Consider the following 68,139-nt stretch of genomic DNA (forward strand, 5'->3'; position numbering starts at 1 on the left):
GTCCTTCCTACCTGTCTCCTCCCACCCTCCCCTCCCTGGCCTGTTTCTGCCCCCGGACACGGGCCAGTGTGTCCTCATCGGAGGTGCTGCTCTGTGCTCCAGAGTCTTCTCTTTCCCAGGCAAGCATGTGAGCTCCTTCAACCATGCTCTGGATGATGGTTCCCAAACCACCATCCCACCCAGCACCCTTCTCTGGACACCTGCACATTCCTCGGAGGAGACCCCCCAGATGTGTCCCCACCCGTGCAGACCCTGTGCCTCCCGCACCCTGGGTGCCTGCTCTGGGCCCAGAAACACGCTGCCTGAAGTCTCCCCCACCACCCTGCCCGCTCCCAGTTGGGACACCAGCTCACTTGCGGACGCTCTGTCTGACTCCCGCATTCTGTTCCTTCCCAGCTCTCAAGTCGGCCGCACATCTGACTTCACCCAAGGTGCCATGATGCTGGTCCGTCCACCCGTCCCTCCCTCCAGAAACATCCATCAGCGTTCCACAGAGCTGCCGCTGCCCCACTCCCTGTCCCCTAACCTTGGGGGTGTCTTTCTGATAATGGCACCCAGAATCTCCCGCACACTCCCTCTGCCCCAGCCCCAGCCTGGAGACCTCTGTATTTATTGACCTCCATCTTCCATGTAACGTGGTAGGAAGGGAAGAGCTCTGCACCCCTACTCTGCAGATGTTCTTACAGCAGCACAGGGAGGGTGGGTCACCTGCCCTGGGCCAAACAGCTTGGAAGTGCCAAGGCTGGGCTGGAGCCCACTCTGGCTCCCACCAGGCAGCCCTGCCCTCCAGGAGCTGCTACTACTGGGGGACACACAAGCAAACCAGCTTTCACCGCCCGGTGTAAAGGGCGCCCAGAATGGGTGTGGACCATGGCCAAGGTCAGCATGAGGGCACGTGAAGGCCCACATCAGCATGGTCATCTGCAGGTCTCCCCAGCTGACATTGAGCTTGGGGGGCCATGGGAGGATGGGCACCATGGGGTGGAGCTCGGCCAAGGACAGGCCCTGGCAGCCTTTAGGTCGGGGGAGGAGGGAAGGCGGGCTAGAGAAGGGACAGGCCCCTCTGGAGGCCACACGAAGGGCCCTGAGCCCGTGGACTTCGGGGAGCAAGCTTCAGGGTTCAGCTCACGTGGGGCACAGTGGGATGTTTGTGGGGAAGGTCACCCCGGCAGGCATACATGGGCCCAGGGAGCCCAGAGGCGGGTGGTCAGTGAGGCGGGCCTTGGCGGGTCCAGGTAAGTTGGGGGAACATGGAACAAGTGGACAGGGCTGGGATACGGAGGGGCAGGGAGGGATGAGGACGCGGGTCCTGCCCCAGAACCCCCTTCCAAGCTGATTCCCGCTTCTTAATGCACTCTTCAGTAAACCTCCACCTAGCTAGAGATCCGAGTGCCTCCAGCCCGCTACCAGCTTCGTGCCCGTGTGGGGGTTCTCTCTCTTCCGGCCCGTGGGGCAGTGATGGTCACACGCCTCACACACGATTGAGCTATGCACGAGCATCTGGCAGGACCCCTGGCCTGGCTCAGGGGTGCAAAGCGTGGTTGCCCGTCTGGCTGTGGGGCCATTTGCGTGTCTGCAAGTGAGTTATCTCTGGGTGACTCCTGCATGAGCGCTCCCAGAAGGCCGCTTCCCTTCACGCAGGGAGGGGACGGGACCGCTGCTCAGCCGCCCCACGCCCTTTCACCCACGGTGCACGCTCTCTGCCTTCCTCACCTCGAACCCCCATAGCCGTCCCTCTGCAGGTATGGCAGGACCCTGACGACCCCCTACCTCAGGAGTCCGGCTGTGTAGGCAGGACAGCGGTGGCAGGTGTGCCGACATAGGGAGCTAGCCCTGTTGTCTGGGTCTCCACAGAGGCAGCCAGGCGAAGCAGAGGGGTGGGTCTGGACAGGCTCTAGGGCCCCGTGCAGGTGAGTGAGCCTGGAGGAATGGGGCTGAATTGGCCCCAAGAAGCTAGAGAGTGGTGTCCTCCTCGAGCAGGCGGCGGCCCCTCCCCGGCAGGAAGTGGAGAGTTCCCAGCACGCCCACGGGGTGCAGGCAGAGGCATGAGAAGGACTTCTGCCCCCACCCGCCTGGCGCCCTCGCCTGGGCCCCTTGAGTCACCCATGGCCCCCTGGGAGCAGGTGGCTCTGCAAAGTACCACCCCGCTGTGGCTGGTGCTCCTCACCCCGTCAGGGGAACCCCGGACATGGCCTCCCTGTTCTGGCCTGGCCGCCAGCCTGCCTGCCTGCCACGCATGCTCCGGGGCCCCCCACTCCCTGCCCCCCGGGGTGGCCCTGAGCTGCTGTGTGGCAGGGAGGCGGTGACGGGACCCCAAGCGCAGGCCTGAGAGAGCTGGGCCGGGCTGAGCCCAAGCCTACCTTGGTGGGAGCCCGGGCCCCGAGGGTCGAGGTCAGTGTGGAGGGGAGGCAGCTGGGAGGCCCACAGCCCGTGGCTGGGCAGGCAGGCGGTGGTGGCAGCGTCCTGGTCGCCTAGGCGATGACACTGGAACCAAGGAAGCAGGGAGGCCAGCCTGGAGCCCGGGGCGGCCGGGGCGGAGCGTGGCTGGGAGCCCTGAGGCGGGCAGGCGATGCCATGCCCTCCACACAGTGACCTGGTGACAAGCCCCCGGCCGCCGGGCGGGGGGGAGCGGCCCGGGAGCCGGCTGCGTCGGCCCGCGTGCGCACGCCTCTCTTCTGCTCCTCGCTGTAGAAGCGTCCACACACACGCAGAAGCAGAGAGAACAGTGCACCAAGCCCGTGACTCTCCCCCGGCCTCAGCCTCGGGCGGCCCTCCGGCTAAAGCCGTTCCTACAGGTTGTACCATGGCGCCTGTGATATGTCAGGTGGTCAGGTGGTGATTCGAACAACCAGGGACCCCTTTTCTTCAATATTAGGTCCGACCAGGAAATTGTCGATATTCAACTGGTTTTCTCCTGCCCACGTGCACACGCACATACACGGTGAATTCAGATAATTCAACGTGATAAGTGGCCTTGACAGCACGTTCTGGATTTCCCAAGCACATGCTTTTAACTGCTGGTCAGAAGGACTTTGCGGAGGCCCGGATTTGGGAGACTAATCTCCGTCTCCCCCCACCCCCCGTGGGCAGCAGCATAGAAAGCTGAGGCCCCCTGAATGGACGGGACGAGGGGACCGTGCAGATGGGATGAAGGGCCATGTCTGGAGGCAGAAGCACCCTCCATTGCCCGGGAGGGCCTCGTACAACCACGGGGTCCCGACTACAGGGAGGCGAGCAGGCACTGCCCTGCTGGCTTAGCAGAGGGAGGAAGGGGCCACGAGTCACGAGCCTCTAGACGCCGGAACGGCCAAGAGATGCTTCTCCCGAGAAGGAACACAGCCGTGCTCCAGGTCAGGAGACGGGTTTCAGACTTCGGACTCCCAGACGTACAGGAAAGTGCGTCACGCTGCTTTAAGTCACCACATCGGGGCTAATATTACGGCAGCAGCCGAAACTAATACAGGCCACATAACGCAAGTTTGGGGACCGTCATTTGCGGTGGCTTCCCCAATTCCTGGAGTCCGTGGAGCAGGGCCCTGCTGCCTCGTGAAGCGTGAGGAGAAACCGTGGGGGAGCAGGGCACTCGGCCTCGATGGCGCCCCCCGCCACCCCCCCCATCTGATGGCAGCTGAAGAGGCCACCCTCGCGGGAGCCGATCCCCCGCCCATCAGAGACGCTGTGTGCATGCACGCACACGCTTTGGAGGGCCATGCCAGGGACACGTGGTCCTCTCAGCTGACTCCCGGGGAGGGCAAGGGGAGGTCGGCATCTGCACGAGTCACCAGGGCAAGGGGCTTCCTCCCTGGCTGCTCCTGGGGGAAGGGTCAGGCCGCCGCCGTGGGCTCCCCAGCTCCTGCTGAACACAGACCCAGTGCCGCCCACCAGCCCACATCTGCGGGTAGCCGTGTGTGCACGCGTGCAACGAGGCTGCCTGAGCCACGTGCAGGCGTGAGGCGTTAGGACCACATGGGGACAGCGGGCGGTGGTGGGAGGGAGGGGTTCCCTGGTCCTGGGAAAGGAGGCGAAGAATCCAGTGGGATGCCAGGCACTGCCTTGCCCTCACCCGGGGCGCTGCCAGGATGCCCTGGGCTGGCCATGGACCGCAGCAGGTTGGCCCCATGACCTGCCCCGAGCAGACACCGAGCGTCACACTGGCCTGGAGACTGTGATGCCAACCACACCCGGGGTCGGTGTTTCCTCACTCCTGCCCATGAAGGGCTCCTTGTCCTGCTCCTTGAGACACAACACACGCTTCTCTGAGATCAGGGATCGCCTGGCTTCAGCCAAGGGCGAGGGGAGATGGGGGAATGGCAGCTGAGGGGCCCGTCTCCACTCATCCCCCTCCAGGCCCTTCATCGCCCAGCTGCCCTTCCTGCTCCTCCAAGTTTATCAGCAGCCCCCCTCCCCGGTACAGGGATGGGCTCCCAACAGCGTGTTGGGAAGTCACCCAGCCAGCCGACCGTGGATGCTTGCCTCCAGCCTACCACACTGCTTACTCTGCCTTCTACACAGAGTAGTCACTGGCTATCAGGCCAACCCCACGAGAAACCCACCTCCCTCTTACGGATCAGAAGGCGGAGGCTCAGAGGTTAGGTGACTTCTCCAACATGGGTGAGGGGGGGGCGCTGTGGGGACTAAAAACCATTAAAGAGGCCAGATGCCTCTCCCTGCACACATTTCCTGAGTCTCATGCGTTTCCTCTTTTCTTTTTGTTTTCCGGTAAGTTCCACACCCAGTGTGGGGCTTGATCTCATGAGTCCACAATCAAGACTGAGACGCTCCACTGACGGCGCCGGCCAGGTGGCCCAGGCTGTGCCTGTCTCTGTTCTCACAGCCCAATTCAGCCCTTGGGCTGGCGTCTCCTGAGCACCAGGTTGACTAAATCTTTGCCACGTTTGGCACGCCTGCTGGCAGGTTTCCAAACGCCGAGCAAGGGACCGGGCTTGGAGGAGCAGAGAGGACAGGCCCTCTTGCTTCCCAGCTGTCCCCCTGACCCCCACCCCACCGTCAAGACCCGTCCCCACCCCCATGAACAAAGGCTGCTCCCAGGCCCTAGGTGGTGGGGGTCGGGGGTGCTTAAGGTCTGGTGAGCCCTGGACGTGGCCCCCACTTGCTTGCTCAGACCGTCTGCACCGGGGAAGGGCAGGTGCCCCGTAGCAAAGGATCGTGCACGAGTGGACAAATTAAGTCTTAAGTGAAATACAGCCTAGCTCAGTTCTGCATCCTTTCTGTGAATTTTGAAATCCAGAGAGCTCGGAAAACTTGAAGGTTTTCCTTACGTCTAGGGCAGACTCCTCCAGGCAGACCCAAAGCTCCCCGTGACCCCTGCTGCCCATTTAGGGTAAACATCCCTTTATGTTGTCGTAGGAACGGGGAGAGCTCAGCTGTGTGGTGTTTCCAACAGACCCACTGGTGGTGTCATAAAATGTAAGATTCAGGTACTGTGTTACTTTTCTAAAATACATTTTTTTGAAGTCTGAATTCTGAAACGCCAGGGGCCCAGGGATATGGGATAAGGGATGGTGAGCCTATGCTTAGTTTTACAAAGCCTATGGCACTCCCAGATCAGGCCAGGAGACACCCAGGATGAGGGGCCGTGGGCAGCGCTCCGGGACCACAGTGGTTCCCCCTCAGCTCCCCAACAGTGTCTCTGGGGAGGACTGTTCTTCCACTGATCTTACAAAAGCCAAGCTTAGAAAGGGTCACACATGGGGCTCCTGGGTGGCTCAGTCGTTAAGCATCTGCCTTCGGCTCAGGTCATGGTCCCAGGGTCCTGGGATCGAGCCCCGCGTCAGGCTCCCTGCTCCGCGGGAAGCCCGCTTCCCCCTCTCCCACTCCCCCTGCTTGTGTTCCCTCTCTCGCTGTCTCTCTCTGTCAAATAAATAAATAAAATCTTTTTTAAAAAAAGGGTCACAGGAGTAAGGTCTGGGGTGGATTTGAGCCCGTTTCTGGCTGATTCCTAAGCCAGCCACCCTCACCACTACTTTTGTCACCTTTTACCATCATGACGTTTTGTCGATGAAATGCCATTGGATAGTACAAAATCTGGCAAGTCAAAAAGGGCACAGCAGGGGTCCACACCCCTGCCTCCTGCACCTGGCTGGGCCATCATCGTCATCATCGCTTCCACTGAAAAGGGGACAGAAACCCATCGGAGGGGTTTTCTGCAATAACGTAAAGAAGGCGGCAGTCCGGGAACTCCGCGGGTTCTGCTGCTCAGAATGACTCTGGGGACAGCCAGTCCCAAAACTCTAAAAGAGCAGCCTGCCAGGATTCCCAGCCATTTACCGGGGTGACCCCCTCACACTGCACCTTTCTTATAAAACGTGTTCCCACAAATTACTTACCTGCACGTTTTCCTGTCAAGAGGAGACTCTATTATTCTCATACTTTCAAACATCAAACCGACCAGAGGGAGATTAGACAGTGTTCTTGGACTTACATCGACCTCAATCTTACAATCATCCTTTCGGCTATTTTTATCAGAATCCATTATTTTCACACTAATCTAATTAGCGTCCTGTTTACCAATGCCTCATTTTTACATTTGCAGCTTTGTCTGAAAGCTCAGGGACACGGCTCCCGGCTCCATTCCTCCTCCCTCATTACTGCCAAATAATTAGTCAAGGAGCATCCCTGATCAAAAATTAAGAAGCCAGGAGCAAGTTGAGGCATGCCTTCCTCTGAAAGAAAAAAAAAAGGACAGGAGATGACTAATTGGGGCTTTTGTGGGTGGTGAGGGCCAGGAGGGGAGCAGAGAGCACTAAGGGAAAGGGAGCTTGCAGTTCAGAGTGTCACAGATCACAGCTGTTAAAGCGCGGAGCTCCCTCCCATTTACATCCCAATGACTAGCGGTCCCCATGCTGTGATTTCCAAGCGCAAACTGCAGGTGCTCTCGAGCACAAAGAGCACAAACTGCCCGGCCGGCCGCCTGGCGGGCAAGTCTGTTTATTTAACCTGCTGCCCCCTTTTCTAAACAGGGAATGCACCTTTCTCTCTTGTGGCCCCAAAGCAAGCTAGTGAGGGCTGCCATTTCCTCTGCAGGAGGGACGCCAGTCTCCGTGGCCAGTCCATACTCTTCTTCTTCTTCTTCTTTTTAAAAAGATTCTATTTATTTATTTGACAGAGAGACAGCGAGAGAGGGAACACAAGCAGGGGGAGTGGGAGAGGGAGAAGCAGGCTGCCTGGTGAGCAGGGAGCCCGATGCGGGGCTCGATCCCAGGACCCTGGGATCATGACCTGAGCCGAAGGCAGACGCTTAATGACTGAGCCACCCAGGCGCCCCCAGCCCACACTCTTCAAGCTGCTCTACCCCACATCACTTCACAGGAGGGCAGGACCCACATTGGGACCTACACTGCCCTCCCTGTCCCCCCACAGCCCGCCTGGAGCGTGCACTGCCCAGGTGAGCCCTGAGCCTGCAAAAGAGAAACCCCTGGGTCTTGCTCATGTTGTGCAGAACAATGGAGAAAACATGGCCCAGAGAACTCACCTCTAAAATCCCAGGAAATGGGGCAGGCGGGCTGAGGGGGCATCCTCCCTGCCCACTTTAAAGGACCCAGTGCAACCCTCTTTCTCCCAAGGAGAAGCGACCTGCCCGATTAGCCAAAGGCTTCCCCAGCTGCCTGGAGCCTTAGAGCAGCAGGTGAGCAATTACAGCCCCTTGCCCCCTCCCCACAGGCACCCAGGGCCACAGGGAGTGATTCTGCCAGCTGGCACTGGGTGGGGACGGCAGGGACAGGAACTTGCCACCTGCAGACGCTCTGAGCAGGATCACAAAGGAGAGATGCCCCCGGCTACACAGGGTACCCAGCCCAGCCCTGCCCGCTTGGGCCCCTGCACCCTGGTTGGTGGCCCTGGCAGGATGGGCGATGCCCAGGTGCTCTGTGCCTGCCTGGTGGAGGAGGCAGGAGGAGGCTGAAGTCCCTGGGCACTTTGTGTCTGCCCTCAGGGGTTAGGGTGTGTTCCCACGGCAACTCACAGGAGGGAAAGGCTAGGGCCTCCCTAGAGAGACAGGGCACAATGCAGGGAGGTAGGCGGACCCACAACTCCCATACCGATGAAGAGCTGGGAAGTGCTCGGGGGCGTGCGTGGCCGAGCAGGGATCTGGGCTGGGAGCACAGGACCCCAAGGGCTTCTCACTCAGCCCCAGGCGGGCCAGGCCCCGATGATGTGGGACTTCTGGCCCCCAGAGGGAAGGAGAGTAAGCTTCTGTTGTTTAAACCACCCACCCTGCGGTAAATTAGTTGTGGCCCCAGGAGACTTAACACAGCTATCAAAGTACTTAAAAAGCGAGTTTGTGATCTAGTTCTGCCTGTGCTTCTTTAGTGGTGAAATGACAAGGCTCCCCAGGTCTAAGAACTCATAATTTCAACTTGGTGACAAGCACAAACGAAATTTTGAGATTTCTGCAGCAAAGGTCATGCACAAAGAAAATACTGGCGATTCCTCTTGGAGAAAAAGTCACAGGCACCACTAAAATCGTGGCTTGTTGCCAGCACACATACTCGGAGGTAATGCTGATATTCACTCTTCAGTTAAGCACGAAGGAAGCTACCCAAGTGTAACAGCACCGCGGAATTCTACATTCTGGTTTAGATGGGTCCTGGGACCAGGGTCAGGGCACGTCTCCCGTTCACGCTGCATGGGTCCGGGTCCCGAGGGAGCCCCCACAGGGGCACTCTGAAGCTTGGAACCTTGGGCAAATATGCAAGCTGTTGAAACCTCCCCGCACCTCTGTAAGTCGCACTCTCAGCATCTACTTTGCGGGCTGTTGTGAGCATTGCAGGGAAAAAGTATACGGAGTATTTAGCTAAATAGCAGCTTGATGAAATGTTACCGATTATCAGAGGTGCTCAACCAACACTTGTTTGGCTGAAATTTTTTTTTTTTTTTTTTTTTCTCTTTGGGTGTGTGATTTAGGGCAGCACGTCCCGGGAAAGAGAGCACTTTTGACGAGCAAATGTCTGCTCTGCCAAGGAACACGGGCCAGACAGTGGGCAGACAGTGGGGGCAGGGGGGACAGACGGGAAGTTTACAACCAGTGTGCTCATCTCTCGGAGCCGACTTCACTATGTTCTTTAACCTGAACCCCAAAGAGCAGAGGGAGCTTCTATAAACCAGAATCCATTTTCCTCTACAGAACACACGAAGAAAAGATTTTCCAGGCGTCCTACATAACTTACTTAAGAAGACAAACTTTTCAAAGGCAATGTTGTTGTGTGTTTTGGTTACGCTCAGGTAGATGCTGCTAATTACAGATGTGTGTTCTGTGCTTGTTAAAGAAATCTGGGCAGGACTGGATGCACTTGGCAAGGGCATATGATCACACAGTGTACCGGGTGGGGGTAGGGGGGACTGGTCCTGCAATAAAGCTTTTCTCACCTAGAGAGAAGACCCCTAGGGTTGCAAGGGAGCTCGGCGTTACTTAACCACTCCTTTGTTTCTTTTTCCCTTTTTTGCTGTATGAAGTTAAATCATCAGAAAATAACATATTTTGGGGTGCCTGGGTGGCTCAGTCGTTAGGCGTCTGCCTTCGGCTCAGGTCATGACCCCGGGGTCCTGGGATCGAGCCCCGCATCGGGCTCCCTGCTCTGCGGGAGGCCTGCTTCTCCCTCTCCCACTCCCCCTGCTTGTGTTCCCTCTCTGTCAAATAAATAAATAAATAAATAAAATCTTTTAAAAAAATAAAAGCAAATACCTTTATAAAAAAAATAATCTGGGGGCGCCTGGGTGGCTCAGTCGTTGAGCGTCTGCCTTGGGCTCAGGTCATGGTCCCAGGGTCCTGGGATCGAGCCCCGCATCGGGCTCCCTGCTCCGCGGGAAGCCTGCTTCTCCCTCTCCCACTCCCCCTGCCTGTGTTCCCTCTCCCGCTGTGTCTCTCTCTGTCAAATAAATAAAATCTTAAAAAAAAAAGAAAATAACATATTTTAAAATATAGACCCAGCACTCCCACAGAAATGCCCAAATTGGGAAATAAAGGTGTGCCCTCTCTTTTCATGGGGGCTGGATAGAATAAATACACTTGGAAAATGCTTCTGGTTTTTTTTTTGCAAACCCAAAGTTCACCGTGCCATGCACCATGTGCAACGGCTTTTTTCTCCCTTATTTTATTTTAGCAACGACTGTCATATAAGTATCTAGAGGACAAATTCCCCTTGAAACTGTCTCCCGTGTGGATAAGCATGCTGCTTCTATCCACCCACCAATGAAATGAGTTCCCTTTTGGGTGTCAGAACCTTGGGTGAATGTTTGCCTCTCTCCCTAAGTCCAAAGCCTCTCCACCTCCATTTTAGCTGTGTCGTTTACATGTGTTCAATGATATAATAAATCCATTCTGGATGTGGGTGGGGCATACTCTATAAATAAATCCTGAACTGAGCGAGGCATCCTCGCTCCAGGGCCCCTAACAGGGGCCAGCAGCCTCCGCCCAAGCGCTGGGCAGATTCCTGCCTCAATGCCAGCCACTCCATTCCCTCCCTCCACCCCTCCCTCCACGGGGAGATCTGCTGGCCACCCGGAGCTGCCCCCTCCCCCAGGCTCCTGGCTCTCCCAACTCAGGATCAACAGCCATCACTTTTGACCCAATTAGTGGATGCCAGGCATTGCTTTGTCATGGAGAAGAGGGGATTTGGACCCAAGGGTTCTGATGTCCACATCTACCTGCTTAACTTCTGTACCAGAATGGCTTTCCCATGAGCACCCTTCAGAATTTGGAGACACTACCCTGTTCCCCATAGCCTTCACTAGAAGGGATGGCGAGTAGGGTCTAAGCACTCTGTGGCCAACGCACAGGTACCAGCTGCCAGGCCAGCTCACCTGCGGCAGCCCCCACGACGGATGACTGAGCAGGCACAGCTCTGCAGCCTCTTATTTTTAAAATCACATGCACAATCCATAAATTCGTACGTTGCAAAATTTCAAACATCCTGTCCTTTTGTTCTCAATGTAATGCCTTTTTAGCTTTTATGAGTAGATCAAAAGACAGGTGGCTGGATGTAACAGTCAACTTCAGCCTGGCAGTGCAATATATTTCGGTTTACTCATTTTCTTCCAAAGCTAATTATTAAGGCGAAATAAATAAACAGCAACAATGACTATAGCCAAAACCAATTGTGTTAATGGTTCCCAAATGTCCAGTTATTTAATAAACAGACATAGTCCATTTGGATGGATTGAGCCCCCGGAAGTTAACCATGCACTGTCTCCCTGGCCCCTTGCTGGTTGACAATGGTCTACCTGTCACCCACCTATTTATGTAGACAAGTGAATGCTTTCTGCATATCCACTTAGGGACCAGACAAAAATACAAGCTGAGTAAGAAGGTAATAATAGCTTCCTCCCTTCAAAGGCTGAAAGGACAGTGACCGCAAGGCAAGGAGGAGGAGAAGCTGTTTCCCCAGGGTGGGCCGGGGGCCTGATTTGCCCCCTCTCTCCACCTGGAACAGACTCCGAAGACAGGCCGGGCACCCCTGGCCAGCTCTGAACCACCTGGAGATGCCCCTCTGGAAACACCGCTCTTAATAACTGCCTCCGTGGATCTGGCTTGGTGGTCACGCCCAGTTCTGCGGGTCCAGGGGAGCACTGGGTCTCAGCCTTGGGGAGTAGGGGAGCAACGCGGCAGGATCTGTACGGCCCTCTCGGTACGGATGGAGTGGGCACCGGCGGGGAGGAGCTTGTCAGCGACCCGCACGTTCACCAACTTCCACCCGCACCTGCACCCCCACCGAGCCTCCCCTCAGAAGCTGGGGCGGAGAGGGGTCAGCTGGAGGAGGGCCCTCCGGGAATCTCAGCGAGGCTGCTCCTGGCCCCGGAGGCACCCTGGCAGGACCCCGCATCTCTCGGCGGGCTGAACTCCGCCAGCCCCCCGTCACCGGCGCTCCGTCCCAGGAGCCGGCTGGCCTCGGGGGGGAGGCCCTACGTCACTCTCTCCCCAGCGCCTGCACGCCTGCTCCTTCCTCGAAAGCCCTCGCTTCGCAGCCCGTGTGCCCCCCGCCCCGCGCGCCGGCCCCGCAGGCCGCGCACGCCTCGGCCCCAGCGCGCAGGCTCGCCACGCTGCCTACCTGGTGCGGCCGGGGCCGGGGGCATCGACGCCGAGCCGGCCGGCGGTGGTCCCGCAGCGGGTGCACGGCGAGCGCGGCTGCTCAGGCGGGTTATATGCGCGCGGGGAGGGGAGGCGCCGCGCGCAGGGACGGCCGCGGGCGTCAGCGCCCTGGGCCGCCGGCCGGGCGGGAAGGCAGCGCGGGCCGCTCAGCGCGGCGGCGGGCCCGGGCGGAGGCCGCGGTGGCCGCCGGCGCCCCGCCCCCCCAGCTGGCTGAGAGCAAGTCGGGGTCCCGGGCGCGCTCTGCCCCGCCCCCTTCCCGCCGCCTTTTGGCGCGCGTTGCCTCCGCGGGGCCTGCTGGGCCGCCTACCCCCGGCTGGACGCGCGCCGGGCCCCGGGGCTCCCCCGCCGACGGGATGGGGCCGCTACCCTCGGCCAGCGTGAGGGCGCGGGCTAGGGCGCGCGGGAGCGAGGGCGGGCACAGAAGCCGACTCTGCGTCCCGACGCCTTGCTTTCCCCTAGACGCCGCATTTTCCCGACACCCGGGGCTGTCCCCCGCCCGCACCGGCGCTGGGTCCCTCCGTGCGCGGGGTGCTCAGGCTCCAAGGAGCAGGGGAAGGGCCATCCTGGTCCGCGGAGTGCCCGCCCCAGTTGCCGGGAACAGGGGTAGGGGTCGCGGCCACAGAGCCGGGGGGGGGGGGTTGGGGGGGGCCGTTTGAGCCCGGGTGGCTCCAGTGGGACTCGGACGAGGGCGCGACGTCTACACTGTCGCCGAGCCGAGGTCGAGGCCCCGCCCGGCATTGCAGATCGGCGGGGACCCTCTGGGAGAGACTCTCTGACCCCAGCCCACGATCTTCCTGGGCGGAGGTTGTGTCCCTTGGACGCTAAGGAGTAACTGGTGACGCACACACTCCCAGGTCACGGCCCGCACCCTGCTCCCTCCCCTGGCCACCGCCTGCTGGCACCGGCGCCGGTTTCTGTTTTGCGTTCGCGCAGGTACGCGTGGGTGTCCACGGCGACACGTGGATTGTGCACTTGCAATTGCTCTCTACGCGCAGAGACCCGCCTCAGGCCGATTCTTCCCTCGGACCCGTGACATTTACTGCTCCAGGGGCCGGGACCCATGCAGGGCGGGGCTTCGGCCACAGAACCGACGCGCATGTCACTTTCGGAGAGACTCTCTGCTGCAGGCACCTGCTGTGCACCGCGTTCTGGTGCTCATGGGACCCGTTATCTGCCTCCGACCCGCCGTCCCCGGGCTCGCGTGACCCTCGCGTCAGTGTCGCCTGTGGAATTGCATGCGAGCCGGGCTGGTGCAGACCGCTTACTCCGGCCGCAAGTGTCCGCATCTCACCCGGTGCGCCTGGCTCACTTCTGCACACCTTTCCTGCTCACCTCCTGGTTCCGAGGCGCGGGGGTTGGGGACACAAAGACGAATCACAGACACGGATTGATTTGGCCCGGGACAGAAAAGCCTGGCACCGCCTACACGGACGCGTACACGCACCCCTACCGGTTTGTTCCGGGAAGTTGGGGGGCGTCCGCGGGGAGCAGGCCCGGGACTGTGCGCACTGAAGTGTGCGGAGGGGCCAGGCTGGGTCTGGGTTTCCAGAGGGAGGGTCGAAGGCGAGTGTCTGGGTCCGCGCGCCCCGGTAGGCTGCGGAGGCTCTGGCAGGGCCTGGCCAGGGCTGGGGGGAGCTTTCTTCGGGGAAAGAGGACCAGGGGCTCCCGGAGGGCGAAAGGACAAGGCACTCGCAGGGGAGCGAGCAAGGTGCGCGACGCTGACCGAGGTTCCCGGCCCAGCTCGGGCCCCTGCGCGGGTCCAAATGCAGACGGCGCCCGTGAGAAGAACCAGAGGTGCGCGCGACCCACGGCCCTGCGGAGTCAGCGTCCAAGTCATTCTCCCCAGATCTGGGCGGTACCGAGGTGAGGCGAGGGCCTCGCTATAGGCAGGGTTGCCCAATGCAGCTTAAAAAAACAAAAAACAAACAAAATAAAACAAAGAAAAACGAATGCGCACTTACACACCATGTATAAAATATAACAGATGTATATGCACTATTACATATTCACGTACAAACGCATATTTATGTGTAAATGCACTTACATATAAGCGTATTTACATACAAGTATAAATACACATATACATGTAAATGCAGTCACACGGGACGCCAATGTACCTTTGAAATTCAGATAAGGGGGTACTTTTTTAGTATAGATATGTCCCATGTCCCATGCAGTTTGGGGAACATTTGTGCACAAAAGTGATTCGTTGTTTGTCTGAAATTCAATTTGAGCGCGCGCGCTGCGTTTTTCTGGCAACCCCAGCGGGAGGGGACCGCCTGCGCGGGAAGGAGCGCGGTGGCGCGGGCCGCGCGAACTGCAAGCCCCACAATGCCGCGCGGGCACACGGGGCCCTGATAGGCTGCGCCCTGCTTCCGTCCTCCGTCACTTCCGGCCGCGGAGGTAGCGGTTGCGGCGGCCCTGGCTGCCCTGAGCTTCGCTGGGCCCTGGGTCGGCGGCCGCCATGAACTTCTCTGAGGTGTTCAAGCTTTCCAGCCTGCTCTGCAAGTTCTCCCCGGACGGCAAATACCTGGTGAGCGGCCTCGGGGCTCCTGGGGAAGCAGCTCGGGGGTCCGCGGGTACGGGCCTCAACCCGGGGACCCGGGTGGATGCCTGGAACAGGTGGATACCCAGGGCAGGGAACCCGGGCCGTGGGCTTGGGCAGTGGTCCCGGGAGGATGCCCGGAGCGGGGGCCCTGGGGCGGGGGACCCGGGCTGTGGTCTTGGGCAGTGGTCCCGGGAGGATGCCCGGAGCAGGGGCCCTGAAGCAGGGGACCCGGGCTGTGGTCTTGGGAGCAGGGGCCCTGGGGCAGGGGAACGGGGCAGATATACCGAGCCGGGGCTCCAGGCAGGTGACCTGGGTGGATATCTGGAGCAGGGACTCAGGGCAGAGGACTTGGGCAGATGCTCCAAGCAGGAGCCCCAGGAACCAGACTTGGGCAGGTACCAGCCTCCCTGCACCTCAGTTTCCATCTGTCAGAAGCAGATAATGGCAATGCTGTCTTCACACATTTGAGGATACAAGGGTATCAGCTCATTGTTGTTTTGACACATAAAGGCAAATATATGATTCTGTTGGCTGTAATCTGGTGCATTAGTGTGGCTACTTTGTCTTTTCCTGCCCTCTTCACCTGCCTCTACCATATGCCAAAGAAGTGATTGAAATAATAGCAATCTGTGCCCAGATAAATGGAGTTGTCTGCACTGCTATTTATTTGAGCTGTTAGGACTTGAGCTGTTCATTACTGGGGCGATAGAATGGTGCTAAAATCAGAGTTACTCTGTACGGGAAATGTAAGTTTTGAAATAGACCAATATCATCAATGTATGTCCTCGGAATCTGGGGTGGGGGAAGCAGTAGGGGGGAGATAATTGACATTGGAAATCCATTAAGAAAAAAATCATGCCTTATAAAAGTGTACTTAGTTCTATGTATGAACTGACTGATGCTTCATGATTCTTTCTCAGATTGAGCCTTACTAACATCCCTGTTATTTGTCTAGCTCTTTGAGAATATAACTCCTTTATAGATGTATTATTGTAAATCACATAAATTAGCATTCAGCTACAAAATACATAATGTCTTCTGCTTAAAGTTCACCCCAGAAACCTTGGTATATTTTTCAAAGTGCTCCCCATAAATTAAGTTTTTAAAAAATCATTTATGAAAATCCCAGTAAATTATAGAAAGAAAGACTGTATTACTTTGCTTTCTTTTTGTTGCTCTTTTGGCTTCTAGACTCTGGTGAAAATATGCAAGACACTTGATTATAATGTTACTGGAATCATGTTCTTCAAAGGTCTATCCTAAATCCTGAAGAAAGTAGGTCTGTGTTGCCATTTTTAATATCTTGCAACAGATTTGACATGGTTTCACAAGTATTGATACAGATATTCCATTTCATAAGGAGTTCATTGTAACTGATCACAAAGCTACAGTGTGACCCGTGTTCTAATCCGCAATTGCCCTCCCCTCTCCTTTTGACAAGGAAAACTCATGAGGCCTTTTTAAGATGAAAGTTCATAGAACACAAACCAGTGATTAGCTTGATCTTGATAAGGACAAGAAGGAAGCAATTAACATTAAAAATCAGCTGTTCATTTTAAAATTGTAATATAATCTATAGTCAGCAGATAAGTAAACTCAAATTATTTGCTTAGATATGGGTATTATTAACAACCATGGCCATAAACTGTCTTCAGGAAAACAGTATTGACACTTACACATGTTCCTAGGCAGTATTCAGAATAAGGCAGTGCAGCTGTAAGAAAAATACCCCTGCTTTTCCCTCCTGTGCTGGGAAAGCGTAGTCCTCATCCCACACGTCTCCTTTGAGCCTCCAGGATACCAGCTGGGTGTCTTACAACTAAAGTCAGTTCTGGCACGATCTGCCTGGAGACCAACAGGTGGACAGTACCCACCCCGCATCAGATGCCAGCCACAGTAGCAGGCCTTCAGCTTATCCACAGACTCACCGGGCTACAAGTTCCCACATCCCCCTCTCAGGTTGGGTTAATCTGCCAGAGTGGCTCACAGAACTCAGGGAAACACTGGCTTACATTTGCCAGTGTGCCAAAACATATGATAAAGGACACAGGTGACCAGCCAGATGATGGAGAAATACATAGGACAAGGTGTGAGAGGGTCTGGGGTGCAGGAGCCTCTGTCCCCATGGCGTGGGGTGCGTCACCTTCTTTATGTGGGTGTGTTCACCAGCCTAGAAGCTCTCTGACCCCCACACTGTTGGCATTTTTACAGAGGATTCCTCATGACCAATTGTTAACTCCATTTCCAGCCCTCTCCCCTCTCTGGAGGATGGGGTGGGGCTGAAAATTCCAAGATTCTAATCATAGCTGGTATTTCTGGTGACCAGGAAACCCATGTAGAGTTGCCTCGTTAGAACAAAAGATGCTCCTATCGCCCAGGAGGTTTCAAGGGCTTCAGGTGTCCCGTGTCAGGGCCCGGGGGCAGAGACTAGTATGTATGTTCTGTTACCTCAAAGTAAGTGAGCGTTTGCAAGGCATCCTTATGTCTCAATCGTCCTTCTCAGCGAGGACCCCGAGACCTCCCTCCTCACTTCCTATGACTTGTCTGCAGGTGCCCCAAACAGCAGAGCCCTTGGTTAGTTCACAGAAGAGCTCGTCTCATGCTGCTTCCTACTTGAGTTCTTAATGTGTAAGTAGGAAAGGCGTAGAAAATGACTCGTCTACTTTACCCTGGAACATAACAATTTTAACACATATTTTGTATATTTCAACTGTATCCTTGTGTGAACTTCTTTTCTGTTTCAAGTGGGTGATAGAGTCGGTGAACATGAGCCGTCCAGATAGAAGATGCGTCTGAAAGGAGAGAAGGAAATGGAATTCCTGGACGGAGGGGAGTGCAGATATCCTGAAGTCTCCCTTCCTTTAGATTGTAGACCATCAAGGGTCTCTTTTCCCTTTCTAGGCTTCTTGTGTCCAGTATCGCTTAGTGATCCGGGATGTGAACACCCTTCAGATCCTTCAGCTGTACACATGCCTGGACCAGATCCAGCACATCGAGTGGTCAGCGGACTCCCTGTTCATCCTGTGTGCCATGTACAAGCGGGGGCTGGTGCAGGTGCGCTGCCCGCAGGGCTCGGAGCCGGGAGGCCTTCCCAGAGGGTAGCCTGGACAGAGCGCTCGTGTTCTGTTACCCTTATAGTTTGGTGGGGAGAAAAGGGGGCAGTGTAGCTCAAAGCCAGTTTTCTCTTAAAATTATAATTGTTTTAACGGTTTAGGTACTTTCAAAACAAGAAAACACTTAGATATTCTTAATTTGTAAGCAAATAGAATTCTGTAACAGGAGGTATTCGCAGACAGCTGTGTAGCAGCTTGGACATCACGGGTTTTGGGAAGCAGTAGATGTGGTGTTCTGTACAGATCTAAAGTCTCCCTACAGGAGCCCTTAGGGCTGGCAAAGGGAATAAACGGTTTAAAACTCAGCACAGTGAAGTCACATAGCAGTGTGGCTTTGTGCCGCAAGCAGGCCCCGGCCCCTCCTCAGGAAAGATTTGGAAAGATGCCCTGTGTCGTGAGCGGTGTTTCGGCTTGGTCCGTGGGCTGACCTGTCGTGGTTCTGCACTCGCGTGTGTTGCAAATGCAGGTGTGGTCCCTGGAGCAGCCGGACTGGCACTGCAGAATCGACGAGGGCTCGGCCGGGCTGGTGGCCTCGTGCTGGAGCCCCGACGGCCGCCACATTCTCAACACCACCGAGTTCCACGTAAGTGCGCAGGCACGTGGCACTGATCCCTTTCTCCTGAAATCCCCCGGTAGCGGTAAAGTGGGTGAATTTTAGAGAAAGAGGTGTGTCTTAAGTCATTGGAGTGTTAGAATCGCATCGTGTCGTTACATAATCTTTTTGCCCAATTTTAAAGAAAAATAAAGCAGATTTTTAAAAAATTCTTCAATTACATTTTTAAGGATTTAAACAGTGCCTTTACTTTGACAGTAGAAGGTGGGCTTCCTTGTGAACGAGCTTCCGTTTTTCCGTTCAGCTGCCTGACCTGTGACCATCAGTCACTGCTTCGCCCTTCTGTTCTTCCCACGCTGGCGCTCCCCCTGGGCCCTGGCACTGCGCCGGGGCTCCACGTACAGACACAGGTGTTTGAAATCTGGTAATAAATCCTGGGACCAGTATAAGTATGCCTCATGAATGTATAAAATTAGGGAATTTGGCAAATACAAGGTGTTAGGGTAGAAGGTCTTTGGTGTCGGCACTGTTTGTTTCCAGTGTAGAAACATGCATGAATTAATGATGTGTCTTTGAGGGGGTGTTATAACCCAGTGTTTGGGCCTGAAGCCCCTGAGGGCCATCTGAGGCCTGGGCTCCCAGTTGCCCAGTGCATGCATGTGGCAAGGGAGCCATGAGGACGCGGAGTGACCCTGTGGGTGTTCTCCAGTGTTTTCCGGTCTTTTTCACTTTGGCGTCATCTGGGATAAGGTTTGCATCCAGCCGTGCGGGGACGGCCGCTTCGGTCGGCCATGTGGCTTCACATGGCTGCTTCAGTTTGAAAACCTGCTTTAAATGTGGTTTCTGCTGATACAGGCTGTTGGAGAGTGAGCAGGACACAAAGGGCATTGGTTTCCCTGTGGTGCAGACGCTGACCTTTTAAAGATGCTCACAACTCGAAGTTCTCGGACATGGTGATCTGAACTATCTATGTGGCCTTGCCCGACAGTCTTCACGATTAGAATTCTTGGGGCAGAATCCAGTCTCCAGATGGGCACGTTCCATGGGCTCCCGGCCTCGTGTACATCCATATGACAAAGAAACTGTGGGCCCTTTGGACAAGATTCCAGGAGTATGAGAAGGGAAGACCGGCGTGTGCATACACATACACACGCGTGTACACACTGCTGTTTGGTTTGCATTTGTTTAAAGTTTATGTGCATGAATTCATACTCTATTCTGTGCTGGTTCTGTTTCCCCTCAGTGGTTTTCAGTTCATCCACATGGAAGGTATGGCGCGTTCTTCCATCCCTCCTCGGAGAAATCAGGCCACTCTGCTATTGCAGGGCATTCGAGGTGCTGGGACCCACCTCGTTGCTGAGAGTCTACTGTACATGTCCTGTGTTGAGATGCCCGGTCTCGGGTGTAATCTGGGGGCTGCCTAGTTAGGGTAGATGGCATTCAACTTTCCAAAGTATTTGTATCAGGGTTTCGAACGATTACCAACCCAGCAGAGCTGTAGTGTTGTTGCATTTTGGTTTTAATTATCATTTTTCTGTTAGTGAGGTTGAGTGCTTTCGTATCTTGTTTTACACATCCATACACTCTCACACTTCATTTAAAGACGTGAATCAGGGTCATGTGGAGTCCATAATGGTGTGTGGGGTGAGGTGGGGATCTTTTCCCCCACAGTGTTTATCAAGAATTGAGTTTCTTTGTGTTTACAGAACATTTCTGATTTTTTTGAAAATTTTTAGTAGATTTTATTTATTTATTTATTTATTTATTTATTTATTTATTTATTTATTTATTTGAGAGAGAAAGCAAGCACAAGTGAGGGGAGGGCAGAGGGGGAGGGAGAGGGGCGAGAGAATGCCAAGCAGACTTCGCACTGAGCACGTGAGACTCGGGGCTCGATCCCATGACCCTGAGATCCTGACCTGAGCGAAACCAAGAGCTGGACACTTAACCGACTGAGCCACCAGGTGCCCTGCACATTTCCGATTTGTATTCCTGTTCGGTTGTTGGTCCATTGATGTGCCAGTTGCACACTGTTTACGTCACTGGGGTTTGTAGTGTGTCAGCATCGGACGGGACTGGTCCGCCTTTCTTGCTCTCATTCTGTCAGGTTTTTGAACGTACTTGGGAGGCTCTGTAACTCGCTGCTCTCAGTGAGGACTGTTGTTGCGTCACGATGCCCTGAACCTGTATTGTGCATCATTGTTCTTTATCTCTCACGGATCTTCTTGCCTCACGGCCCGTGTTGGTGGCTGTTGGCGTTGCACGACCACGTTCTGGCTTGGGCTCTTGTGCTTTGTCTTTTTCAGTCCTGTTACTTTCCACTTTTCCGTGTCCTTGCCTCAAAAAAATAAACGGACAGACTTTGTCCTACATATCCACAAAGCCAATTAACTGCCGTAAGCGGTACACCCACCCCTCAGGCGCCCGCACCACGGGGACAGGGACGCCCGGTCGGCCCCCATGCCGGCCCCGGTGGCCACATTCTCCGTCAGCGGGACCGCGGCATGCGGGTGGCTGCCACTCGGCCCCGCGCTGTCGTCGGGGGGATCCGTGGCTCGTTCCCAGTAGCTGGGCGCCACCGTGCTGCACGGGGACGGGCATTTGCTTTCCACCTGCCCTGGGACACACAGTTGGGCTGGTTCCCGTGTGCACTGTGATGAGCAAAGCTGCTGCGAACGCGCACACGGGAGCGTGTCTGCGCACGTCTCCTCGCTCTTGGGGAGGCCCCGGGGCTGGGTGCCAGGAGGTGCCCGCAGACAGTTTTAGGAAGCTGCCAACTGGCCTCCCCTGTGCCCTTCTGCGTCCCAGCCACCGACCTGGAGGTGAGAGCTCAGGTGTGCTGAGTCTCACTGACACTCGCCATTCCAGGTTTCTGCTATTAGTCTGTGCTGTGGCGTGGTGTCTCCTTGTGGCTTTAATTCGTGTTTTCACAGCAGTCACCCCCATAAGCCCTTGCGGCATGGCCACCGTGCGGGCGGTCCCGCTGCCCCCTCCTGCTCACGAGTCTGCTGAGGCACAGGAGGAACTGGGTCGACCTCCCTCAGTGCTGGGGACCCCCAGCGACCCATCCAGCGCCCCCACATGAATGTGTTTCTCAGACTGCAGAGCTTCTGCAGGTCTGTTACAAGAGGAAAACTGCCTTTTGAAATTTCACACTACAGTGCACTTATGTTTGACCTTGTGTCACTCACCTAATAGAAAATGAAAACCGAATACCAAGAACGTGAAGTTTCACAACTGTCAACTCAGAAGAAAACTATACTGGAACTATACTATTTTTAATTCTCCAGCAAACCGCTTACTTGGGTCACTGAGTAGGAGACCGTGGGAGGCTTAAAGTGGTCTTTCAGCAGCTGCTAAATCTATGCTGTTTTCTTTCCCCTTTTCCTCAACAGCTGCGGATAACCGTCTGGTCCTTGTGCACAAAGTCTGTGTCTTACATCAAATATCCTAAAGCCTGTCAGCAGGGTGAGTCGGCCGAAGCTGATTTGAAAGCCATTTTTTGTAGTTTTGGTTCAGGGAGGGGGTGCCCTCTTTTATCACAGAGAATTCATGGGCAAAAGTAGCCTTGGCAGCATATCAGCGCAGAGCCAGGCTTTTTTCTCTGCACCCAGACCTGCTAATGCTTCGTCTGTGACTTCCCACGTGTGTTTCTAGAGGACAAGGACTCCCCTTTCAAGAGAGAATCAAAGGGCCTCAAAGAAGTAGGGTTTACACGTGGTCCCCTTCCCTCTGTCTGTCGTAGGACTGGGGCCCAGTTCCCTTCAGTTCATGCCTCTCCCGGGACCCTCCCCCCCACTCCAGTTCTGAACTTCAAGCCTCTAGGCCTCCTGGCGGCCAGCCCTGTGGTCTCTGTGCCTGAGAGAGTGTGGCCAGGCAGCCTCGGGAAGGTTCTGCACACCTGGCCCGCCACCGCTGGGAGCTGTGGGTACCCGTTCCTGAATGTGCAGTGATGTGTCTTTCGTTTAATAAGCAGAACCTTACGTAATTTGAATATTTTTCCTTTTTTCTGTTGTCATTAGCAATTTAGAACTTTAATTTGAATGAAATGCAATTGCACGTTCATTTTTTATCTTTTTATAACTGGAATCTCAGTGTCTCTCCAGATAGCATACACATTTCTTGAGTGGAAGCAACAGGTGTTTGTGTGTTCTTCTGGCTCATGAAGTGTGAGATGTGGCCCAGGGCTTTTTTCCAGGCTCACACAGAACTGGAAAATTAACATTTTCAACCAAAGTCTATTTGCAAATTCTTACCTTAAATTTACTTCTTCCAAGTAATTAAATTCAAAAGTGAAAATAGGAAGTGTAATGACAAGCTGACTTTAAACCAGCAGAGTCCCCTACGATTGGTTTTCTAAATAACAATCCGTAGGGTGTTGTGAGATGTAAGCTGCATTTTTCAGTGATGTTCTGTGGTTCTTCGGGGGTCCGGTTCTTCGGTTTCCTCACAGATCCCAGCCGGGCTCTGCGGGTGTATGTGGAGCAGCCCAGCCGGACGGTGGAGCCCACTGTGGGTCCCTGCGCGCTCAGCTCAGCTCCTCTGTGGGCGGCGTGGGCCTGTGCCTTCCTGCGACCTCTGCTTCCCGCTTCTCATGCCTCCTTGAAAGTGTGAGTTCTCCTCCTCGGCCCCGGACAGCAGGCCCGTTTCCTCTCGGCAGGGATTGCCTTCACCCGGGACGGCCGCTACATGGCGCTGGCCGAGCGGCGGGACTGCAAGGACCACGTGAGCGTCTTCGTCTGCAGCGACTGGCAGCTCCTGCGGGTAGGAGGCGCTCGGCGGTCCTGCGGGCGGGCGGCTGACTCGTGGGTCCCTGGCAGCTCCAGGGCACCTGGGGACAGTGTGCAGCCGCGTCATGGCCTCGCTCCAGAGGGCGGCGAATGGGCCCGCCCGGGGTGTGGGGGGCGTGATGTGCCGTGGGATTTGCGTGTGTGTTGCTGTATGAGGAGGAGTGTCTGCTCTGGGCGAGACGCCAGGGTGACAGGGTGCCGAGCAGCCCGGGGTGCAGAGCCCCGCCCTGGCCGGGCTTACATCTGCGGGAGGGCAGGTGCAGAGAAGCCTCTGCAGTGGGAATGCCCGTTCCATCAGAGCACCGTGGAGACCTCATCCAGCGGGCATGGAGTGTTCTGGCACGATCTTGCCTGAGTTGGCCTTACAGGAGTGAGGCTGAGCCAGGCAGGAAGAGGAGGGAGAGGGGTGCGTGGGGCAGGCAGCGTGAGGGGCCATGCTGGGCCCTGTCCTGCCTGGTGGGCTCCAGCCACGTTCTGGCTAGCCTGGGACCTCCTCGGTGCTCAGGCAGGATTTTAATTGCAGAAGGACAGAGCTGTAGATATTTTTGTCCATTTTATATAAGGAAATTAAATACTAAATGTGTTAAATAAAAACATCAATTATAAATTGTGCATTTGTTTATCTGTTTCTCCCTCTTGCCTTTGGAAGCACTTTGATACGGAGACCCAGGACCTCGCAGGGATTGAGTGGGCCCCAAATGGCTGTGTGCTGGCCGTGTGGGACACCTGTCTGGAGGTATAGAAAGGGACCAGGTAGACCCTTTGTGTTTTAAGTGCTTTGACCTGTGTTTACTTGATGCTTTGCGAATGTGGTGGCTCGGTTAGCTTCCCGGGCTCCGATGCTGAGCAGCAGTCCTTTGACCAGAAAGTCCTTAGGTTTGTGGCCAAGGTCCCCACTGTCGCCTCGGCAGGAGGGCCTGTCTTCCCTCCGACTTCCCACTCACTGTCCGAGTCCCACTGGCGGGTGTCTGTGTCCTTCCCGGGCTCAGGTCGGTGTGAGTCCCCGCAGCCGTGGTGTCTCCTCCAGTACAAGGTCCTGCTCTACTCATTGGATGGCCGGCTCTTGTCTGCCTACTGTGCCTACGAGTGGTCCCTGGGCGTCAAGTCTGTGGCCTGGAGCCCCAGCAGCCAGTTCCTGGCGGTCGGAAGCTATGACGGGAAGGTGAGGACAGAGCAGCGCACGCGGTGACCCGGGGCACAGCGCGGACCGGGCTCCCACGCGCACTTTCTCTCCTCAGGTGCGCATTCTTAATCACGTGACTTGGAAAATGATCACAGAGTTTGGGCATCCAGCGACCGTGAATAATCCCAAAATAGTAAGTCTGGAATACGTGCTGCCCTCAGAGCAATATTTGGGGAAGGGAGGTAGAAAAATACCGCTTTTTCACTTTACGTATTGGTTGTGATGTAGGTACTTACATCACTAGAAACTTCTGTCACTGTAACATTTCAGAGGATTGGAAGCAGTGTCCCTGCCCTATCCCTCCCCCTCCCCAGATGTCTCAGATCTGCCCCTGCTCTCGGCACAGTAACCAGGGTCTCCTGCCTGCAAGCACTGAGCATCTGGGGCTGGAGAAGCAGACCAAAAAGTACGCAGTGGGTGTCCCTGGGGCAGGCAGGGACAGGCGGCCTGCTGAGGGATCACGGGGTCAGATGCCGGGAAGAAGTGATACAGGATCTGAGGGAGAAGCTGTTCAGGCAGCGGGGACAAGAAGTGCAAAGATCCTGAGGCAGGCGCTGGGAGCGGGGGCAGCACAGCAGGGGACAGACAGACCCTGGCCTTGGGGAGCTTGCCCACGGATGAGAAACATGAGTAGAGACGGAAGGAAGGCCGGGAGGGGTACCTGGGGAAGTCAGGCTCAGGCGGAGGTCCTGAGGAAGGACTGGGCTGGAGGTGCAGGCAAGGAGGTTGTAGGAGGCCAAGTCCAAGCAGGCCGGCCATACAGGCCTGGGAGAGTGCTGCAGGCCCTTCCAGCCTGCAGCCCCAGCGCCCTCTAAAGCTGTAGGGCGGGCGGGGGCTCCGTCACCTCGGGCACAGGTCTGTCAGGCTTCAGGCCACAGATGCCCCCTCGTTCCCTGGGCCTGTGTCCGTTACCTGCCGAGTGGCCGGTCGCGTGATGCAGGTTTATATGCCGCCAGCACACCCTGAGGGCGCTAAGAACGCCCACGAGGGAGCGGGTGTTGCTGGGCCAGCGTCTCTGTCCTGTCACCGGGAACGGCACGCCTTGCCATGAGGTCAGGCGTCACTGTTGCCTGGTGCTGTCACCGCCTCTGCTCCCACCTGTCCTGAGCGGGGTGGTTGTCGTGTGTTCCAGGTCGTGTATAAGGAAGCTGAGAAGAATCCGCGGCTGGCACTGGGCCGCCTTGCCTTCCCCCCGCCCAGAGCAGCGGCCGGCCCAGCCTCCACCACGGAGAGCAAATGTGAGCGCAGAGGGCGGGGGTCATTCACTTTGTTCTCCTTTTCTTTTTTATGAGAGAATCCCACTTGTCCAGGTAGAGTTCAGATGTTCTTTTTTTTTTTTTATTTGCGAGAGAGAAAGTGTGAGCACATGCACAGGGGAGGGGCAGAGGGAGAAGCAGGCTCCCCGCTGAGCAGGGAGCCAGACGCGGGGCTTGAACCCAGGACCCTGAGATCATGACCTGAGCCGAAGGCAGACGCTTAACCAACCCAGCCACGCAGGCGTCCCCAGACATTGGTTTTTTTAGGTACACACTTTCCCTTTCCTGTAACACCTCCCAGCCGTGTCCCTCCACCCGCGGATCAGGAGAGCAGGGGCAATGTTTGTTGATTGCATTGAAGCGCTGCGAATCCCAATCTGACAGGCGGTGCTCTGCGGGTGATTTCTTTAAGGAATGGTGGAGTGCCCTCGGGTCAGCCAAGGGGGTGGGAGCAGTCAGGGGCCTGGCCTGGCGCTGCCGAGCTGCTTGTGGGTCCCGGCCGCTGGCTGCGCTTCAGTCCCCGCGTCGGTTCAGCGGGCGCAGCGAGGGCGTCCCGCGGGCTTGAGGATAGAGGGGGGCCGGGAGCAGCCAGCAGGCCGGGCGGCGTCCGCACCCCCGGTGGGGCAGCCTGGACACAGCGAGCACAGCTGCCTGCCTGGCCTTCGTCCTCCTCTGACCCTTTTGCTGCTGGTTCTATGATGTGGTTGGAGGCTTTCTTGTAGAGCAGTTTGGGGCGTACGGCGAAACGGAGGGCAAGGCGGAGTTCCCGCACGCCCCTGCCCCGCGCGTGCGGGCGCCCCGCCGCGGGACCCCGCCCCGATTGCCGAGCGTTTGCCCCGCGCGCGCACGCGGCGTCGCCCACGCGCGCCCCGCGACTGCCCGCAGCGTCCGCCCCTCGATGTTGCAGACGAGGTCGCCTCGGCGCCAGTGTCCTTGCAGGCCGTGAAGCCCGTCGCTGACCGAGCGAACCCGAGAATCGGCGTGGGCGCGCTCGCCTTCAGCCCGGACAACTACTTCCTGGCGACGAGGAGCGGTCAGTGGCTGCGGGCCCGCTCACGCTTTCCTTTGCGCCCCGGCGCCCAGACCCTGGGAGGAGGAAGCCAGGTACCGGGCTGCCCGGAGCGCCGCGTGCCCCCGTCTGGTGCCGGGTCGCCGTGCCGCGGAAGCTTGCGGAGGCGCAGCCCGGTCGGGCAGGGCAGTCGGAGGTCGACGCTGCTAAGGAACAGGGGCGGCCGCCACCCCGGCGGGCCCGCTCTGGACAGGTTTTCAGCAGTGGTCAGGCCTGCCTGCGGCCCTGAGCCCGGGGGCGGGGGGGGAGTGTGGCGCCCGCGGGTCGGGGCTGCCCTTCGTGCGCCGCGACGACGCCAGGGCCCATCCACGTCTCTCCTCCTCAGACAGCGTCCCGAACGCCGTCTGGATCTGGGACATACAGAAGCTGCGACTCTTTGTGGTGCTCGAGCAGCTGTGCCCGGTGCGCTCCTTCCAGTGGGACCCCCAGCAGCCCCGGCTGGCCATCTGCACGGGAGGCAGCAAGGTGTACCTGTGGTCGCCGGCGGGCTGCGTGTCGGTGCAGGTGCCGGGGGAAGGTGAGCGCAGGGTTCTGTGTTGTGCGGGCGGCCGTAGGCGGAACCCCAGCGGCCGAGCCCGCCCCGCGTGACGTGGGAGCTCACTGCGTCACTGCCTCGAGCGTGAGGTGGGAGTCGCGGCCCGTACCCTCGGGGAAGCGTCACGGCCGGCCCCCAGGACGCACACCTAGCCCAGTCCTGCCGCCCGCAGCTTCTAGGCCATGTGAGGAGGCCCCCGAGCTGAGCGGTGGGGCCGTAGCTGGGTCTCTCCAGGCCTGTCCTCTGCCCGCGGGATGTGGGGCCACGTTCACCTTTAACCCTCTGGCCGCCTGTCTTTGTCCAGGTGACTTTCAGGTGCTTTCCCTGTGCTGGCATTTCAGCGGGGACTCACTGGCTCTGCTCAGTAAGGACCACTTCTGTCTGTGTTTCCTGGAGACCGGGGAGAGAGTCGGCACCGCCTTTGGCCGGCCCGGTGACCACACATAGGGCCTGTGTGTACCCAGGCCCGGGTGAGACCAGGCGGGATGCCTGGCACGTGCCGGCTGTGGAGAAGGGACGGGCTTCACTGGGGAGTTGCTCTAGCTGGCCCAGAGGGAATGATTTGCTGTTATTTTTCTATAGCGTTTTTGTAAATATGTATGGTATGAAACTAATTTTTTTTTAAATAAATATTTGCTAATTCATAAAATGGCTGACGCTTGTGTTCGTGAAAGGTTTGGGTCATGGGAAGGACTCCGTCGGGTTTGTTGCAGGTTTTGGGTTCACTTTCTGATAAAGTAACTGACCCCGTTTCTCCCTCAGACAGATGTCCTGCTCTGCTCTGGAGACTCCATTCCCCATCACTGGAGGTTTCTGGAGAACGGGCTTGGGCTTCCCATGGGCTGTGTTCTGGAGTGCAGGGAGGGGAGCCCTGAGCACCGTGAGGGGTGGTGCCACATGGGGGGGAGGGGGGAATGCAGGTCCCAAGGCCGTTGGGTCAAGGTCGGCTCTGCAGGGAGTACGGCCTGGCCTTCTGTCCAGAGCAGTTCCATCCACCTCTCAATTAAGGTGCTCCTGACAGCGGCCAGGACTGAGAGGCGCCGGCGGAGGAAGTAGGATTCCAAACCTGGACTCGTCATCCTGGCTAAAGGCTAGTTTGTACACCACTATCTGGGCTTTTCTGTGAGTGAACTGTACCAGAACAGTAACTCCTTAGGATCCCGAATGTGCACAGCAAGTTGGCAGATTTACAAAGCTAACAGCTTCAAAGAAGGAACGACATCCGTTCGACTGTAAATGTCTTTACTACAAGACCAAAAACGAAGGCTCAAGACCCAGGTGGTGTGGAAGCAGCCTTTCGATTTTCATAGGCTGCTGCATCTGGAGCACATCCATGCCGACTAAAGCTACACCAGAGTTGTAAATATGGAGGAAGAAACCTGTGAGCCAGCACTTCAAGCTGATGACAAATGCTCCCGGTCGAGCCAGCAAGCCGAGGACGGGTGGGTGCATGGGTAGTGTGCCCCGTTCCCACATGGACATGCTCTTCTGTGGGCCGCCACGGCTCAGGCGCGGTCAGGGCGACGCTGACAGCCTCCGGTCTGCATGGGCGCTGCGGTCACCGGGCCAGGGGTTAGCAGCATAGGAGATGAGAATCTAATACGGTCCCTTTTTTTAAAAGGGCATTCTTTAAAAGCAAAGTAAGCAATCCCCATTTTAAATATGAGTATGAGAATACAAATCTAGACTAGGCATAGTTGTCATACTGTTTGCAAAGAATATCAAGGTGACTCTCAAATTAATGAATTGTCTAAAAATGACTTCCTGCAAACTTCTGGGCCTGGGAAAGATGCCAGAGGTATTAACACAATATAATTTTAGAAAAAGTGTGACTTTAGGTCAAACATATTTACACAAAAGCAGCTGTTCATTCAGGAGCTGACGAGGCAGACTGTCTCTCCTTTAGTTCAACAGTCTGGGTTGTTTTGCATTTAGCTTTAAAAAAATGAATTAAATTTCAAAATACAAAATTTGACACCAAGTATAAAGGTATTTGCAGCTACAGGCACTGGGGTTTAGGGACCTCCCTGGGTGGAACAATCTACACGGTTGAAGTGCTAGCACGGAGGTTCTAGTGGGATCACACGTTTATTAACATGCTAGAGTGCTGGGCTGGGAAGGACCATGAAAAGCCAAATGCAGACACTCCAGGAAAAACACGGAAACAGGTTCTAGAAGATGGAATACCGGCCAGGACAGGGACAGCTAGATTCATTTTGCTTTTTGTCTGTAGCTCCTATTACCAGATGTCCAAGATTCAGCTAGAGTATAGAATTCATTGGACTATTCTAATCACGCTCAGATTCCCGAAAGGTTAACAGCCCCAACCCTGCCAGGGGCAGCAGAGCTGGCCTGACACCCCGAGTCCCCAGATCTGCCTGTGGGCAGCGTCTAGAAGCCTATTTTGCCTCTGGTCATGGAATAACCCAATTTAGCCTCGTTGTTAATGAAGGACATCAATCCCACGTAGGTCTCAATGAGGAGGGGACGCTCCAAGACCAGCACACCGTTGGCTTGTCCCGGCAAAGGACTCTCTTTTTGGGCTTTTTTGACAGCTTGGATTAACATAGCTTTGAAGCTTTCCAACTTAAAAGAGAGAGAAAACATGTTGCTGATCAGTGATCTATACCAGGAAAAACCCCACCCATTTCTGCACCAGCCCCTGTCACTGCCCTTGGATGGGATGCCTTTCCCGCCACATCCTTGTAGTCGCTTAGCTCACCTTCTTGATGTAGTTCTCTGGACATGTCAGGCCTAGCCCTGTGCTCACGGGGACAGAGGACAAGCCTCACAGAGCCTTGCCCTCTGCAGGTCAGAGCAGTTCTGCTGTAGGGACCTACTTAATCCCTCCGCCACCCACCAGGCTAGCTAAGCAGGCCAAGGTGCACAGCTGGCAAGTGGGCCCCAGGGTGTCCTCTCCTGGTAAACTAGTATAGACTGCCCAGAGCCCTGCTGGGCCCTTCTCCGAGGCAATCATGGCTGCAAGGGGCCATGTCATAGAGCTACACTGACCAGGAGCCACTGGGCACACAGGACTATTTCAACATGAGCTAACTAAAACTTTTAAAATTTAGAAGTTTGTTTCCCCAGTTTTACAAGAGCAGCTGAAGTGCCCCACAGCCACATGTGGCCACCGTGGTGAGCAGGGCAGACCTAGGACGTCGCCATCGTAGCCGGGTGGCGCGGCTCTTCGGCTCTTACTTGGCACAGAGAGGCTGTCTTCTCATCCGCACCAGCCATCGGATGCTCTATGAACGTGGCGTAGGGCACATTGGTGGACCAGGGGTTCCATCTGTTTATGAAGGAAGGGCGGCTCTGTTTGTCCCACTGAATGCGAATCCCAAAACCTTCTCGCCTGCAGAGAAGAAACGAAGACTTCACACGGCAGGCCCCAGCGCTCCCGGGCAGCCCAGTCAGGTATGAGGGGTGACGTTAGGAAGCTGCTCCATGGCCAAGGACAAGACCTACGACGTTTCCCAGCAGAGAAGAACTTCTGGGCTCTAAGAGTGACAGCAGTCTGGATTCACCACACACTCTGAATACGACAGACTGAATATGCTGTGTTGGTTAAGCCAATCTTTACACAGTGCAATTTAATGGGCAATGGGAAGACTCTGTAGGTGGGCTGAATACATGAATGACAGGTTTGCAACTTTAGGTCTTTTGTCCAGAAGTTCTCACTGCTAGCTGGCATTCTTTCCAGTCCCCGATCAAGCCTCTGCAGCAAAACTGTACCAGGACTGCGGAAGTCACTCAACCAAACTAAAGTCTAGACTCCTCATGTTTCACAATACTCACTTCGGCAAGTCGGCCATTAAATGTTTTCACATTTAACTTTCAGTGACATCTGTAATGAAAACAACACACTTTTTTCTGTTAAAATTCAACTAGAGCAGAGCTTGACGTGACCCGTGTAATCCTTTCCTGGCCAGAGGTAAAATGCTGAGTTTGGCCCCCATCTTAAGAATGCCACGTCACGGGGCGCCTGGGTGGCTCAGTCGGTTAAGCGACTGCCTTCGGCTCAGGTCATGATCCTGGAGTCCCGGGATCGAGTCCCGCATCGGGCTCCCTGCTCGGCAGGGAGTCTGCTTCTCCCTCTGACCCTCCCCCCTCTCATGCTCTCTCTATCTCATTCTCTCTCTCAAATAAATAAATAAAATCTTTAAAGAAAAAAAAAAAAAGAATGCCACGTCAGGTCTGCCTCCATGGACCAACCTCAAATTCATTTTACTACAAGCCTAATAGCTTTCTTTTTGTGCCAGTTTTCCTTTTAATGCACCTGCTGTCTGGAAGTCTCTTGCTTCTATTGATCTGAAGCTGAGGCTTTTATGTTTCCCCAAATGGCAGACCCAAGACAACCCAGAGAACTGGTTTTGGAAGGACTGACTACAGGCCCTGGTACTCGGCTCGCTGTTGAACAGACTTACTTGTTGAGCGATTTCGGGGGAAACTGGAATTCTCCGCAGGAGATGGTGTCCACCGCATTTAAGGCGATGCGGACCACCTGCTGGCACTGAAGGCTGATGAAGTCGTACTTGCAGATGAGAAGCGCCTGGTCTGTGATGAGCACCAGCCGCTCCTTCTCGTTGTTCCAGTGGTCAACCCTGTCCGCACACGGGATGAGTCACCGGGCGCGCCCCGCGCACAGGCCACCCGGCCGGTCCCCGCGCCCCCGCGCGCCCCGCTCACTCGGTCAGCAGCCACACGCCCTGGATGTCGCCGTCCTCCACCGGCCGCACCACCACGCCGATCTCCTCCACCGCCTGCTCAATGGTGCCGGGCTGCGCGGGAGGAGGGTGGGGTCACTCTCGGTCCTCCGGCACCCCCAACCCCGCCCCCCCGGCCCCCCGACCGGCCCAACCGCTCCGCCGCATCCCCCGGCCCGCCTCACCCGGAACACGAAGTACTCCTTGACGCGGGCGCGGCGCGTGGGGTCGTGGATGCTGAGCGGCCACAGCGTCTGGCGCAGCGGCGTGCCCGCGCCCGGCCGCCCCCCAACCGCGCCGCCGCCCGCGCCGACCTCCTCGCCGGCCGCCAGCACCGCCGTGGGGCTCGTGCCCGCAGAGTCCACCGAGTCCCGCAGCTGCAGCATGGCCAGGCCCGCCGCTACCCGGGACCCCGACCCCAGACCTCGCCCGAAGGGGCCGCAGTCGCCGTCGCCGTCGCCGTCGCTACCGCCCCGGGCCCGCCCCGGCCCCGCCCCAGCGCCGGCCCCGCCCCGGCCCTGCGGGTCGCCGCGATTGGCTCGGCCTCGTCAGCCCCGCCTTAGACTCCGCCCCCGCCCGCGCCCACCGGCCCTGGCAATTGGCTCTTCGCCAGCCGTCCCCTGCGATTGGTCCTGCTCGCCTCCAGTTCACAATCGCTCCCGCCCCTCTTCGTACCGGAAGCGCACACCGCACGCACGCCCATTTCCTCTAGACGCGAGGAGCAGAGCGGGGTGGGGCCGAGGCTGGTTGCCAAGGAGACGCAGGGGATGCGCTCTGAGTCAAGGGCCAGTTTCCTGTAGAGGGGGTGACTGCCCCCCGCCCGCGGTGTCCTTCCCCCCCACCTCCCCACCCCGGACGCGCCCCACGCCCGAGGTCTCCGCACCCCCATCCCCCTACCTCACTGACGCGCCCCCGCCCGCGGTCTCCGCCTCCCTCCTCCCGCAGCTCCCCGAAGCGCCCTCCGCCCGCGGTCTCCGTCCCCCCCAGACTCGCCCCCCGCCCAAGGTGTCCTCCCCCGCATCCTCCCCACCCCATCCCAGACGCGCCCCACGCCGGTGGTCTCCGACCCCCACCCCCCCCACACGCTCCCCGCCCCTGGTCTCCGCACCCCCATCCCCCCACCCCACTGACGCGCCCCCGCCCGCGGTCTCCGCCTCCCCCCCAGACTCGCCCCCCGCCCGCGGTGTCCTTCTCCCCCCCTCCCCACCCCAGACGCGCCCCACGCCGGTGGTCTCCGACCCCCACCCCCCCACACGCTCCCTGCCCCTGGTCTCCGCACCCCCATCCCCCCACCCCACCCCGCCCGCGGTCTCCGCCTCCCCCCTTCCATCCCCCCCACGCCCCTGCCCTGGCCCCACGCGGCCCAGGCCGCGGTCTCCACCTTCCTCCCCTGCGGTCACCGTCCCCATACGCGCCCCCTCTTTGCAGCCTCCATCCCCCTCTTCGTGGTCATCACCCCCCATCCGCAGTCACCGCGCCTCCCCCTGTGCCCCCCGCCCCGCCCCGGGGTGGTCACTGTCCTGGCACTCGCTCTCCCCACAGATGCACCCCTTGCCCGCAGTCAGCCCCCCAGACACCCGACCCGACACCAGGAAGGGCCGAGAGTTCAAGAGACGCTGCCCACAAGGCATGCATGGCCTGGGCAGCGCGCGGGCTTCCCAGACGGAGGAGCTTTGGCGCTGGGTGCCAAGCGCGCTCGTGTGCGGGTTCAGGGATGGACATGGAGCAGCCGGGCCTTGGGCCCAGCGCTCTGACCGGCAGAGTCCTCCCGGAGCCGAGGAGGCAGCCCTCCTCTGACCCCTGTTTCACAGAAGGGTACACTGAGGCACGGGGTTGGTCACTTGCCACCGCCGCTCGTCAAGGGTCAAAGCAGGATTCATGCCACCTAAGTCTCCCAGCCCCTGCTTTTGTCCTCTGGACCCTAGAATTGCATCTGTTCTTCCTGTGAGTGATCTCTTTGGGCAGAGCTGAGGCCACCTTAGGCTTCTGCCCTCCTGTCACCCCAGCGCGTGGTCTTTGCCCCCACAGGCCCCAGGCTGTCTTCATCACCATCCTTCTTGCAGGAACCCAAGGGCTGTGCATCCAAATCCTCACCCGGTTGGTCATTTGGGACTTCCGCTGCCTTGACTCATGCCACCCCAAAAGCCTTCTTGCCTCACCCCTACTAGGTCCATCCTGCAGTACCCGTTTAAGGCCGCCCTCCCCAGGGGACATTGCCATTCCCCAGGTCTCACTCACTACTTTGTTCTTTGCTGTTTCATCTAATAATCCACCCATGTGCGCGTGCGTGTGCCCTATTAGTTAGGAAAGCTGGGTGCACTGGCCCTTTGCATATGGTTGCGCTTTGGGGGTTTTTAGCCACTTTCATACTGTGTGCGCCCCACAGGTTTGGAGAGTGCTGGGGGCCGGCCCTGGCAATCTAATCAGGCCTCCCTTTCTCGTCTGGAAAGCAGGACTGATAAAACCGGGCTCACAGGTCGTCGTCATGAGGCTTACATGAGCTAATTCGTGCAGAGGGGACCTGTCTGAACAGCCCCCGCCCGATCAGTGTTAGTGCCCCTGACAGCCCAGCCCGTGGAGATGGCCGGCGAGCACCGTGCAGGGCAGGTGAAGATAGGCAAGGGCCTGATCGCAGTGCAGGCTGAGGGAGCCAGAATCTGGGGCCCAGGGGCTGGGGTGAGCTGAGGGCAGGAGGACACTCTCTGCTCAGGGACTAGGTGGAGAGAGGTGAGTCTTGGCAGGGACAGGAGGGGCATTGAGACTTTCTGGGGACATCTGTTTTCTTCAGCGGGGCGGGGGAGCTGGGAGTTTGAGTAAAGGTTGACAACAGCTGGGAGAAGCAAGGGAGCTGATTAGGTGCAGGCATGGGGGTCCCTGGACAGCTGGGGAGCCTCGGGGGCTTTGCACTGGACCCTTCCAAACGGCAGCCACTGGGAGTGGGAGAGACCAGTGGCTGGACTGGACTAGATAGCGGGGTGCAAGGGTGTCTCTGGGTAGCCGCGGTCCAGGACAAGGGAGACGGGAGGGCAGGTCCTATGAGGGAGTATTTGCCAAGGCCTACAAGGGGTGAGGCTTTCACCCCCACTTGGGAGCGAACAGGCTAGGCCGCCAGAAGACAGGAGACCCCTGGGTCACAATCAGAAGATGGTCACAGGAGAAAGCGGGCAGGGCCGGGCGTTGCTGGTGTGTCCAGAAGGACATGGAGGAGGGTCTCCAACACTGTCAACGCGGTGGTCCTTGAGCCCGGGTTTCCAGTCTGGCTGGGGGCGGCAGCAGGTCTGACAGGGACTCGTGACTGGGAGGGCAGGTGTCAGAGGAGGTCATGGACAGGATGTGACCACGGGTTGCCCCTGGACCTGGCCCCTCACCCCGCCCGGTCGCTGGGATGTGCTCTCTGCCCCCCATTCCCAGGGCAGGAGCCGCCTCCAGGGACGCAGCCTTGAGGTAGTGCGGAGGCTCTCAGGTCTTCCCAGGCATGGTGACCGAGCCCAGGAAGGCCTCTGCGCAAACTTTCATCTCAGGAGGCGCCAGGAAGGATGGGAGAGATGGGCCTCGGGAAGGGGGCATCGGCGCGGGCGTCCCAGCGACCTCTGTGTGGAGAGGGGTGGCCCGTCCGCGAGACGCCTGTGGGCTGCCTCGTGTGCCTGAGCGAGGGATGCTCGGAGACCCGCGGCCGGTCCAACGCACCGGAGAATGTGCGCAGTGCACGGCGGCCCATGAGGGAAGCCCGGGGCCGTGCGGTGGGCTGGCCTCCCCTGTGGGGCCTTCGGAGGGACACGGAGGCCCAGCTAGGGGCTGAACTCCGGCTAGAAAGCTGGACGGAGAGCAGGGGGAGGCTGTGTGGGCGCCCACCACTCTGCTGGCTTCAGGGCTGGCAGACAAGTATGCTGGGGGGCTTCTTAGGCCATCAGGCAAAGCTAGGAGGGCGCAAGCCGCCACCCAGGGAGGCCCCTGGGCTCGCGACGGAGCCTGAGTGGGACGCTGGCAGGTTGGGTCCCTGAGAAAGTGAGGCGCGCGGAGGGGAGAGGGTTGTGATCACAGCGCATGAGTGAGTGCCCCGTGCCGTCCGAACCCCGGCACCAAGGAGAATTTTACATAGTAATTACCCCAGACTTCCAATAATACAGAAATATACCCCAAAACTCCTAGGAGAAAACTTGGTGTTCTTTTCCCATCTCAACGTTGTCAATCTCATCATGTCTGAAATGGAGGCTCCTGGGTTAACTGGGTGCTGCCCACCATCGCCCGCCCCTGGAGGGGCAGGGGGCTTCCGACCACACAGACCCCACCACGGAGGCTCCTCGCCCACCACGGTGGGTCAAGGGCAAAGACAATCCCAAACATCTTATCCACAAGTACTTGTAAAAGTTTTAGCCATGGGAGCCGGGAACCCTAACTCCTTCCATCTGCCGGAGACACAATCGGACTCAGCTGTTCCGAGAACAAGTGCGTTTACGTTGCTGCACCTGGTTCGTGGCCGGTGGTTGGGAGGGAAAGCCCTGGGGCGTCCGTGTCTGTGTGTCTCCGGATGTCTACAGACGAGGGTTCCGTATGTGCGATGTCTCCCTACCTCTGAGGGTGCTGCCAAAATTAACTTGTAAAGGGGCTCTATTTAATTGGCTTACAGAAGAATAACCTTTAATATCAATAATGTACATATACACAATCGCAAATTTTCTTTTGTCTGGTAAAAGGACAAAGCTTTCTTGGACTATTGGTCTTTCTTGATGGGATTATGAAAGGTTTTTCTTTACCTCTGAATTCATCCAGGGGCGCCCGGGTGGCTCAGTCGGTTAAGCGTCTGCCTTTGACTCAGGTCATGATCCCAGGGTCCTGGGATCGAGCCCCGCATCGGGCTCCCTGCTCAGCGTGGAGCCTGCTTCTCCCCGTCCCTCTGCCTGTTGCTCCCCCTGCTTGTGCTCTCTCTCTGTCAAATAAATAAATAAAATCTTAAAAAAATAAAAATAAAAGCCTTTGAACTCATCTGCCAGGAAGACAGATTCTGTGTTTTATCACAATAATTTCCTGTGCCTCCTGTTGTCTCTATCAGGTCTTTGATTCCTTAAGAAAATAGAGTCTTCTCTATTAAAAGAACTAAGTTGTTGTTTGTTTTTTTTAAACTATGTAACTTTCTTGATTTGCCTTTGAAGCCTTTCATTGTCATGTTGATTAAATGGAGAGCTAGGTATTATTTCCCCAGGGTTCCTTGGTTGGATCCCAAAAGTCAAATTCTAAAGGAAGTCTTGTTGACCTTGAACTATGGGATTTTTCCGAGGTCCCTGGACTGTCTCAAAAGATGTGCTCTCTTGGGATGCCTGGGTGGCTCAGTTGTTAAGCGTCTGCCTTTGGCTCAGGTCATGATCCCAGGGTCCTGGGATTGAGCCCCGCGTCGGGCTCCCTGCTCCGCGGGAAGCCTGCTTCTCCCTCTCCCACTCCCCCTGCTTGTGTTCCTCTCTCGCTGTGTCTCTATCAAATAAATAAAATCTTTAAAAAAAAAAAAAAGATTCTCTCTCTCCCAGGGCGCCTGGGTGGCTCAGTTGTTAAGCGTCTGCCTTCAGCTCAGGTCATGGTCCCAGGGTCCTGGGATCGAGTCCCGCCCGCATTGGGCTCCCTGCTTCACAGGAGGCCTGCTTCTCCCTCTCCAACTCCCCCTGCTTGTGTTCCCTCTCTCGCTGTCTCTCTCTCTGTCAAATAAATAAATAAAATCTTAAAAAAAAAAAAGAAAAGATGTGCTCTCTCTCCTTTTAGCAGAGAGACATTACACTAATGCGGCTCACGGACACATTGACTCCCATGGGAAGCATGGCCAAGCAAGAAGAGACACTAAACTTGTCTCACGGCACATTTATATAAAATCCGCAAGAATCCGGTGTGTCCCGGTAATGGCAGCAGTTGGACTTTAAGACGTAGGTCCCAGGCATAGCCTGCTTTCCTTGTTGGTGCATCATAGCCAGTTCTCAGCAGATGTCCGGCTGTGGCTGGTTTTCCATGTTTATCTCATCTGCACACAGTCATCGCTTTACTCTGATGCTTTGCAAGAGTTTCTGCAAACGCACTTCATCTCCACAGAGACTCATGCAGAAGACTCGGACGAGGATGAGCTTCTGAAAACTACCCCCCATGTGCCTTCACGTGAGAGGGGCAACCACGGAGCTCGGGTGCTTCCCCCAGGCTCCCTGAAAGCCTCACCCTAGCTGATCTGTTCCTGTTCTCCTTCCCCAAATTCCTAAAAGGGGTCCATTTAATTTACGACGACACACAACGTTCACGCGTGAAGACCCTCCGCCACCCCCCGCAGCAGGGCGTTCTGTGGGCCTGGCCAGAGTATCAGCGAGGGGGTGGGATGGACCATGAACCCATAAACATTCAAGGCCCAGGCACCCCCCTAGAGTTTCGGGGAGTTGTCTGGTCGGGTAAGATGCACATTTCCCCAGAATCTGTGATGGGTAAGATGCCAGCCTATCCATCCCCTAAGAACAGGAAAGAGGTGCAAGGCTTTGTGGGGATTTGGGGGCCTGGGAGGACTTTTATTCCCCACCTGGCACAGTGCTTCTGTCCCTGGTGAAGAAGGGGCACGTGTGCGAGGGCCAAGCACCAAGCAGCCTTGGAGAAAAACACCAGTGAAGCAGGTTACAGTTCCGGGCATCTTGCCAGCCGGGCTGCCGTTGGAGCTGGGGCGTCCGAGACCCCAGCAGGTACAGCTTGGGCGTCACGGCGGAGACAACCCAGGAGTGTCCCTAGGATTCTGGTGCCAGCTGGAAGGGGCAGGAATCCGACCTAACCCCTAGAGCACCAGCTCCAAGCAGCGCCCACCGCGCTCCTCCGGGTGGAGCCTCTCGCTAAGGAACAGCCTAGCGTGGCGAGGGCTCGCCTGCCTGTCGCGGGGGGTGGTGGTGAGAACATCTTCCAGCGAGCCACCTCCGCCGTGGCTCAGATCCCCACGCTGCCCACATGGCCTGCCTATTCGCAGTCCGTCCACACGGACTGTCGTTACTGCTCAGCCCGACGCTGACACCGTCCTGATGGAAACAGGGACAAACCAGAGCAGCCCGCGCTCTGGCGGGCGATCCCTCACAGACCCTGGCCGTCAACCCTTTGTGCTGATGGGCTGTTCTAAAGGGATGGACCCTACGGCTGGGGCAATGGGAAGCCAAGGGGTGATGATCACGAATAAGCCTTTGTGGGGTCAAGATATGTGAAAAGACATTTGGGGTGACCGGCCAGAGCCTCAGGTGGTCCTCACTGTCTTCCACATCCTGGTTCCCAAGGCACTAACACCTGCTGGCAGTCAGGAAGATGAGGCCCCAGCAAGGGGATGAACCCAGCTACAGCAGACTGGGGCGTAGAGAGAGGGGCCGCTGCACCCCCCAAGGCGGGCAGCATGGTGCCAAGGATGCCGGGCTGCCCTTGAAGTACGGTGACCTTGTCAGCGCGGGGACAGCCTGTCCTGTGGGTTCGCGACCATACTCAAGGCAATGCCAAAGGAGTCTGGGGCCATCCCCCAGAATTCCCAACTCACAAGGGATTGGCACATGGCTTGTATCAGCCCTCCCCTCTGAGCGAGGGTTCCAAATATGCCCCGGTGTGTACGGACACTGCATCTGGCCTGACCCACGGGTCCCGTCCCCACGCGGGCCAGGCTGCCACCATCAGAGAAGCTGAGTACCATGTAGACGGTGACGGGGGCTCACATTTCACAGGCCGTGGTGTGGAGGCACCATCTCCCCAGTAACCCATTAAAAGCAGGGGTGGTGGACAGGAAAAATGGAAGAACAAAGCCGAAGATTAATTTACTGACGAGTAGCATCACCCTGCTGGGTGCACTGTCCAGTTTTCATACATTTCAGTGATCACCCGGTTGGGCCCGTTGCCCCCCGGCCCAGACTGGGGACCCCTGCAGAGGCACCCAATACCGACCCACGGACCTTAAAGGTTTGGGAGTGGCAGGAAACTGCCATCGCCCCGGCTCTCACCCCGGATCAACGTGCTGTGCTGCTGAGAACACCAAGCCCATCACACCTGGGAGGGGAACCGGCTGCCCGGGTTTGCGCCCGGCTGTCCCGCCGGGAGGGGTGAGCACCACTCGCTCTCCCTGGGATCCCATTACTTGGCCACACGCCGGACCCGAGGAAACGCACCGTGGCTGGAACGGTCCAGCTCCTCTCACCTGACCGGCTGCCGTCCCACCAGCTGTGGGATGGGCACAACCGGGTCCAGTCCCTGAAGCTGTGGCTCCCTCTCGGCGAGGCCAGGCGGGCACGCTCCGTTGCCCACGGGACGATTATTTAGCAGCCGTCTCTGCCCCCACCACGGGCCCAGAGGACACTGGAGCACACGGACCAGCCTCGACTAACCTCACCCAGCAAGCGGCGAGTGAGACCAGCAGAGCCCATCCTCACTGGCCACTGCAGTGCCCTGGGGAGCAAGCCGTCGTCCCGGGTGGAAGGCTTTGAACCTCACTGCTGCCTCTCGGGGAGGCGCCCGCGCCAGCTTCCAGACAGGGGTTGTGTCCTCATACCCGATGAGTCTGATGATGTGTCCTCTTCATCAAGTCACACGGAGGACACAGGTGAAGGCCCCGAGTGCTCTGACCTCCAGCCTGGGGCACTTATTAAATGCATGCTTCAGATCACGGCGCTATTGCTGGAAAAAGGTTGTTCCTTATTTTGGGGGTTATTGTCCGAATCTGTGTGTTCTCTTCCATGTGCCTCTTCTGTTTCGGTGGCCTCTGCCTCCAATGCAGCCGGAAAGCCACTGAACGAGGCACGTCCGTGGTCGTGGCACCCCTTGCTGACCACTGGGGCCCACCGTGGAATAGGGGCGAGTGAGATTGTGAGAGCCGGTCACGGGTCACCAGGGGCGGGGTGTTGTGACGCCGCTGACCCGGAGCTGGCCCCTCACCCCTCCCGGTCGCTGGGACGTGCTCTCTGCGCCCCATTCCCACGAGAGCGGGAGCCGCTCGCAGGCCCACAGAGTGAGGTAGTGCGGTGTTGAGACCGTCAGGACGATACCGGTGACAGGCCCGCGGAGGCCTCTATAAACTTTAAGATGCTGGCGGGCGGGTGCGGGGATCCCCTCGACTGGCAGCGCCCAAGACCACCTCGGAAAGAAGCTCCTTGCTTATCTCACCTGCAACCCGCCACCCAGGAGCGTCTGCCCCTCTCCTCCGTCTCTCACCACCCTCCGTGTACGGGGGCCCCTTGTGACCCAGCGGCTGGAGGGGTGACACGCGGGGCCCGGATGGAGCGAGTCCGTGTAGGGACTCTGGGCGCTGGGCATCTGGGCGCTGTGGACCACGACTGGGGTGCTGGAATCGAGGGGCCACAGAGAGAACACTCTGCCTGGTGCCCAGCCTGAGTCTCGGTCTTGGGACTGGTTGCCGCGGGGTTGGGACAAAAGACTGGGCACGGGGGGGCCCCAGGACCCGTTAGGTGGGTGGGCATGAGGAGAGGACGCTGGCCCGGGTGCCTGAGCCTTGGGTGGATGTAGGGGGGCTGCGGCCCCTAGTTCAGGAAACGACAGAGAGGAAGGGGCAGGTGACAGGTAATGAATAGCTGTGGCTGGTGCACGAGTCCCGGGCTGCCACACCAACGTCCCACACCCCGGCGGCTAACACAACAGGACTTGTCCTCGGCTCTGCAGGCCAGAGGCCCAGCACCAAGGGGCCTGCAGGGCCCTGCGCCCTCTGAAGCCTGTAGGGGAAACCTTCCTAGCATCCGATGGTGGCTAGCAGCCCTTAGCCTCCCTGGGCCTGGGGCCGCATCCCCACAACCTTTGCCTCTGTGGTCCCACGGCCGCCTCCCCCGTGTGTCTCCCCGTGTCTCCTCTTTAAGGGCACCAGTCACGTTGGATGAGAACCACCCCGTGTCCTCATCCTAACCTGCTGCATCTGCACAGACCGCATCTCCAGACGAGGCCCCTTTCACGGGGCCCGGGTTAGGACTTGAACGTACCTGTTTGGGGGACATGACCGCTGTAGCAGATGGGCCATCCGCATGTGAACAACGACAGGGCTGCATCGGAAACTGCTGTTCGCCACGCACGTGCGTACGCTGGTCGCGAGGCAGGGACCGTGGCTCCCGGCTGGGCGCCCCTGGGTTTGCGATACTTCTTCCCGGGGACTTTGGACAGCAGGTGGCAGAATAGTCCGCAACACGGGGCGTTCAAGCCAGAGCGCCTCGCACAGCGGGAGATGAGAACTTAATTCTTCTTCTCTTTCCAGGAGGACTGGGAAGTGAGGATTCTTATCTTAACTTCCAGATGTTATCGTTTAGTGTTTTATGATCTCAGTGGGCCCCACCTTTGATGTCTGTCTCTGAATGGAAGCTGCGTTCGGGGGCACGAGGGGCGGGCTGGTGCAAACAGGAGCCCCACGGGTGGGATCTCAGAGCTCTGGGCACACCGACCCCCCGTGCTGGAGGTCAATGCGTAGCCCAGAGAATATCCCCGTTCGCAGGGTCCATGGGCCGAGCTCATCTTCCAGAGACAGGGCAATCTGGGTGAGACCTCTCCTTCCTGGGAGGGACTAGGGCTGCCTCTAAGGCCGGCTAGCGCTGTCAGGTGGTGTACTGCAGACTGCCCTTAATCTTTGGCTTTGGCAGGTACAGCAGAAGCCGGGACAATGTCGACAGAGAAACACCCTTCCCAGCAGATGGGGGGCTATGGCCTTGGGGACCAAGAGGGCAGGTTTCCAAACGTGACTTTAAGGCAAATCAGATTTGGGGAATTGGAAGGGACAGTTCTCTTGCAGTTTCTAAAAGCTGAGTTGTTCTGATGGCAACGTCTGTCACACCCACTCTCGACCAGAACGATGGTTTTGCTCTGCCTCCACCAAGACGCCCACTTTCCTGGGCCCAGGTGCCCGGAGGGCTGTCTCCACACCCACAGGAGTTGCCGCCACAGCAAGATGGTGGGACCCGTGAGAAGGTCTGGCTTTGACAGGCTGCCTTTGGGTGCGCTGGAGCCAGGAGGACTGGGGTTGGGGGCCAGGAGCTCTTGGAACGCACACCAGCAAGGACTGGAGTGTCAGTTCTGGTTCTGGTCAGCAGGTGCAGGGCAAGGGGGACACATCCCCCCTTGTTCCTGAGAAACGCAAGGGCCGCCCCGCAGAGAGCACATCCAGCAATAAGGTTCCGCGTCTCCCAGTCTTGGCTTCCAGAGGAGCCTCCGCTCTCTCAGTGCCCGAGAGCTGCTGAGATGCCTGGCAGGAGGGGCCCTCCGGCATGCCCCGTGGATGGCCAGCTCCCCTCTAGGCCCGGGGCTGTCTCGCCACAGCTTGAGCTGACTTCCTGTGGCTGCTGGAAAAAGTCCACAGACGGGGTAGCTAAAACAACGGACTTTTCTTCTCTGGTTCTGGAAGCCAGAAATCTGAAATCCAGGTGTGGGTGGGGCTGCTTCCCTCTGGGGGCGTCGAGGGACGTCTCTCCAGGCTTCTCTCCTTCCTCGCTCCTAGGGGTTACTGCGACCTTCGCTTGTAGTCCCAAATCTCCCTCTATTCTCCATAAGGACACCTGTCATTGGGTCCAGGGGGATTTCATCCCAACATCTTTAACTTAATTATATCCACAAAGACCCTTTTTCCAGATCCAGTCACGTCTGCAGGTACTGGGGGTTAGAACATGGGTATATCCTTTTGGAGACACAATTCGGCCCCCAATACCGTTGCACCCCAACCCCTGGTCCTTTGTGTGAATAGGTAGTTTTTTGCTCTTGCTGTGGCAGGTGATCTCAACCACCCTGGAGCCATTTCGGGACCACACCTGTCTGTTCACCCAACAGCAGTAGGAATCAAGGCCGAATGGGAACCAACTTCGGAGGCGCCACTCTGCTGTTTCTGGTTCACACGTGAGGACTGAGGAACAGAAAGACCATGTCCAGGGCCACACACAAGACACAAGACCCGTCCAGGGGTCTGTAGCTTGTCAGCAGAGGGGCCCTGACCCAAGTGCCTGCTCCAGAGTCCCATCCTGCCCACCCTGCTGGTTTTAGCTTCTTTGGTTTTAGTTTCTCTTCTGGGGCAAATGAGGAGGTTTAGGAATGAACTTCAGAACCAGCTGCCCGAAGCCTGCCCATTGAATGGGCAAGATAGTTGGCATAGGCTGTCAGTTGCCATCTAGGATCGCCCCCATCTCTGGCTCCAACAGCGATGGGGCTGATTCACCGTGTCCCCTCCCAGTGTTGAGCGGCCCTCTGCCTCCAGGCTGGACAGAGGGGACAGGTGGGAGCATGGGGATTCAGAAGACAGTGAACTCACCCTGCTTTGTACTGAATTGTGTCCTTCCCATATCCACATGTTGAAGCCCTAATTCCCAATCAGGGCCTTTTGGAGATAATCAAGGTCAATGAAGTCATAAGGGTGAGGCCCTGATCCTCTAGGGCTGGTGCCTTCTAAGAAGAGGAAGAGACAATGAAGCGTTCTCCCCCTGCCACGCCCCTCTCCACCAGGTGAAGACAGAGAGAAGGCACCCTTCTGCAAGCCAGGAAGAGGGTCCTCACCTGGACCCTGCGGCAGGCACCTTGCTCTTGGACTTCCAGGGAACTGGGAGGAAGTGTCTCTGTTTGGCCTGCTGGGTCTGTGGTGTTCTGTTCAGAACAGATTTGCTGCCCCTCCATCCACTCTATGTGCTTAGTGGTTTTCTCAGATTTCCAGGCAGCACAGTAGGGGGTTTACCTAAGGTTCCCACAGCCAGACCCCTGTGTTCAGTTCTCAGATCTGCACTTTACAGCCTGGGTGACTTGGGGGTGCTGCTCCCCACTCTGACCTCAGTTTCCCCATCTGCACGGCAGGGAGGCAGCAGGGCTGGCCTGGCAGCCCCGGTCCCCAGATGACTATAAACCTCCAGGTGGTGAGGAGGGCTCAGAGAGTTGGCAGGGGTGGGGGGTGGGGTGTGGGGCGTGGGGGAGGGCTAGACAGCCGCTGGTCCCTCCTCCCAAGTCCCCCTCCCCCCCAGCCAGGGTTCCTGTGCTTTTGTATGAGGGCGAGGTGAGGGCCAGTCACTCGGACCACATGAAGTGGTGGACCAAGAAAGCCCCAAGAAAGAGGGCTTGCCAGCTTCGGAAGTGAGCCTCAGTGCCGGTGGGCCTCTGCAGCTGGGCCTGGCAGGGGCTCTCCCCCGGCACAATGTGTGACTAATGGGGTGCTTACCTCCTGGTTCTACCCAGGCTGCACCTTCCCCTGCTCTTCAAAAACCTCCTGTTCCACCCCAGGGGCCCCCTGACCCCCTGGGCCCTGAAGCCCCTGGTCCTCAACCCTGGAGTTAGTGAATTCCAAACCAAAACCAGGTTGGTTGGTTGGTTGGTTTTTAAAGTAATAGATGTCCAACATGGGGCTTGAACTCAAGACCCAGAGATCAAAACTTGCATGCTCTACTGACTGAGCCCGCCAGGTGCCCCAAACCAGGTTTAAACGGAGGAAAATAAATCCTCCAGAGGGAGACTCCTGCCGTCAATGGCCTCTGGGAAGCAGGCACCCCCTGACTTCAGGCCACTGGCCAAGAACACCCTGCACAGAAGAAGTGTAAAAATGTCCAGGGCGTGATCGGTGCCCAACCACGGGGGTGCCCAAAGGGGAGTGTCCAGAGGCACACGGAGGGCTGCAGAGGCTACCCCCCACCCCCTCCAGCCTCTGCCCAGCAAGGGAGGGGATAGGGCACCGGGGTGACAATGGACAGAGTGTCCGCGGAGACTTAAGAGGGACGGAGGGCCGAGGGCTGCCCCTAAAGACGCGCGCATGGGTCCGAGGTCCGTCGGAGTCGGTCACTCGGTCGCAGGGCGTCTGGGACTCGCAGCCTGAGAGCGGCGGGAGCGCGAAGGCTGGGGGCGAAGACCCGCGGAAGGCAGGGCGCGGGGCTGGAAGCGGCGGCCTGGGCGGGGCCCAGGCGGGGGCGGGGCCCGGGCGGGGGTCCGGGCCGGGGGCGTGGCAAAGGCGGGCCGGCCTCTGGCGACGGGGCCGGGCGCGCAGTGTCGCGCGACGCGGACGCCGGCCAGGCGGGAAGCCGGACCTCCCGCACCTGCGGCGCCCCGGGGCTCGGCGGGCCCGGCGCGGGCACCTGCGGCTGCGCCCTGCGCGTCCCAGGGCCATGGCGCACGTGGAGGCGGCGGCTCCGAGGGCCCCCGGGGGCCTCCTGTGAGCGGCGGACCAGAGCGGGGACCCGGCGCGGGGCCGCGGACACGATGCCCGTCCTTCCGGAGGCGAGGGCGGCGGGGCGCGCGGTGGCCCTGGCCCTGGTGCTGCTGCTTCCCGCAGGGCCGGCGAGCGCCCTGCTCCGCCTGCAGCCCGGCCTGTGAGTAGCGGGGTGGGGGGGCTGCGCTGGACGGCGGAGCCCGGGCCCGGGGCAGCTTTGTCCCTGGGCCCTGACAAGGTTGGGCTCTTGGCCGCAACTGGGGAGCGTCGGGGCTTGGGTCGGGGGCGCTTCGGTAGCAGGGCCACCTCCTCCTGCCCTAACGCCGACCGCCTTCCTCCACTCTAACGTGCGTCCGCGCTCTGGCAGACGCTGCGCTCCAGTCGGGGTCCTTGCGGGCAGAGAAAGCAGGAAGGAAGCAGCCCCTTCTCACTTCCTTCCAAAGCCTGCCTCCTGGGGCCTGGGGGTCTGTGCAGGGGCGGGGTGCGCCCAGACAGGGGGCCCCTGGACGTGGTGTGTGTGTTAAACACGTGCGTGCTGGGGCAGGGAGACAGGAGAAGAAACTCAGTACCAGAATGGGCAGGAAGAGAGGGTCAGGGAGCCAGCTGAGATGAATTTCAGTTTTGAAAGATGATTCCCCAATGGGCCGTTTAGCGGACAGCAGATCAATCCTTGCGCTGGCCTCCTAGGAAAGCTGGTGCCAAAGTGAGCCAGGGAAGGGGAGGAGGAGGGGAGGCTCCTGCTGGCAGCCCCCACCCCAGGGCTCCTGCAGGGTGCTGGGCCTGGGGCCTGCCCAATGCGGACAGGCTGCCGAAGGCTTCAGCGGGCCAGGCAAGTGGCCCGGCCCGGGTTAGGGACCCCTGTCTAGCACCTGGCCGTGCAGGAGGGTCACTTCCAGGCAGAGCTGGGGGTGGGGGGGCAGTCCAGGCCCCAGGACCCCCACCCTGGGTCTTGCTTTGCCCCAAGGGGGAGGGTTTCCTTGTGGCCTTTTCAAAGGAAAAGGGGGCCTTTGCATCCAGAAATGTGAGTGGCCTGAGTCCCGACTTCTCTGCGTGACTTCTGCTGGACATTTTTCTTTCCTGCGATCCCAGTGAGTTAGTTTGTCCAAGGGAAGCTGCAGCCTCAGAAGGATTCTCACAGTGGCCGTCTGGCCACTCAGCCTGCCTGCTCTTTGCAGGGTTAGCCGGGGACTTCCCAAGGCCCAGACTCCTGGGAATTCCAGGGTGCTGGTCAGGTGGACAGCTGCTCAGCCCACGAGGACAGAGGGCTCCTCCTTAAGAGGGGGCTTCTGCCCCAGTGTGCTTGTGGAGACTGCTTGTCACCCCTCCTGGGCCCCTTTCCCTGAGCCCCTGAGGAGTGGAGCTAAAGGCCTGTGTCCTGAGGTTGACCTGCTCACCCGGGGCTCCAGGAGGCCTCTGGCCCAGCTGGGGTGAGCATTTCAAACCGGCGGCTAGTGGATTGCCTGAGCCCTCCTTCTCTTCCTGCTTCATGCTCTCCCCAAAGCCTCCTCTCCCATCTCCCCTCTCTCTTTCTCCTCTTCCCCCTCAGGGAGCGTGAAAGGGGTGGCTGCCCCTCTGGGGGCCTGTGTCCCTGTTTCTTGGTGGGGCGTCTGTTCTCAGATCGCCCCAGGCATGTTGAGCTCTGCGACACCTCGGGGTACATCTTCCTCTGCTCTGCTGTCTCTGGTTGTCTCTGGAGCAGCTGATGCAGGCCCCAGCATGCAGTGGGGCCAGAGTGGACACTGCTGGCCGGCTGAGTGCGTGAGGGAGAGCACCCTTCTGCGAGACCCCAGAGAGGGGGAAGCTGCTGGGCTCCTGGAGGTGCCAGAATTTGCTCCTTGCACCCCAGAGGAGCAGGGGACGGGGCCCGGAGAACAGCAAGGGTTCCAGAAAGTGCTTTATCCACACTGGTCCTGTGCCCCCTGCCACCCTTGCCTTGGGGGAGATGTGATGAGCCTGCAGGGCCTGGCACAGACATCCCCACCCTCTGTGGCTAGCTTTCCTGAACCCCTTGGTGGGCCTCTGGGGGAGGCAAAGAGAAGAGGGTTGCCGTGGTTGGGGGGGTCCCACTGACTCACAGCCCTGGTGCTCAGGGGGCCTTTGTGGACCCGTGGGAGCCTGTGACTGGTTCTTTGGCTCCCACTGGCCGACCATGTCCAGATTCAAAACGCTGCAACCTGTCTTTATGTATTTATTTGTGTCTCTGAAGTGAATTTCTGATGGAAGAATTGGTTGGCTTTCCTTCCTGGGGCCTGGAATGACTGCTCACTCCACACAGGGCTGGCCCAAGGCTACTGGCTGGGCCGGGGAAGCAGGGTCGGGACAGGGAGATGGTGTCCCCACACACTGGAGCTCCACCTGGCCGCAGTCCGAGGCTGCGGGGTCCCAAGCTCCATGCTGCACCCAGGCCAGGGGAACGTGTGTTCAGAGGCCCTCTGTGGGGTTCAAACGGGGAGCCTGTAAGAACAGACGTGATGGAGACACCTCTCCGTCACCTAGCCCTCCTTCTGGACCAGGGGATGTGTGTGGCCTGGCTTCCCCAGCCCCCTCCCTGCCCTGGTGTCCCCATCCTCACCTCTTCACCCTGGGGCCATCGTCCGGGGGCCATCAGGGCCTGGAACCGCCTACCCTGGAGGGATACTTCTCACACCCACCTTTACCTCAGCCCTGGGCAAAGGCCACCAGCCTCCAGGAGCCCCTCACTGCCAGGGAGCAGATGTCCGACAGAACTGTGTTCACTTTGTAGTCTGGGAATTGCCTTCCCTCCCCAGATGGGAAGCAGGAGCCAACGGCCACTCGGGTGACACTTTGGTCTCTCTGTCCGTTCCCTCCCCCATCCCACCTCCTCCACCCCACAAATGGAAAAGCTGGCCGAGGTTATGCTTGTGAAGGACTGGGAACTCCCCAGAAGAGAGCGTTCCGGCGCTCACCCCCGGCCCTGTGGGGCCAACGGAGAACCAGCAAGACTGAGGCTGTTCTCAGGGCTGTGGAGAGAGGGGGGAGCCAGGCGGCCCTGCAGGCCTCGGGGAGGAGTGCGCAGGTGCCCCGGAGTGAGGGCAGGGCACGGGCGAGTGACCCGCCGGAATGAGCCCGCAGGGCTGCTGTGGGACCCTCAGGACCCTCATGGTGGCTGTGGTTTGAGGAGGGCCAGGAAAGCAGAGGGGTCTTCCGAGGAGAACCCAGCCCACCCCATCCTCTTCCGCAGAGGACCCTGGCTGGTCTCACAGACTTGCGAAGCTTTGCCTTCTCTCCTGGACTTTGTAAAACTTGCCTGTGTGGGGACCACCCTGGTCCCTGAATCCGGGCGTGCCTGGGGTGAGCTGCGCCCCTCCCCTCGCCTCCCCTTCTGGAGCAGGGCTGGGCCCCTTCTGCCCCTTCTCAGCCACCTCGTCCTTCCTGAGTGTGGCGTGCTCCTGTCCATGCGTTCACCCGTGGGGGCTCCTGGGGGCCGAGGAGCCACCGAAATCGCAGGGCCCCGGCTGAGCCCCCCACTCCGCCTTCCCTGGAGGCTCCCCTCCTCCCACGCCTGCCTCCTCTGCTTGTTCTGGCCGGAGCGAATCCCACCCGGCCGTGTGCCCAGCACCCGCGGCTCAGGGCCATCTCTGAGGCCGGCCTGGCTGCGGAAGAGGGGGCCTGGGATGGGAGTCACACGAACGCAGGGTTGACGTCACTGTTCCCATGGACCCCCCCGGTGCCCTGTGCAAGGCAGCAGTGGTATCTATACTTTGGGGTTTGGGCAGGATTAGAGTAACCCTATGGGCAGCTTGGGGCCCCTGCATGGAGGATGCTCAGATATGACCCTCTTCCTCTGAGGCCCACACCCTTGAGCCTGGGCCTGCAGCAGGCCTGGGAGGGGCCCCGGCCTAGGGGCCCTGCCGTGGGGCCTGGCCATGGTCTGGACCCCACCCCGGATGGCTCCACGCCCCAGGGTGGGTGTGCAGGCGGCCTCGGGCCTGCTGGCCACTGGTGGCCGGGGCGCTGACATCTGTCCTCTGTCCCAGGCCCCACGTGTGTGCCGAACAGGAGCTGACCTTGGTGGGCCGCCGCCAGCCCTGTGTGCAGGCTTTCAGCCGAACCGTGCCCGTGTGGAAGCCGGGCTGTGGGCGGCAGGCATGGTGCATCGGCCACGAGCGGAGGTATGTGCTGGGGTCCCCGGGTCCCGTGTGGGAGCGGGGTGGCTGGGGTGGGGGACTGTCCTGATCTCGGAGCCTTCTCCATGCAGTGGTGGCCCTACAGGGAGGAGGGGACTCTGGGAGGGGTGCTCTGAGGGGGACAGGGATCTCGTGGGGCAGGCGGGGACCCCTGGGGGGGTTTGGCCACATGAGAGGGGAAAAGCAGGTGCCCAGCTTGCTAAGTTCTGCGGGACTGCTGCGGCCGAACCCCTGGGCCTCATTCCCAGAAGAGCCAATGCGAAACCTTTTATTGCTCAAGATTTTATTTCAAAATCAAATTAAGGAGTGCCTTTGCATACCTCTCCACTTTTTATAGACTCAGGCTCTGGAATCTGTACGATTGCAAAGCTGGGCAGTGGGGGGGCCTCAGCTCGGGCAACTCCCCTGGCTGGAAGCAGCAAGGCCTCCAGGTTAGGTGCGGGGAAGGCCGGAATGGGCCTCAGATGGGGCGTGGTGTCCAGCTTCGCAGCGAGGCCTTTGGGGGTGGCCTGTGTGGTGTCCTCCGTGTGGGGCGTGAACTCCCTCCCATTGCCCTCCCAGTGAGCCTCTGGTGCTCAGGACGGCCCTGCAAGCATGAAGGGTCCTGCATGAGCGTCAGGGGCCTGATGCTGAGAAACCCAGGGCAGAAGGAAGACAGCTCCCCTTGTGCTTCCCCCAGAGAGGCACTCTGAGCAGTGTCCACAGCTTGGGCCGTGTCCCTGCAGCCGCTCACGGTGAAGCCGCCAGGAGCCCTGTGGCCCCCGGGCTGGAGAGTTGGGTGGGTGGCTGTGCTGAGAAGCACCCAGGCTCCCCGTCGCTGGCCCCCAGCGCCCCGTCACTGGCCCCTAGGCTGGCCTGGGTGGGGTGGGAGCAGCGTTTCCAAAGCATCTGGGTGCCTTCAGTGTCCTGGTGGGGCATCTGGGGCCCTCGGAGCAAAGTCCCCTTGTCTGGGAGGACCTTGCTGCCCCGTTATGTGGGGTGGGGGCCTCCGGGTCTCTGCCATGCTTCCTGCCCCGGTGCGGAGGGGAGGGAGTGTGCATTCTGTGTCAGGGTCTTCTGGGAAGGCTCAGGAGGGGCCGCGTGCAAAACGGGTTCTGGGCATCCTCGCCTTGCCCAGCTCCAGGTGTCTGGGACCCTCCCTTCGGGTTCAGCAGGAACAGTTTGGGTCCCTGGCCTGTTTGGGGGCGGTGACTGCCAGGTCTCCTGGCCTGCAATGTAGTTGGGGTTCACCCCACCCTACACGGGCTGTTTCCCCCCCAGCCCTCCACTCCGTGTGAATGAGAGCTGTCTCACCACCTCTGTCCCATGGGGTTTCCTGAGACCTGCCCCAAGCACCTTCTGGGCTCGGCCCCACTTCCCTTCTGTGGGGCTCCTGGCTGGTAATGGGTCATGTCCCTTCCTGTGATGCCGCCCTGGAGCCCAGCGTGCTGGCTATGGGCAGTTGCCTGAATGCCTCGTCCAGATGTTCCTCCAGTGGCTGTCGAAGCTGTGTGGCCTCTGGCTGGCACGCTCCCCTTCCTCCTTCAGGAATGCACAGAGGCTCCGGCTTCCCTGGGAGGCGGGCCCTGCCCCCTGCCCCCCTTCTCCCCATCTGCCAGCCCAGGGGCCAGCTCTCCTAGCGCATCAGGAGCGTCTCCCTGGCAAACCACCAGCCAGCACAGGCCGTGCCAGGCCTGAGGAGCCCCCCAGGCTGCGTCAAAGGCCCCCTGCCCTTTGGGGGGGAGTGGTCTATGCAAAGGGAGGAGGAGGGAATGCTTGGAGGAGCCAGGAGGCCACACGGAACCCCTCCCTCCAGGCCTGTCCCCCAGATCTCCTCCCCTGTGGCCCAAGCTCCACGGGGCCTGCAGAAGGTGGAGATGTGTGCACTAGCCTGGTACCCCCGTCCCCCTGTCGCCCCTGGCCCTGCTGAGAGCCAGCTTCCTGGCCATGGCCAGAGCCCACGTGAAGTGTCCCCTTGTGAGCTGTTGCACCCACCCTCCTCCGTGAGCTGTGTCCCCCGTGAGCTGTCCCATGTGGGCTGCAGGGGAGTGAGGGGTCGGCTCTTGGGGGGCTGAGGGGGCAGTAGGCCCACAGCTGCCTCGGAGGGTCTCTAACTTCTGAGGGTGGGGGGAGGTGGCAGATGGGCCGATTGTCTCCGTTCTCTGGGTGACCGCGAGGAGCAGCACGTAGCCCCGGGAGAGGGATAAATATTTACGATGGAAGGACCCAAACACTGTTTGCTTTGTCAAATACTGTCTACCGCTGTGGTCGGTTTCTCTCCAGGCAAGTGGATTCATGTCCTGCCAAAGTGGTGTTTTGCAAAGCTCCCCCGAGCTGCTGTGTGCAGCGTGCGCGCATGAACTCCCGCTTCCGGGAAGGGGCCTTGTTTGTTTGTGGGGTCCCTGGGTTTCCCACGGCTCCCCGGGGCCAAGCCCCAGCGAACAGAAGGGAGTCACGTCACTTGGAAATGGCAGTCCAGGCCCTTGGGCCACTCCTGGGGCTCAAGGGTCCTTGACCCCATGGCTGTTGGCCGGGCTCCTGGCCACTGTTCTACAGACAGTGGTAGGGTGGGGTTGCTGTGTCTGAAGGCTGTGGGTGGCCTCGGGGCATCCCCTTCCTCTTGTTCTCTTGCTCTCTCTGCTCAGCCTTTGCTGAGCAGAAACCGGCCTGGGTCCAGGGGTGCAGGTGGGAGGGCCTCCCCTCCCCTGAGAGCCCCCCCCCCAACCCCGCTCCCGTCTGATCTCAGCCCTGTGTGCTGGTCACACTCCGGTCCCGCAGCTGCTGTCCACACGCTTCTCCCGGTCACCCTGTCTCCTCAGCTCAGCCCTACGCTCCTCGGGGGGGAAGGGGCCCTCACGGATGCCCCAGGGCCATCCTGCTGTCCACTGGTGGACTGAGAGCCTGGGGTCTGGATTGGCACCGTCCGCCCAGCACGGGGCCCCAGGAAGCCACGCTTGTTCCCAAGCTGGACGCTTGGAGTCTGACCCCCAAGCCCTCCAATCTGGCCTGGTGATGAGAGCCAGATGTGGGGTGCTATGCCCGTCCTGACACCAGCCTGGAACTGGGCCCACAGCAGGGGTGCAGAGGGAGTGGGGTAGCACCCCCCGTGCCGAGCTGGCCGGGGCCAGTGTGGCTGGCTCCGGGCCAGTCATGTGTCCCCGGCTCCTGCTGTCCCTCTTCGTGCAGGTGCGGCTCTGCTTTAGGATGCAGACCTTCGACCCGCCTCCGAGCCTCAACCTGCTCAGCTTGAAATGGGGCCGGTCAGAGAATCAGTGTGGGGAGCGGTGGGTGAGAGCCTAAAGCCGCAGGGAATGCCACCAGCGCTGCGCCCGCGCCGTAAACGTTGCCCTCTCCCTTCTTTTCTAGAACCATCTACTACACAGGCTACAGGCAGGTGTATGCCGTGGAGGCCCAGACCGTGTTGAGGTGCTGCCCAGGGTGGAGCCAGCAGCCTGGAGACCAGGGCTGCCTCTCCCGTGAGTGTCCCTCCCCCGACCCTGAATCAGTGCGTCGGAAGAGGCCATGTCTAAAGGGGGTGCCCCCGGCACGGCAGGGTGCAGGCCCCGTTTCTGCACTTGGTGGCACTCATCACAGCGTGGGAGCCTCCCAGGGCCGCGCGTCCCCCCCTCTGCCCCCTGAAGGCTGTTAAAACGGAATAATAAAAGAGGAACAGTGAACCCACAGGCTGATGGGGGCAGGGGCCGAGGAGACAGGGCTGGGGCGGGAGGGGGCTCCGAGCAGAGGGTGGGGGGCTGCCTGCCAGTGCCCGGGTGCCTGGCATCGGGAGGGGTGTGAGGGTGGTCCTGGGCCACGTGCTGCTGTCTGTGGCTCAGCTGTCTCTTGGGGGTCATGTCATGGAGCATGCCCCTTCCCCGCCTGCACCGCCATAGCCATGCTCTTGCTCTTGGGTGTTTCTTCTCTGTTCCCAAGTGGGCCCAGCGCTGGGCATTGGGCCCCTGGCCTCTGTGGACAGTTGTTTGTGAGACAGTAGCTCCTGTCCTGGCGCCCTGGGCCTCGGTCTCTCCTCTGCTTCATGGGGGTTTGTCGCTGCCTCCCTCAGAGGGGGGGATCCTGATAGCCGCAGGAGGCAGGGGGACCCCTGTGTCAGCACACGTGAGCCTCACTGTGAAGCCTCTGTTTCATAAACTAAATGGGGCTCACAGCTGCGGAGTCTGGCTGCAGGGAGTATTTGGGAAGCTCGTTCTGGCCTGTGGGTTTGGGCACAGGTGGTCAGCAGGTGGGTGTGGGCCCAGGTGGGCCAGCAGGTGGGTGTGGGCCCAGGTGGGTGTGGGCCCAGGTGGGTGGGCAGTTGGGGCTGATGGGGTAGGAGGTGGCAGTATCCCTTCCCTGGAGAGGTGGTCCCAGAGGTCTGGTCTCCCCTGAAACAATGACATGGCACCCCCTGATGTGAGGTGAGGGATGGGGCCATGCAGTGGGGGTGGCTGGGGGTCCCAGCTCCCCCATGCTGGAACAGGATGTGTTCCGGCCTGTCTCTCTGCCCCTGGGTCCCTCTGCACACGGGAAACATGGGAGCAGCTGAACGGGGGCAGAGATGTTTTTGCATGAACTCCAGTGGGAAAAGGGGAAGAGAAGGATGCTGGTGCTGTTTTTCTGGAAGAGGAAATGAATAATTCTCCCCAGGAAGGGATCAGGAGGGAAGAGGAGAAGGAAGCAGCTCTGGCTTCCTTTGTGGGCAGGAGAGGCTCAGGGGCAGGGTGGCTGCCCAGATGCTGGCCAGCTGGCCCTCTGGCGGGAGGTGCCCCAGACCCCCGGTTCCCGGCAGCAGCCCTTCTCCCCACGCTCTCTGATCCTGGTGATGTGTGTGTTCCCTGCTTCTGGCTTCTAGGAAAACAAAGGAGTCTGTTGACTGGGGGTGCATGGTAGAGGTCAAAGCCGACGGCCCTGGTTTCTGCTGTGAGATGGGGCTCCTCAGGCCTGCTGGAGGCGGCCCTAGTAATCTGTTGAATGGTGGGGGCGGGCAGAGGAGGCAGGGGCCTACAACACTGGGTGGGGTTGGGTGGGTGGGGAGCACAGCGTTTTTATACCTGAGAAGGGACGTGGATGCCCAACCACATGGCCAGCCTGGGGTGGGGGGCCCTCTGGGCTTGGCTTCCTGGGCTGGGGGGAGTGGGTGTATACACTCTCATGGGCAAGGGCGCGGAGCCGGGGTGTAGGTCACAGGTGGCACTGCAGCGTTCCCAGCATCCGTACTCCTGAACTGGGGTCGGGTGACCCTTGGTTTCTCCTGTGTCTCGGAGTGACCTTCCCAGGGTCAGGGGTGGGGAGGAGCGGTAGGGCCCAAGGGTCAGCCAGATCCTGGGAGACCAGGTTGGAGACAGGCCCCAAATGCTGACTTTTCAGGGATGGGGGGCCGATTTCAGCATAGGTCCTCAGGCCCCGACAGTCTCCCTTCGCAGTCTGGCTCAGCATGCGCTCCGGGGCTGTCCTGCGGCTCTGTCTGCCGCTGCTGGTGGCCAGGAAGGACGAGCTGGCTCTGCCGTGGCCTGGCCAGCTAGCAGGAGGGGGCGGGTATGCGGCAGTGGGGCGATCGCTGGCAGGTGGGACCTAAAGCCGCCCAGGGCAGCCGTGGCCTTGCAGAGGTAGAGAAGCCGGGCTGGGGACAGGGCTGTAGCGGTGAGGAAATGAGGACGTCTCTGCCACAGGGCCTGGCCTTGGGGGTCCAGGTTGTGCTGTTGGCCTGGAGACACAGACAGGGTCTCCACGTGTGTCCTAAACTTGAGGCTTAGGCTTTCTTGATTGTTTTTTAAAAAAACATTTTAGTGCAGGATTTACTTATTTCTGTATTTGGATTTTGAATGCTCTAGGAAGAACCCTGTGATCCGGCCTCTCGGGCACCCTCTTGTTGCCCCAGTGTCTGGGTCCCCGGCAGGTGAAGGGAGGGAGGGACAGGGAGGCTCATGTGGGGCAGAGCCTGAGCCTGGGACCCTGCCCCCCAGGGGTGGCCGTTGCTCAGCTCTGGGGAGTCAGGGGGCCTGGCAGGAGGCTGGTGGCGAGCAGACGATGTGACAGGGGTGCAATGGGGGGTACAGAGCCAGCTGGGGCTTCGATGTGTGGATGGGCAGGGCAGGCCCACAGAGACGTGGGGGTTGGAGGAAGTGCCGCAGAGGCGGCAGGGGGGCGGCGTGCAGAGGAAGGCAGAAGAAGTGGCCGGAGAAGGTGGGCTGAGCACAGAGAACGGGCTTCCTGACGTGAGCTGAGCCCTTGGGGTCACTGGGTCACTCTGTTTCCCTGTCCCAGGTGGAGCAGGTGCCCAGGCCCCCCAAACCCTGGGAAACCCTGCCCTGTGGGGTCAGGGGAGAGTCTGGGGTGGCCCCCTTCCTGCCAGCTTGCCTGTGGGTGCCGGGGCTGGAGGCTGGGTCGGGGCCCTCCGAGCTCCTGAGCACGAGCAGTGGCTGGGGTGCTGGGCCCACACTTGGGAGAGGTGCCCACTTCCTGCACAGGGGCCCGGGGGTCAGGAGTCTCTGGGTTTGTCCCTTCCCCCATCCCTGTGCCATTTCCCCAGTCCCAGTCCAGGCTGTCCGTAGTCAAGGGAGACCGGGTCGGGCCGGGGGCAGCCCCCCCTGCTGCTGACAGCCCCAGCCCGGCCCCGCTCCACCAGCCATGTGAGACGTCCTCGATTCGCGTGTCCTGGAACCGCAGCTGCATGCGGGACGCCATCAGGGCCCCCGTGGGTTCGTGTGGGAGTGAGGAGGAGACATCATGCTGTGTAAGAGAATGACAGGAAGCTCCTAGTGGCCACTGTGATTTCTCAGAGGCCCACTTAGCAGCATGTGTGACCTGGAGGTGACCAGAAAGGAAAAGTGCTGGCCAGGTGGGGCGGCGTTGCCTGGTGACCAGGGGGCTTCCTCGGGTCTGCATGGTACACATGTGCCCCGTGGGCAACTGGGCGCTAACCTCTTCTGTTGGGGTGCCAGATTCTTGCCTGGTGGCTCTCCCAATTCCACGGCCATCTCGGTGGGGTGCAGATTTTCCTGGACCCACCCCCATGCCCTGGGCCCTGGGTGTCCCTCATCAAGGGGGGCCCTGAGTGTGAAGGTGCTGCATGCAGACTCTGACATGGATGCACCCAGGAATGAGGGGCCAGGAAGATGCTCTGTGGCTCCCCGCTCTAACTCTGTGCAGGCTGAGCCCCGGCCATCTGAGGAGGCCACTGGACAGAGAGGGCAGAGCCTGAGCAGGTGCCAGGAACTGCACCAGCAATGAGGAATGGGAAGGGGTTCTGTGGTCCGGGGAGCTCTGCATAAAGCACAGTGAAGCAGGTTCCATCGTTGCGGGACTTATCAGAGCATTTAACATGCTAATGTGTCCTGTGAGTTCCTGAGAAAGACTATGTAGTATTTTCCAAACCAATTCTTTATTTAAAAAGAAAGGAATAAAAAGATACAACAAAGTTGAAAAAATAAACAGTGTCCCTAAAGCATGTTGGGAAACTGACCCAGGCGGTCCCCCGGACGATCGTTTGTGTGGGGCCAACAGTGTGCCCTGCGCTGTGCTCAGGTGCAGGAGGGTGGCAGTGGCAGAGACTGGGCCTGGCCCTTCCTCCGTCGGAGCTGCTGTCCCGTGGCGGCGGACACGCGGGCAAGCGCGCCTGCGGTTCTGGGTTCGGTGCCAGCCCGTGAGCAGAGCCCTGGAGAAAGCTGAGGTGGGGGAGGGGCGTCGGCCAGGAGGGGCTGGGCGGGGCTTGAAACAGCTCGGGTTTACTCTCTGGAGGCCGGAGGTGTGCCATCCACGTGTGGGGGATCCTTCCCGCTTGGTCCTGGGCCCTCCCTGGTGTGGGGCCGCGTCAGCCGCCTGCTGCCCGCGTGCCCTCCCCTGTCTCTGAGCGGGGCCTGCCCGAATCCGTGTGAGCCCGGTCTCTGCCTTAGTCATGCCCGCAAAGACTCTGTTTCCAAATGAGGTCACTTGCTGAGGTCCCAGGGCCCTTGTGAGGACAGCGAGCCCGTGCAGGGTCTGACTGGGGGAGGGACACGGTCTGCCGTGGAGGGCGGAGGGCCTGGCCCTGGCGGGTTGCGGAGTGTGGTGAGAAGTGGCCGGATTCTGGATGCGTGGATGGAGTGGGAGCTGGGTCTGGACAGCGTGGCCGTGGCTGGGTTTTCAGGACCCCATGTGTGCCCGGGGTGTGTGGGCCAGCCTTGCCCTGACTCTGCAGCAGACCCTCAGAGGTGACCACGGACTGGGGTGGCCACCCAGAGCTTTCTCCACGGGCTGTCCTGGCCCATTGTGGTCACTCATGCCTTCTTGCTGCCCAGGGGATGCTAGGCCGGCTGGGAGAAAATCTGTGGCCTGTGAGGGCTTCGCACGAGTGTGGGGGAGGGATTGACGTGGTTTGTTGCCATGGGAGCCTGGGACAGGCCACTGGGTGGGCCAAGGGGACAGAAGCCCAGGCCGCTGACCACCTCGCAAGCTTGCCCTTTCCTCCCTCCTGGGATGCGGCCATCTCCTCTGTGATCCTGGGGCTGTGGGAAGGAGCGGCAGGAAGGCTGCTGGGGGACCCGGGGACGGCCGCCCTCTGCCTTCCTGCTTCGCTGTTCACTTTCCCTTTTCCGTTCTGGACACGTGTCAGCCCTGTGCCCAGCGTGGGAATTTGCAGAGCTGGCACTCTGGCTGTCCTGTCCTCGCTGTGGACACGGGTGCCCACGCGGTTGCTAGGGGTGGGCGTGTTGTTCTGCGGCGACCCCTCATCCCCTAGGTGTCTCCGGACAGTGGAGTCACCCCAGACTTGGATGCTGCTGTGCCGGGCACGTTTGCACACTCGTGCACACTCGTGACCGGACCAGCGTGCTGTCCACCCAGGCGAGCTCACCCACGTCACAGCCTCACATACACGTGCACGGTTGATGCCTGTGCTCACGCTCACAAGGACGCATGCGTGTGCACACAATCACACGTGCACACACGTGGATGGTCTCACATGCGCTGACGCGCTCACCCTCGGACATATACCCACACCCATGTGCTCCTGAACACACGGGCTCATGTTCACGTGCACACGTGTGGCCCGTGTGCCTGCTCGCTCACGTGTGTGTGCAGTGCTCACACCTGTGTGAGTGCCTGCACGCCCGCCTGCTCCCGTGCACGGGTCTGCTCACGCCTGCAGCTGCGGCCCACGGCACCCACGCTGAGCACGCGCCTCCTCTGTGCGGCCCTGCCTTCCAGCGCAGGCCTGCGGTGGGTGCGCGGCCAAGGGGGAGCCCTGCCTCGGACTCCTGGGGCCTCGGGGCGGGCACTGGCGTGGCTCTTCCTTGGGCGCTAGGAGCCGGAGGGACTCCTTCCCTGCAGCAAGGGTCTGGGCGGGGGGAGGTCCGGGTGGGGGCTTGGGGTCCAGGCCTCCAGCTGCCGGCTAGCATTGGGTCGAAGGCCGGCGGGTCTGGTAGCAGAACAGGGACAGAGGGACCAAGTGGGAGGGACCCGGGGCTCCCAGGGAAGTGGCCTCCATCCTGTAGCCGCCCAGGCGGTCCTACCAGCACCTCAGGTGAGGTTTAGGAGATGCTGCCCAGTGGCGTGGTCGATGAGGTGAGGGCCGCCCTGAGCCACGGTGCTCATCTCGCTGCCCTGCGGGGGGCCTGGGCACAGTGTCGTCCTCATCGTCACCCCCTTCATCTGGGCTTTCCCCCACCCAGCATTGTTTGAACCCCTAAATGCCGCCAACGATGGGGGACAGAGGTGCTCTGTGCCGGGTCCAGCCCCGACTCTGCCTGGTGCTGGCCTCCCAGGCCGGTTGCTGGAGGAGCGTTGGGGGCCCGGGTATCCTCGTGGGGTTCTGGCCTGCTGTACGTGCCCCGGCCGCCCTGGGAGAGTTTCCTGGGTGCCGGCCTGGGTAGTACACACCCTGTCTCTGCTGGCCTGGTGGCTTCGGCCATGGGCAGGACGGTGCCACCGCTTCCTTTGCCGAGCCTGGGAGCCGGGAACCAGCTGGCGTCGGACTGGTCGGCTGTGTTCGATCTGGCCCGAGGTTTCCGTGAGCCAGGCGCGCACCGGGAGCTCGCGTGGCGGTTTTATTGGGCCCCGCACATCCACCACGTGTCTCGGTGGTGGGCTGATCCCCAGTTACAGTGGAGGGGCTGTGGCCCAGACAGGAGGAGAGCTGCTTCCCAGACAGGCCCCTCCCAGGCTCCATCCTGAAAATTCTGTGTTGGGTGCAGGGAGGGGCTGAGGTCCCCTCAGGCCTGATCAGGATGTGAGCTCAGCCCCAGCCAGCAGACAGGCGTGCCCCTCCTCTGGGGATGCCGTGGGGAGCTGATGCAGGGATGGGGCTCCCCTGCTCCTGGGCCCAGCCCTCACTGCCGGGAGTGGATGGGAGCCAGAGGCTTCCGCACAGGAAGTCCACAGGAGGCCGTGCAGCTGGGACAAACCACGAGAGAGCAGGTTCCCAGGCCAGGAGCTTTGTCTTGGGTCTGAGTTGGTCCCTCCCGCCCTGGCCTGTTCGAGCTATAGGATGAATGTGGGGTCTCTGGGCCGCTTGGGCAGAGGTGCCCAGGGACAGGGCTCATTTGCAGTGCTGGCCTCCAGAAGGCTGATGTTTGTGCCCCACGCACATTTGGTGACCCTGGCCGTGTCAGAGCCTGCAGGGGGGTGGCCTGGTAGACCAGGAGAAACTTGTCCGCCCGGATCACACCTGTCCTGCCTGAGGCCACTCAGCTGTCCAGCCGGTAGCTACTTGGGGAAGAGAAGAGGAGGGGCCGTGGGCTCAGTCGCGTGGCAGTTTGAGGACAGCCCAGCCCTTGTAGAGGAGTGGAGCCCCGTTGCCATGGTTAGCCCGTCCCAGGACAGGGGCCACCCCTACTGCCTGCAACAGGGTTCACCTGAGGTCCCACCAAGTGCAGGTGTTTCTTGCCCCCGACCATAAGAGAGGGGTGGCTAGTGTTAAGATGCCACAGATGTCCAGGGGTGCCTGGGGGCTCATTCGGTTGAGTGTCCAACTCTTGCTTTCGGCTCAGGTCATCTCATGGGTCATGAGATGGAGCCCTGTGTCAGGCTCCATGCTCAGTGGGGCCTCTGCTTGAGAGTCTCCCTCTGTCCCTCCCCGCTTCCATGTGCGTGCATGCACGCACTCATGCGCTCTCTTTCTCAAATAGAAAAATCTTTTTTTTTTTTTTTAAAGATTTTATTTATTTATTTGACAGAGAGAGACACAGCGAGAGAGGGAACACAAGCAGGGGGAGTGGGAGAGGGAGAAGCAGGCTTCCCGTGGAGCAGGGAGCCCGATGCGGGGCTCGATCCCAGGACCCTGAGATCATGACCCGAGCCGAAGGCAGTCGCTTAACCAACTGAGCCACCCAGGCGCCCCTAGAAAAATCTTTAAAAAGAAGGAAGGAAGGAAGACAGGAAGGAAGGCAGGAAGGGAAGGAAGGAAGGAAGGAAGGAAGGAAGGAAGGAAGAAAGAAAGAAAGAAAGAAAGAAAGAAAGAAAGAAAGAGAAAGAAAGAAAAAGGAAGGAAGGAAGGAAAGGAAGGAAGAAAAAGGAAGGAAGGAAAGGAAGGAAGGAAGAAAAGAAAGAAAGAGGAAGGAAGGAAGAAAGAAAAGAAAGAAAGAAAAAAAGAAAGGAAGGAAGGAAGGGTGGGTCTCCAGACATGCTGCCCTCGCCCTGGGGACTGCGCTCCCCAAATCCACCATCCTGCAGACTGGACACCCCCAGGGGCCCTGCCAGCCTTTGGTGCTGAGGATGTGGGTGGACCCACCCTGTGTCACCCCAAGGCAAAGACCTGGTCTGGGGAAGCTGGGACGCTTGGTGAACGGTCACTGTCCCTGCACCTCCAGCCCCATTCTGCACACTAGGGAGGTCCTAGTTCCTTCTTCTCTGTTCAGATCATGGGCGAGGAGACCCATTGGCTCTGGAAGCAGGCTGCTGTGGGTGGCGTGTCTGGCTTCAGGCTCAGGCAGGGTGTGGGAGACACTTGGCAGCATGAAGGTCGCTGAGAATGTTGTATTCCGTGTGTGCAAGTCGCCTGTCGTGGGGCTTAACCTGAGTTTCTAGCCCACTGATACGTATCAGACAGAACTTGAACACGTATGTGCAGGCCTTGCCCACTAAAGCATCTGGGCCGTGGGGAGCCAGCAGGGGTTTGGGGCAGGGGGAGCCGCGTGCACAGTAGTTCCTGGGCAGAGGGGGGGGCTTCTCCAGCCCCATGGGACTCCCTCGGCTCGGGCCTTCCCTCTGCCTGCTTGGCCCTCGGAGAACACGGCTGCCAACCCTGTGGGCCCCACCGGCCCAGGTCACCTGTGCCTGCCCTGGCGTTTCTCACTCTCGAGGGTCCTGTGGCTGCAGGCCTGGCCAAGCTGACAGCCTGAGGGACGGTCCCCAGCAGACCCCCTGCCACGGCCCCAGAACCTAGTAGGTATTTGAAAAAAATCCACTAATGTGAAGTAGAAAACACATTTGTTACTTGGAAATCTCTAAATTGTCTGCAAGGCGTCCGTCCAGCCTTCATTCACAGCCATGTGTCAAGTTCACGTTTTTGTTGCACGTTTCTGACCCGGTCCTTCTTCCTGGCTGCCTGGTCCTTCTTCCCGCACGGGGTCGCCTGGGTCTAGGGGAGGTTGTCAGACACGCGGATTTGAAAGCCAGGCTCCGGCTCCCGAGCTCTGTCTGCCCAGGTGTGAGTTCTTCAGCACTTGCTTGGGCCGTGTCTTTCCTCGGCTACCGGCGGGGGGTCTTGGGGTCCTTGTCTGCTGTCTGTGCTGCCCCTCGCAGGGGTGGTGGGAGGGGGGCTGTGCTCTGCCGCTCGAGGCGACCCCCCCTGCCTGACACGGGGGAGGTGGGTCCGTGTCGTGGAGCCCGGCCACCGGGGGGGTCATGCAGGGGAGGCGCCCATTCCCTCGCCCGTCACCGGGGGCCTCTGTGGCCCCGCACGCCCCCCAAGCAGGCCCTGCTCCCCAGGCTTCCCCGTGCGGCTCCCCGGGACTGCCCCCTCCGGTGCAGGGCACAGCTTCACGCGTCTTTCTTCCCGGTTTTCATTTCTGTGGCTGTGCTGCCCCGTGCATGCTTCCCTCGGGACACGCCAGCTCCGTCCCCACCCCGCGGCCTGCCCGCGCCTGGCTGGCCATGTGGTGCGTTCTGGTGTTCACTCGTTTGATGGCACTCGTGGAGTGCCTTCGAGGAGTCCGCGCGGCGGCGGGGCCCGGGGGTGCGGTGGGCGGTGGTCCGCATGGGGCTGGCGCCCGCTCTCAGGAAGGCCGTGGCCGCGGTGGACACAGTGCCATGCTGTGGGCATGGCTGTGTCACATCTTGGGGAGACAGAGGCTGTCCCGGCGGGTGGCAGCCCAGAGCGTCCCCGGGGTCTGCGGGCGGGCGCGGGGCCTTGTGCTCAGTGGACGAGTTCACAGCGGCTGCGGGGCAGACAGAGTGGGGGAGCGGGGCAAGCGGTGACGGTGGCCTTCACCGGCCCCTTGGCACTGGGAGTGGAGGGGGACGGTGGGCTGCACATACCCTGGAGGTAGGTTCCGGGCCCTTGGCGTCGGGGACGCCGACGCTGTCTGCGTCCCGGGTCGGCCCCTCTGCCAAGCTTCCCTGTGTGGGCTTCAGGGTCACCGTGTGCATCCTCCCCACACCCCTGCGCCGCCGTTTCATCCCCAGCCCCCCACTCCTGCCCCATTTCAGACACATCCTCGGGCTGCAGGTGTGGGGCTGGAGGGAGGAGGCTGTGAGGTCTGAGTTCGCCTGCAGGGGGGCTGGGGCGGGGGGGGGGGCGCTCCCTCCAACACAGGGGACAGCGGCCACAGTTATGGGCCAGAGAGGAGGAAGAAGCCTTCCACAGGCGCCCCTGACCCCAGACTCTAAGTAGAGGATCCTGGGGCCTGGTCCCTGCTCACTGCCTGTGTGGCCTGGGACCACATGCTGCCTGTCTCTGAGCCTCAGCTACCTTATCGAGCACAGCGTCCAGCCCAGAGGGCTGCTTGGACCCATGTGCCTGGCTGACAGCCCTCCCTCAGGCCTCCCGCCTTCTGGAGTTTCTCTCCCTGCTCCTGGTGGGGGTGCCCTCAGGGACCCATGAAGTCACTGAGCCCACGGCTCACACCAGGCTCCCGGAGGCTTTCGGGGGTAGGTCACTGTGCAGAGCATCCACTCACCCAGTGAACACCCCGAACCTTCCGGACTCAGGGCCAGGCTGCTGGGGTCCCGGGGTGGGGGCACAGCCTACCCGCCTTGGCCGTGCCCTCCTGGGCATAGGGTTATGATGGGAGGGTGGCTGCAGGGCCGGGAAATCGGTGCTGGGGTACCCGGTCCCGCCTGGGTTGGCATACTTGCTGTGGTGGGGCCGGCAGGCAGTTTGGGACTGTCGGGCCCTCGGGGGCCGCCTGCCAAGCCTCATAGACCTGCCCTTCCCTGCCCACAGCCCCACCTCTCCAGCCGGCCGCTTCTTCCCCCACACACTAGTGCTGGGACAGGAGGATGGGGCTCATTGGCACCCCACGCCACGGGTGCGCAGCCTCCTGGGCCCAGTGGGGTGGAGTGTGGGGAGAGGGTCTCCTTAGAGAGGGAGGAGGGGGCCAGCCCCTCCCAGCCCTGAACCCTCCCTCCGTCCCTCCTACCTGGGCTCTGCTGGCCTGCACGGGCATTGCCCCTCCTAGGGGCTGACCAGCCTGGTGGTTGGCACCCTTGGGCCATGAGCAGGAGGGGCGGGGTCCTCAGCAGTGGGCTCTCCCCTGCTGCCCCTCCCTCCCCACCTCCTCGAGAAAATGGGGGAGGCTTCAGGCTCTGGTGGCAGGGCCAGTGTGTGACTCAGGACGGAGGAGAGCTGGGATCAGTGATCTGACGGCAGGGTTGGGGTTGCTGGCCTGGGAGACGACCACCCCCCCACCCAGGGCTCGGGGCTCAGCTCTCAAGGTGCAGTCCGGGCTTTCGTGGGAGGAGGGCTTTCCTGTCTGTGGTGAGGGTCTGGGTCCTGCCCAGCCCGAGGCTTTGCCTCCTGGGGGACATGGGAGAGGGTCCCCAAGGATGCTGTGTCCTGGTGGGGGGGGCTGGGGCTGCCCCTGGGTTGCTGCCCCTCCTCACATGCCTTCTCTCCTCTCTCCATAGCCCAGTGCAGCGCTGGCCTCTGTTTTAACGGCGGCCACTGCGTGCCTGGCTCAGCCCAGCTATGCTACTGTCCCCGAGGCTTCCAGGGTCCCCGATGTCAGTACGGTGAGTGGATGGACGGGCATTCTCCCAGCCCTCAGCTTGCTCCCTGCGGCTCGTCTGAGGTTGTTGCGGGGCGGGGGGGGGGCGGCCCAGAGACTCCCTCCACAGAGGCCTCTGCTCCCCATCCTCTTAGAGCACCCCCTGTCCAGTCGCGGCCTCCAGAGAGATGGGCAGGGATGGGCCGGGTTGCTGGGCGGCTGGGAAGCGGCCTGTCCCGGGGTCTCCAAGCAGCATTCCTCCCTTGCTGGAGCCCCTTGTGTCCCTCATGTGGAAAGACGGGGGGCGTGCAGGGTCCTACTGGAGGCGACTGGTTCGGTGAAACTGGGCACATCTGTAAACTGATAGATCATGAAAACTGAGCTACGCTACGTGCCCTTGAACAACAGAAACTCAACCGAGTGAATTTTTGAGAGCTCATTGGCTTTATTAACCGATCCCTGAATCAGGCAGAATGCCATCTAGCAGAAAGGAAAGGTTTCTCAAGGGAGGAGAAAGGAAATTATCAGCCAGGCAAGGTGGCCCTCCTCAGGGGGACGTTTCCTGGAGCCGACGGGGAGTTCCCGTGCTGGCTGCTGACCGGGGCTGCTTCTGGGCTGGGGGCTTGGTTTGCTGACGTGGGGCCTTAACCTAAGTCCTGCCGTGTTGGGGGCCTGTGGTTTTCTTTCTGGCAGTGTGCCGTCGGGACAGCGTTGGCTGGGTGCTGGGCGGCGGGTCAGGCTTAGAGTAGGCGTGGTGGCGGTGGAGTTTTTGTAAAGAAAAGTGCACACAAGCACAAGAAAAATCGTCAGAAGAACCCCCCCCCCCCAACCCCAGACGTTCCTCCTAAGTTCTTTGTGACGGGAAGGCGTGAGCATTTCTGCGGGGTTTCCTGCTTTGTCCAGAGTTTTCTTCGTGGAACAGGGAGCTCTCAGGGTCCTGTTGGAACGGGCGCAGAGCCACGGCCACCCAGTGAAATGAAATACTCCCAGACGGTTTCCGGTGCTTTGAACTTGCTCCTAGCGAGCAGCTGGGGCTTCTTCCAGGTGGATGCCAGGATGGACGTCCTGCGCCATGCCCCAGTGCCTCGGAGCCCAGCAGGCAACCGGGAAGGGGGCGGGCGTCAGTAAATTGTGGGGAACAGGAGGCCCCTGTGTGTTCACATGTGGTGGCCCCCTGCCTCCAGCATGGGCTGAGGGCAGGGGTCCTGGGCAGGGGCTGGGTCCCCGAGTTCTGAGACAAGTGCTAGCAGCTGGGGTGCTGATGATTGGAGAAGCTGGTCAGGCGGCTCTGGTTGCTTACTCAATGCCCGTTAGCCAGAAAGTTCTCGATCCTGCTGCCTCACGGGCTCTGTGGGCTGGGAGGACTGATGCCTGCGCCATGGAGTGAGCCTGCTGTCGAGAGCCCTCCAGGTGCCGGGGTGCCCTGCCCCATGCCCTGGTGCCTCAGCCAGACCTGAATTTAGGACCCTGAGCCCCTCGCTGGGCTGGCCAGATGTGACCCCCCCCCCCCCAGGCAGGCTGGGGTCCAGGCTGGATCTAGGCCTGGACGGAGGGGGCCAGTTGTCACACGTCGGCTCTTCTCGGTCTGGTGGGTGTTATGGCCACGGTGGAAGTGGGGAAATGCTTTGAGGACCTTCTGTCTCATTCAGCCAACCTTAGTGAACTGCGTGCTGCTTGGGGTGAGTTTCGTTCAGGTCCTGGAGGCAAGCTCCCTTTGGGGATGTTGCCGGGACGGGGCTGTGGCTGATAGTCGGCAGCATAGAGGCTGCCGTGGTCCCTGCTGCTGGGGGAGGGCCGTGAGGAGGTGACCCTGGAGCGGGGCCTGTCTTTGGTCACGTCCTCCAGGAAGCAGCTGGGGACGCCTGCCCTGCCCCAGCTCCCCTGCCTCTGCCTCCTGGCAGCCATCGGCCGCCCCTCTGCTCCTGGCCTGCCTCTGTCCAAGGGCCCAACTCTGAGCCTCCCGGGCTGGTGCTCCCTCTGGCATGAGCAGCCTCCCCCACCCGAGACCCTGATGCTTGGCCTCCTGGGCATCGGGGGGCTCGAGGGCTGTAGGGGCACAGCAGGGAGGGAGCTCAGCACGGGGGGAGCTCAGCATCCAGCGAGTGGCCTTGTGTCCATGGGAGGGGGCCTGTCTGGCCCAGTTCTAGGGTCCCAGGGCCACCCCTGTGGGGTCTCTGGGTGGGGTGGGAGCAGTGTGCATGTGCTCTGCCCTCTAGCTTCATGGGCCTGGGCTCCAGATGTGGCTTTGCCTCCAGAGCAGCCCCTGCTCTCCACAGTGGTAGTGGGGGTGCCTCTTGGGGCCTGGAGGCTGTCCTCCACCACCTCGGTGTACCCTGTGTTCGCTGGGCGGAAGAGGAACCTGGGGTCAGGGAGGTCAGCAGCCGCTTACCACTCAGCAGAGCTGGGGCTGGAAGTGCGTGCTGTCCCGTTGAGTGCTTGGAACCTTCCACCGTCTCCCAGTGCGGTGCCAGACCTCAGTGGGGCCCCATCAAGACCTGTTTCGGAGAGAGAGGGGCAGATCCCCTGGTCCCCACCTTGCCCTGACTCTGCACCTGGGGACCTGGGCTTGTGACCAGCCTCGGCCCTCTGGGATCGGTGGGCTTTCTGCTGCAGATGTGGCCTTCAGGAAGCAGTAGATCAAGCTGGAGGGAGGCTGTTGGGCTTCCTCCTGAGGCACTGTCTCCTAGAAGAAAGGCTGGCTGTGCAGGGTGGGGTGTGCGGGCTGGAAGTGCACGACGGCATGCGGGCTAGACAGACAGGGTTGGGTGTGCAGGGGTGGGTGTGCAGGGCGGGTGTGCGGGGCCGGGTGTGCGGGGCCGCGTGTGCTGGGCTGGGTGTGCCCAGCTGCTTGCAGGGGCGCCCATGCCTATGCTCCCGCCCACACCCCCAACAGCACCACCTTCCAGTCTCTCCCTCCA

The 68,139-nt window shown here is 59.7% G+C and overlaps 2 protein-coding genes across 4 annotated transcripts; one reads left to right on the plus strand and one right to left on the minus strand.

Moving 5' to 3' along the window:
* The first annotated feature begins 14,493 nt into the window (after positions 1-14,493).
* On the plus strand, positions 14,494-27,780 carry WRAP73 (WD repeat containing, antisense to TP73). Of its 3 annotated transcripts, XM_045898868.3 has the most exons (12): positions 14,494-14,636; positions 17,553-17,705; positions 18,231-18,347; positions 21,713-21,785; positions 22,978-23,081; positions 23,757-23,843; positions 24,135-24,269; positions 24,346-24,423; positions 25,423-25,528; positions 26,454-26,579; positions 26,941-27,132; positions 27,455-27,780. In XM_045898868.3, the coding sequence occupies exons 1-12, from the start codon at positions 14,568-14,570 to the stop codon at positions 27,595-27,597; spliced, it is 1,383 nt and encodes a 460-aa protein (XP_045754824.2). In that variant the 5' UTR covers positions 14,494-14,567; the 3' UTR covers positions 27,598-27,780. The 3 variants fall into 3 exon arrangements, with proteins under 3 accessions (XP_045754824.2, XP_064446134.1, XP_045754825.2); XM_064590064.1 differs by lacking the exon at positions 18,231-18,347; XM_045898869.3 differs by lacking the exons at positions 17,553-17,705; positions 18,231-18,347.
* A 1,439-nt stretch (positions 27,781-29,219) lies between these two features.
* Positions 29,220-32,345, minus strand: TPRG1L (tumor protein p63 regulated 1 like). The gene is made up of 5 exons (XM_045898870.3): positions 32,042-32,345; positions 31,840-31,931; positions 31,578-31,754; positions 30,352-30,505; positions 29,220-29,736 (listed from the first exon to the last, which is right to left on the minus strand). Exons 1-5 carry the CDS (start codon positions 32,240-32,242, stop codon positions 29,542-29,544), a joined length of 819 nt encoding a protein of 272 aa, XP_045754826.1. The 5' UTR covers positions 32,243-32,345; the 3' UTR covers positions 29,220-29,541.
* Positions 32,346-68,139: the final 35,794 nt, after the last annotated feature.

Source organism: Mirounga angustirostris, unplaced genomic scaffold (assembly GCF_029215605.1).
Source record: "Mirounga angustirostris isolate CCGP_5_RB_7025 unplaced genomic scaffold, mMirAng1.0.hap1 SCAF_4, whole genome shotgun sequence".
Lineage (NCBI taxonomy): Eukaryota > Metazoa > Chordata > Mammalia > Carnivora > Phocidae > Mirounga > Mirounga angustirostris.

Excerpts from the sequence above, each read along its gene's own strand:
- WRAP73 (XM_045898868.3), top strand. The coding sequence starts at position 14,568 with ATGAACTTCTCTGAGGTGTTCAAGCTTTCCAGCCTGCTCTGCAAGTTC. Across the intron at positions 23,844-24,134 it reads TGTGGGACACCTGTCTGGAG|TACAAGGTCCTGCTCTACTC; the intron begins GTATAGAAAGGG and ends TGTCTCCTCCAG. Across the intron at positions 27,133-27,454 it reads GGTGCAGGTGCCGGGGGAAG|GTGACTTTCAGGTGCTTTCC; the intron begins GTGAGCGCAGGG and ends GTCTTTGTCCAG.
- TPRG1L (XM_045898870.3), bottom strand. The coding sequence starts at position 32,242 with ATGCTGCAGCTGCGGGACTCGGTGGACTCTGCGGGCACGAGCCCCACG. Across the intron at positions 31,932-32,041 it reads AGGAGTACTTCGTGTTCCGG|CCCGGCACCATTGAGCAGGC; the intron begins GTGAGGCGGGCC and ends CCTCCCGCGCAG. Across the intron at positions 31,755-31,839 it reads GGCGTGTGGCTGCTGACCGA|GGTTGACCACTGGAACAACG; the intron begins GTGAGCGGGGCG and ends GTGTGCGGACAG.